Here is a 60,948-nt window from a genome sequence, read left to right as displayed (position 1 = left end):
GTGTGTGTGAGAGTGGAGGTGTGGCATATCCTAGGGCCTTCTGAGAAGCCTCCTTGGTGGGCGAACATCCCCGCCAGCAAGAAGCTGGAGGTACCATGGGAACGTGAGGGTCTGGGGACACAGAGCCTTGTGGAATAGAGATGCCAAAGAACCAGCCTGGAGCACCTACCTGCTCCAGACACCTGCAATGTCTGTTTTTTGGCTGTGGTAACAAATGACCACAAACTGGGTGGCTTACAAGAATAGAAATATGCTCTCAGCACACAGGCTTCCACAACGCTGGAGGACACGAGTCCAAAATCAAGGTGCCAGCAGGGCTGTGCTCCCTCCAGAGCTCAGGGAAGGAGCCTTGCTGCCTCTTCCTGCTCCTAGTGGCTGCAGGGGTTCCACAGATTGAGGCTGCATCCTCCCATCTGTGCCTCTGTCTCCCAGGGCCCCCTGCTCTCCTCCCTGTGTCTCCTCTTCCTCTGTCTCCTGTGGATACCCCTGTCCTTAATTTAGGGCTCTGTTGGGTGAGCCTGGCTGGTTTCATATTGGGATCCTTCATTATATCTGTAAACACCGTTTTCCCCCCAAATAAGATCACACTCATAGATTCTGGGGATTAGAACTGGACATTTCATTTCGGGGGCTGCAATTCAACTCATGACACCAACGTACACGGGAGTCATTGGGAGACTTTCCTGCCACACCTCAGCTTCTCCTTCTCCAACCCAGAGGGCCAGAAACTCAAGGCTGTGCAGCGGGGTGGAGGAGGCAAAGCTGGAGCGAGAAGCTCAGCCCCACAGCCCCACAGCCCTGATGAAGTCACTGGGGACTTGATGAGACCCTTTCGTTTTGAACACCTGGCATATCCATTTCATTTCACTACACTTCTAAACATCCCTCCCACCTGGGATGATTTTCTTGGCTAATCTCACTTGTTTATTTTTTTTTTTTGGACAAAATTCAGAATTATTTTGTTAAGTTTTCTCCAAAATGTGACTGGAATTCGTATTGAAACAGCGTCACACATCTACATTAATTCCGGGGGAATAGATATGTTTTCCACACTGAGGCTTTCTTTGCAGGAACAAAGAATAAATCTCTGTTTATGCGAATGTTCTTTCACGGCCTCAGCAAAGTCAGCAAGTAGTAATAGGCTCTGCGCTCTTCCTGTTAGGCTTGTTCCTAAATGTTTGATACTTCTCATTAATGGAATTTAATTGTTCTAAGTAAGAATTGCTTATATACAGGAACACTCAGGGTTTCTGTTTTTAGCTTTTTAGTATATTAGTCTGTTTGCGTGCTGTTGTAAAGAAATACCTGAGGCTGGGTAATTTACAAAGAAAAGAAGTGTAATGGGCTCACAGTTCTGCAGGCTGTACAGGAAGCACAGTGGCTTCAGCTCAGCCTCTGGGGAGGCCTCAGGAAACCTACAGTTGTGGTGGAAGGTAAACAGGGATCAGGTGTCTCACATGGCCAGGGCAGGAGGAAGAGAGAGAGGGAGGAGCCTCACTCACTTTTAAACAATGAGATCCCAGGATAACTCACCCACTCACTCTCACGAGAACAGCATTGAGGGGATGGTGCAAACCCACTCATGAGAACTCGGTCCCCATCTCCCACCAGGCCCCACCTCTAACACTGGGGATTACAATTCGACATGAGATTTGGTGGGGACACAGATCCAAATCATACCAGTTAGCATGTTTATTGGTTTTGAGAAGTTCTCAATTTACCGTTTGGGTGTTTTAGGCTGACAGCAATATCACCTGATTCTTAAAGATGTGAGCCTGGATCTGTTTCTAGCTGAGCCTGCATTGTAACTGGGAAGTGCAATTCCCCTTAATAAAGAATTATTGTTAGCGTGTGCACGCTGCGTAGCTGTTTATAGCCAGTTTATAGATGGAAATCCACAGGTAGATGGTTTCGGTACTTTCTGTTGGTCCTTTTTTCGAATGACTTCTCTATTCTCAGCTTTTAAATGTTGACTGCCCTTTGGGTAGAATTGCTTATGCTTCTAAAAAGTCTTCCGGGGAACGCTTTCCGGTTTGTATACTTAAAATCGTGCCTGTCTGGGAATGCCCTCCTGTGGCGTGGAACACGGCTGTGGAGAGTGCTTCCACCACAGCCTTTTCCTTTCCGTTCTCAGCAGCGTGGGCACCCTTGGCTCTTGGAGGCTTTATGTTATGGAAATTCAGCAATCCTGTGTTCACCTTCACCTAGTCCTTCTTCACATTTGTTGGTTTCTTTTTGTTGATTATTTCTGCCCTTGTAGCTTCTCTTAAAAAACCCTCCATTCCCCCTTGACTTTCTCATCCTGAGGAAATCTAGACCATTGCAGTGTTTGTCCTGGGGACGCCCTGATGGCTGCCTTTCTGTTCATTGCCTGTCCTCCTGCCTCGCCTGGACCCATTGCAGTGTTTGTCCTGCGGATGCCTGGCCGGCTGCCTTTCTGTTCATTGCCTGTCCTCCTGCCTCTGCAAGCGACACCAGGACTTCTCATCTCTCTCATTTGGAACCAAGTTACTCTTTCCGTGAAGCATTGGTTAACAATTCCACCTCCTTCCTCTCCTTCAGTACAGACATACCTGAACCTTTCTAGCAGACGTTGCATGAATCGAGTGATGTCAGTTTTCCGTGTGGTACAGGCTTTCCCAGCTTAAAAGGTATTTCCTTTGGACTTTGGGAAGGGGAGCTAACCACCTATGCTTACCATGCCATTTACATGATAGCTGCCAAGGGGAAGGTCTTGTTCGGTTTTGCTGTTTTAATAGATGATATTTTAGAACATTTCTCTGTTTATAGAAGCATTGTGCAGGAAGTACAGAGAGTCCTTGTATCAGTCCACCCCCCAACCACTGCCCCTTATACAATTTTCCTTATTATTCTCTTGCATTTGTGGTGTCTTCATTATAGTTGATGAGGCCATGCAGACACCTTCTCATTAACTAAAGTCCATAGCCTACTTTAGGGCTCGTGCTTTATGTGGTACAGATCGATGGCTTTTGGCAAATGTATGCAAATGTACAGTGTCATGTGCCCACCATGATAACATCATATGGAAGTGTTCCTCCACCCTAATGCCCTGGGCTCCATCTACTCATCCTTCCAGTCTTGCCCTGAACCCGTGGCAACTACTGATCTCTTTACTGTTTCTATAGTTGTTTTTAAGATGGGAGAGAATGGGTTGTATATATAGGATGAGGGGAAACAGCCAAAAAAGAAGAGAACCTGGACATTTCAGGAGGGAAAGGGTGCTTGATGGGGTGAGTTTCCTGGGAAGGCAGGAGAAGATGGGCATGAGGAGCGCAGAGGTGGCTTTGTCCTAGAGACGGGCAGGCTCAGGGAAGCACGTTGAGTGGGAAGCGCCCGCTGGTTCTATTATTTCAGTCGAGTTCCAGGGTCAGCTCCAGTCAGTATGGGGGATAGTGAAATTGTCTCAGAGGGGAAGGAGAAGCAGTCAGAAAGGAGCAGAGGGTGAGTATGTAGATTCTTGGCTGGGCAGCAAGGAGCACTGGCTAAGGCTGGAAACTGATTTGTATGCAGTAGCCACTAAAATCCAGGGCTGGGCTGGAGAGGCAGGACAAGGAGCAGAAGTTCACAGAGGCTGGTGGTCAGTGGGAAAAGAGGCCTGTGCAGGGCTGCAGAGAGTGAGAAAGGGTCTGCTTGGGGCACGGCTTCTACTTCCGAGGTGTCCAATGCTAACTCTTGTTTCATGAGTCCTGACCACACCTAGACAGCACACATGAGTCAGGTGGTGCCTCCACTTTGCAGAAAGCAAGACTGGTCTCCATTTCACTCCGCTGGGGGAGCTGGCCTGGAGATCTTAAGGAACCAGAACTAATGTGAGCAACTCCTCTTCAAGCACTTTTGTCCTTGAAATACGTGCCCAGAACAAACATCTCTTTGCAAAACATCTCTTTTCAAACAATTCTTTGAATTCTTTTTTTTCTTGGGGGGTGATTAACATTTTGTGTTTTCGTAGAAGCCATATTCCATCGGAGTTATTCTGCAGCACTCTTTCAGAGCCAGGGCTATTTTTTAAAAAGCATTTGGCACTCTGAAGTGTTACATGTGGCTTAGTGAAAACAGCAATATGCAGAGATTCAAAAGATGTCACTCCGTGTTAGGGACAAAACGTGATCAACTTTAATTATTCTCCAACACAAACACTGACTTCAGCTGTGGGGCTGTGGGAAGCAGGGACCATCTTTGCAGGAGAGTCGTTCTTGTACATAGCCTTCAGGACTTGAACTCTCAGTGACTTCTGAACTGCTCAACAACAGAGAGAGAGAGAGAGAGAGAGAGAGAGAGAGAGAGAGAGAGAGAGAGAGAGAGAGAGAAATAAAATCCTCTCCTGGGCACGTGCTTCAGTAAGAACAGCTGCTCAGAGCAAGCCAATGGACTAGGCAGGACCCCCTAACTGCAGCCTTGTATCTGACAACGGCAGGAACACTTCTGCTTCCTCTGTGCTGGTGTCCACCCACAGACAGGAGCCTTGGTGGCCACAGTGACCCTCCCTCTGGCTTCCTTGAAGAAGCCCTCACACATCCGTGGTCTTATTGAATTGTTGCAACGGTCCTCGCAGAGAGAATTAGTATTACCACTACCCAAAAGATGGTAAACAGAAGTTCCTGTAGATTAAGTGGAGGAGGCAGGAGCTGAACCGAGGTTGTTCTCTCCTCAGAGACTATGTATGTGAGGCACGTTGGACTCCTGTAACAACCATAAAGAAAAAACATGATCATGCTCAGTGCCTGATCCAGGGAGGAGCTAGAACAGTGGAAATCATTACAATTACGGGTTAAGATCGTTCGCAGATGTACCAGTGGGCTAGGCAGCCAGCTCATAATGTTCTTGCTGAAAATCTGTGTGAGGAGTAAGTGCCTGTCCTCCTAAGGTTCATGGTTCTTTGACCACAGTAAAATATTAACCAGAATCATTTAAATCCACTCCAGTTGATTGACAGCTTTCTGCCAATACACAGGCTTTCAAAATCCAGCCAATCAGTGACAGCCCCACTCTCCTGAAAGCCAGCCAATCAAGGACAGCTCCACCCGTCTGAAAGCCAACCAATCAATGACTCCCCACTATTCTGAAAGCCAATCAGTGACAGCCCTGCCCCTCTGAAAGCCAGCCAATCAATGACATCCCTGTCCTTCTAAAGCCAGCCAATCTGTGACAGCCCTGCCCTTCTGAAAGTCAGCCAGTGTCAGCCCTGGCCTTCAAAAAGCCAGCCAGTTACAGTCCCATACTTCTAAAAGCTGCCAATTAGTGACAGCCCTGACCTTCTAAAAGCCAGCCAATCAGTGACAGACCCACCTTTATAAAACCCAGCCAATCAATGACAGCCCTGCCCCTCTGAAAGCCAGCCAATCAGTGACTGCCCTGCTCTTCTGAAAGCCACCTAATCAAAATAGCCTCACTTTGGTACCTGGGATGGCACTACTGAAGGTAGACCAGGTGTACCCTCTCTAAGACTGGCTCTTCCCTGGGGTGGAGGACCCCTGTCTCTCTGGCTTAGCAAACCATCATTAGGGTGTTTGTTTCTGACTCTGAGTAGGGCTTCTGCCTGGGCAGATCTGTTTCATGCTGAGGACTCACTCCAAGAAGCCCCTGCCTGGGGCAGGAAGCAGGGGCTTGGCCGTGGCAGGTGTCCCTGTGTGTGATGGGACCAACCTCAGTGTGGGCCTCTGAGCTGTGGCCAGAAGGAGGAGAGTCCACAGGGCCAGAGTACAGAGAGGTGAACTCCTATCCGTGGGGACGCCTATCGTGGGCTCCCCTTTGTGAATGTCAAAGGAGCACAGTGTGTCTGGCCCTGCCCCTGGGTCCTGATGGCCAAAGTCAGGGCTCTTTCTCCGTCTGCATGGCCTCTCCCAGGCAGTGGTGAAATCACCCAGTGGAGGGTGGCGGGTCTCCCTCTGAACACCCTACTTTGTGAGGACACCCATCAGGTCAGGTCTGCTGACTTCAAGTCTGGGCAAAGGACAAAGCACAGGTGGTCAGGAATACCCCATAAGAGCCAATATCAATCCAAACTGCCCTGAACACACACCTGCTCTGCCTTGACAGTTTGTAGACAGCCTCCCCACATCCTCCGTTTCCACACAATTACTTTCTGCACGTCAGTGCCCCTGAGAGGGTGGTCCAGTGACCGAGCGGGCACAGTGGCTGCGGGGAGAAGTGGCGAGGCCCGAGCCTTCACTGTTGTCGTGTAGCTCCCGTGGGGCGTTTGAGGTGGGAACCGCAGTAAGAGACTCGAGTCTTGCTGGGAGTGAGGTCTTGGAAGCGGCCGACCCCTCCTGTGGCATCCCAGCAGAATTCCTACAGAGGTGCTGTACGCTTAAGGTCTTGAGTGCCCCCTGGACCGGCCTCTACATGAAAGATCTTGACATGGTCTGTCATATTCCCATTGCTCTTTATGACGTGCCCACGGTGTCCATGCCACTAACCTGGAGCCTTCCCCTGTCCTCAGCTGCCTCCTCCCAGCACTGTTTCAGGGGATACCACCACCTGCCCTCCTACATCCCAAATCTGCAGTGAGAGTCCAACCAGGCAGCGAATTCTGAGTCTTCTGCAGCCAGCAGTTGGCTGCACCACCATCCAGTGTTGGGGCTGTGGCACTGGTGCCCTCTGTGAGACCCTGTGAGGGTGGTGAGCACACACCTGTGCTCTGTGACATGGAGGAGGAAAGTGAGGCCCTGGGAGGAGCCAGGAGCTCTGAGCAGGAAGATGCCACAGCCCAGGGGCAGGCCCAGCTCCTCTGACGTGGCCACCTCTAGCTTCCCCAGATCGTAGTTCCACAGGTGACGAAAATGTAAACAATTGGAGGACTTTTGGGAACTGGCTCTGCCTGGGGCTCCCCTGAGCTGTGGTCCACAGAGACAGGGCAGTGGGTCACTTGGCTACTGATGATTGGTCCACACAAATGAAAATCTAAAGGGCAGCCTTCATTATTTCACTAAATGGTAATGATCAATGCATTGATGGTGATGTTCAGTTCCACGTGTGTTTGCCACGCCTGAGGCCCTGCACTGGGTTCCGAGGACAATCTGGGCCAGGCTGCAAAGGGAGGTGGAGCCAGGTTCAAGGAAAACGAACACCAAGTGGGACCCATGTCTTGCTCATGTTCAGGCTGGAAGATGTTTGTGCCTGTCAGGAAGGGAAACCTGAACCACATGGAGGGAGATGTCACGGGGGCTCTGAGGGTTGAACCCCAGTGGCTGGACCACAGGAGAGCTTTAGGGAAAGTCAAGAAAGCAGAGGCAGGCCCTGCTCACTGCACAGCAGTGGTGTGGGTGCAATGGCCCAGGGGCCACCTGCTCTGGCCTGTTTGCATGGGAACGCATGAGGACATAAACAGCCCTGATTCCGTGGGAATGACACAGGTGGAGAAGGCCTACGTGGGGCCGTCTCCTTGTCCCCTTACATCTCCAGCTGGGTGAGCTGCTGAGCTGGCCTGCAGGGCAGTGGCTCCAGACCTCTGACTTCCCCCGGCCATGGCTAAGGCTTCCCAGTTCTTGGGTTTAGGTGGAGGGATCTTGAGTCTCTAGTTGCGTAGAGGACTTGGAGCTTAGAAGAATGGCGACTGGTGTGGTGCTCCGTTGGTCTTGGTTTCCACAGCTCTGATGTAATTCTTTGGAATTGGGAGGGAGTCAGCAAAAATCCAATGGGGACAAGTGGTGGTTTGGCCCAGAGCCACCTGGCCCCACCTGCACTGCTCTCAGGGCAGATTCAACTGCAAAGCGTCTGGGAGAAAGCCTGGCTTTTCATTATTCTGGTGACCCTGACTGAGTTTCCTTCCTTGGGCGAAGGTGAGGGGGTCTCAGCTTTCCCATCGGTGGCCCAAGGATGCTGGGGTTGGGAGCATGTGAGTTTTGCTCCAGCTGCGAAATGCTCCTTCTCTGCATCTGTGGCCAAAAAAGACTCTGGGATAGCAGGAGCCAGCTTGGTGTGTGCTGCAGGTTTAGAGCCAAGATCCGGATGAAGAAGAGTGGCTTGGACCCTCATTTCACGCAAGGCCTGAGCCTGCCGAGGCCAGCATCTCTCCAGGTGTTTGAGGTGGGGTGTTCCGAGCCTGGAGCCTCTTCCCAGCTTGGGTGGGTGGCAGAGGGTCGGATGAGAGGAAGAACCAGGGTGCTGTGCCGGTTCCTAAGGTCCTGTGGGCTAGTGACCTCCTGCTTCTCTCCTCTCCTTCCAGGGTTTCAGTCTTCGATTGGCCCACAGTGGGTTTCAGACTGTGGGCTGCCTGTGATGAGTTGCTGGCTACAGCCACGTGGAGCTGCGGGAGAAGGACCAAGGCTGAACAGCAGCCAGCACATTGGCCTTTTCAGCTTGATCTTAATTTGTCAGAAAGTGCTCCCTTCTCACCCTCAGCATTTCATGAGATGCCGAAAACCTGATGCCCTAATGTAGTGGATTGCAATTATTCTAAATTAGGCAGAAAAGCACATTTCAGAGAGTTTCTCCCCATCTGTCTAACTTGAAGGTTCTGCTGTTTGTAATGAGTCATTTCTTCAGCACAGACTCCTGGACCTAGAGGAATTTTCTTACTTCATCTTTGCTTTTCCATTGTGTAGAAGCTTGAAGCCTCCTGCTCCTCTCCCAGGGCCAGAGCTTTGGCTTTGAGGACCGACTGAGCTCATAAACAAGACCCGCCAGGGACCTGCCACGCCTCTGAGGAACTCTGCTGGGGCTCTGGTTCCAGGCGATGCCTGAGGACAGGGGACGTCCTGAGACGGGCAGTCAGGGCAACAGAGGGGAGGAGGAGGTGGCTGACTTTGAGGCAGATGCAGGAGGTGCTGGCATCTCTGCTCCCAGTTCCCACCCTCGTGTCGCATACCAGCTTTTACTAGTGACCACAGTGCCGTGCTTCATGCTCTGCTTACAATTGACAGACCTTTTTGCACCCAAAGGGAAACTTGGCAAGGTCCCTGCTGTCTTCTCTTCATCCTGGGGAGGTGTGGACTGAGTCATCTGCTTCGGTCACTCTGCTGGACGTGGTGGGCATGAGGCCTAGCCTCAGGGACCCCCGGACTCCATTGCCTCCACTGTCGGTGGGAGCTACTTTCAGGCCGTGGCTCAGGAGGTGGTTTAGGGTTCATTCTGCTTATGGACCTGGAATGGGGGAGGCACAGGGGGCCCAGCTCTGTGGGCATTTGCTGATAGTGTCTTGAAATGCTCTGTAAGGTCTGCTAGGATTTGCCTTGAAGCCACGTTAAAGCATTTTTACGGTGGAATTCACATAACACAAAGTGAACCTTTTTGCAGTGCCAATTTCAACAGCATTTGGTACATCCTTGGTGTTGTGCAACCACCATCTCTGTCAAGCTCCAAAACACTTTCATCACCCCCAGAGAAAACCCCATACCCATTAGGCTGACTGGAAGCGCTTTTGACTTCCCTCTTGCACCTTCAGGCATAGAAAATGAAGAAATTCCCCTCAGTGGTGGTCAAGGGTGAGGGTGGGTCAGGGAGGGCTCCCAGGAGGCTTCCAAGCCTGGAGCCTCTTCCCAGCCTGGAGAAGTGCCCTGGGTGGCTCCCAGCACCACTGACCACCTGGTTTGATGCAGAGACTGCACGGGACAGTGCTGCAAGCGTGACTTGGCTTGTTCGTAGGTTCTCCCTTCCTCTATTCTGCTGGTGGCTATGTGACCTTGAGCAAGTTACTCAACTTCGTGAAGAAGGAACTTCTAAGAATACTTCCCTGCAGGCTGAGGTGGGGCGCACATGGGCGCTGAGGGTGAGAAGGACCTGCAGGCTCTCGGGACATAGCCTTCTCCATCCTCCTTGAATGGCGCTGACTCCGGTTTGCAGGTGGGCAAGGAAGGCAGATAAAAAGGGAGTTCTGGGTTGGATTCTCTTTCTGTTTGGTACCCTCCGGTGAGCTAAGGACAAGGAGACAGGGTGGGACCAATGTTCTCCTGGACGTGGGACTGAGGCTGCTCCTTCAGTGTGGGTGGGTGAGAGATTGGTGTTGTAATAGGGGGAGGGGGAAGAGAAGGAGAGGGGTAGGAGGGACAGCTGGAGAGAGAGAGGGGGCCTCAGGTCCTGGTGATGCCAGACCCCACTGGAATGGCTGCTACAGCCTTCTTGGTCCAGGGTGGACTGGCCTGTGTCCCTGTTCATATGTTGTGCAAGCCTAGCCCGGCTCTACGCTCCATGGGGAGGGCCCTTTGAGGTCACCGGGCCAACGGCTGCAGAGCCCCCCAGCTGTAGCCCTGCCCAGCTCCTGCTGCTCCAGTACTTCCATCCACAGTGCGGCCAATGTGGGGTGTGGCCATTGAATGAATGAGTGCGGGCAAATCCTCGTCGACAACTTGCCGATCTGAACTGAAATCTGGGCTACAGGTGAGAGAGGCAAGAATCCAAGGAAAGGATGGAGACCAAGAGGCTTAGTGAGGTGGCTGGCGGGGGCATCTGTGTTAGATGGAAGCCGTGTGCAGGGCATGGCTGGGGAGAAACTGACCCAGTTCCTGAGGCAGACTGGGCTCGTGGGGAAGGATCTCATTGCCCATTCATGCCTTCAGGACCCTTTCCTGTGCCCTGAGCCTACGGCGGATCTGCCATCTGCCAGATGCTGGACCCTCTTGTGCACGTCATCACGTCCTCAGGCCTCCGCGGTGCCCATCTTTCCATCTCATGGCCCAGGCCTCTGCGGTGCCTAGCTCCATCTCGTGGCTCAGGCCTCCATGGCGCCCGTCTCTCCAACTTGTGGCCCTGGATGCTGGTGGTGCCCACCTGGCAGTGTGCCCAGCCCATGGGGAGCTCAGCAAACCCTTGCCGCCATGCAGTGGGTTCCCACTGGGTCCTGTGATCGGATGAGTAAATGAGAGCCTGCAGCAGCCCTGCCACTCTTGCCTTTTCTTTTTGGGTCATTGAGGTGGCAGCCCATGTGTTGATTCTGCAGGTGTAGACACAGCTCTTGAATAATCACATGGAATCGCTTTACCCAGAGAGGCCCAGACACCTGTGGGAGGCCAGCCCAGCTTCCCACCAGAGGCCACTCAGTGTTGTTCATGTGCCCTCAGTTTGGGTGCCCTTCCAGCATCTGGCCCGCAGGAAGGGGAATTCTAAGTGCATGCCAGTCACCCTGGTCTGCACTTACTGGTATCACTCTGATTTGTTGCATGGAGTGGGGAGGAGCCAAAGACAGCATTGGAACGGAGGACGGGCCAAGCCTCCACACTGGTGGCCTTTTTCCTGCATGTGAGGCAGGTTCCCTCTCCGTTTTCCTCTCCCCAGAAGCTCTCAAGGGCAGGACTCCTCTGCTCAGCTCACGGTAGCAGCTCTGATGCTGGAACAGGGCCTGAGTGGATGGATGGATGATTCCCCAATGCGGGTCTCCAAAGCCCACCATGTTCCATTGAGAGCAGGACCAGCCTGGATGGACGATGTTGGCTGTGGGGTGCACGGAGAGCAGAGACCGCCCCAAAGGGAGAGGGAGGGCAGAGCCAGGACCAGCCTAGATGGGCGATGTTGGCCACAGGATGCACGGAGGGCAGAGGCTGCCCCAAAGGGAGAGGGACCAGCCTAGATGAGCTCACCCACAGTGGGAGGGTGGTGTCTGATGGGGGTGGGTGGAAATGGCCTGGCTTGGCATCCATGCAGCAAAACCCACAGCCCAGGAACCACAGAGGGGAAGGGACAGGTGTCCAGTGTCCACTGGGATGGCAGGAGTGGGGCTGGGGTACCGGGCAGGGAGGTCCACAGAACTCCATGTGGGGCTTCATTCTCAGTCCCTAGGCCCCTTTGGTGCCCACCCCTGCTGGCCCCCTGACTGCATGCAGCTCAGTGAGGAAGGCAGGGTGTGTGGTGCTAGAACAGGCCCCAGGTACCCACAGAACACGCCTCAGAGAGGCTGCAGGCCTGCCCACAGCCACACCGCCAGACAGCTGGCCCTCCACTCTAACTTCTGACCCCACTATGCCCTCCTCCCCACACGGGCCTATGTCTTGGATTTCTTTAATGGAGAAGAAAATTCCCCTCGGATACAAGAGCCTCAACATTTTAAGGATTTTCTGCATCTCAGAATCGTAGGCTCCTTGCTGGGCAAGGTGAGCCTCTGCAAGTCCTCACAGGACCAAGCAAATCTGATTCACCCCAGAAAATCCAATATCCAAGCTGAGCTTTGGCCTGGGTGGGTTCCATTTCTTCCCTAGATCCTATTTAGGATGTGTATCCTAGGTGCTAACATGCAACGTTCTGAGGGGTTATTGCTCAAAAACAAGATTTTCCATGTGGTCAAGACTCTGCGAGCCTCGAACACAATGAATCCACTCGAGTGGGCTTGGGCTTTGCCTGGGTGCCGCACGCTCACACGTTGGAAGCCCAGCTTTGATGATATCCACACACGCACAGGCACACACGCCACAGGTGATGCCGGCTCATTCTCAGGAGGTGTTTGTCTAAGCTCTGCTTTAAATATTTACCCCCTAATTGTACAAATGATAGGGGCCTGAACCTGGTACTAGATAAATGGGGACTTCCTTAAAAGGACACCTGCTATCTTTGACATTTTCCGACAAAGCTTCTACTGTTGAAGAGCGATTGCACCTAGAAAAGCCTCTTCCTGGCGGTCACAGCAAGGTGAACTTTCAGGACACAGCCACAGACAGGGAGAAGGCCTCTGAGAAGTCCAGCCGCCAGCCCCAGAACACGAGCATGCAGCCAGCAGAACGGTCCCTCAGGGCAGTGCTGACCTGTGCTGCAAGGAAAAGGGAATTTTCCACCTTCACAGATCTGTTTTCCTGTCTTTGTTCTTTCTTCCCTGGGAACCTCCAACTCTGTTCTTGTTTCTCAAGATGGCCTTAGGGGAAGCAGCACGAGGGCATGGCCTCTGTGTTAACAGAGGCCACCTGCACAGAAGACACCATTGTCCCTAGAGCCCTAGAGACCGGGCCAGAGCCTTCCGGGGGCCCCAGGCCAGTGGTTGTGCCACTGAGTGTTTAGCAACCAGCTCTCCAGAGGAAAAAGGGCCTGGTTTTTACCTTGTGCCAATTTCTGTAGTGTAAACAGTCCCACCACGACAGGTTTCAAGCCACCCACGTGAACTCACTTAGCGTGGAGTTGGAAAGAGACACCCGTGATCCATTCCTGCAGGCGGGGGGAGCTGGCACCAGCACACCACGGCAGGCTGTGGGTTTGGAAACTCGAGGACTGCGTGCCGCTTTTGAAAAGAAATCCTTACTTCTCCCAGGTGAGGCCTGCCACCCCAGTTATCAGTGATCTGAGAGGACTCGAGAGCATGTGTGTGTGTGTGTGTGTGAGTGTGCGTGTGTGTGAGAGAGAGACAGAGAGCGCCAGAGTCTGACACTGAGGTGTGAGGTGGTGGGGGCCTGCAGTGCTGGGAGCTAAGGTGGAGAGATCACCTGCCCTGCGGGCGTCCTGTTCTCTAGGGCCCTGGGCAGACCTGTTGGACAGGGCTTAGCAACCTCATTTTGTCCGTCATTTCCCGTGGGGATACTGCCCTGACTTCAGAGCCCTGTGGTCGGGGTGGGAGGAGACAGCTGAGCTTTGTTCCTCCATCCATGAGAAGGATCCTACCCTGTCCATCTCCCATGCCACTCCCCGTACTCTGTTCATCCATCCATGAGAAGGACCCTGCCCTGTCCATCTCCGGCACTGCCCCTCTGGCCCTCCACCCCTTGGGTCTGCTGGCAGGCAGGGTTTCCAGCCCTGATGTTTTTAGAGTCAGGATTAGCTCACTCTGCCGTCCCTACCAGAGACCCCCAGCTTTTGGAAATCACTTTGGGCTGGAGAGATGAGGTCATGCTACGTGTCTTCAGTTGTAGGAGGATGGATGACAAGGGGCCCCACAGCGAGAGCCCCATCAGGGTCGCTGCCTCCTCCCCATGACTGTGGTGACCACGGGTCACCCACCCGAGATCCAAGGCTGGCGCTGGCTTCCTGGCACGGGCGGGGGTGTTGCCTGTGCTGCCAGGTGCTTGGTGGGTGACGGGTCTGCTTGAGAGTTCATTTCTCTTTTCCTTTCCTCTCCCATTTCTCGAGGAGGGGTGTGTGCTTGGGGGTGCTTAGGACTTGATCTGGGTGGTGGACTCCATCCCTCTGTCCGGTAGGCAGTGGGGGGCGGGGTGCCTCCCGGTGAGGCTGCTGCCATCTGGCCCAGAGCAGCGGTAATGTGGGGACACACAGCTGCCCCTCCTGCTCATGAAGGTTTTTGGGTTTGTTCCCCAAGCCGCCAAGCAGAGGAGGAGAAAGATGCAAGGAAGGCAGACATTGGTTCAATATGGCTCATGGCGAGAGCCCTTCATTGCAAAGGGGCCATGGGAAAAGGTGGCGAGTTTCTGCCATTGAGGGGTGAGCAGGAGAGGGGCAGAGCTTGCGGGGCCCATGACTGTGGAAGGAAGGGCGGTCAGGTAAGGCGGTTCCTAACTCACCACAGGGCGGATGCTGTGAGGACCCAGCTCAGGGTGTTCCATAGCCACAGCTGCCCCCTGGTTTCTGGGGTCCCTGCCTCGTGGCCCCCGCAGCCCCAGACCTAGAGTGGCCTGCACTTAGTTTTCCCTTGGATTTGGCTTGGTGTTCTGTCCTGCAACCCAAGACGCGCTGCAGCACGTGTCTGGAAAATCTTGAAAGGAAAGGTTTGAAAATCTTTCAGGAAATGTCACGCGGACGAGGTGGACACAGCGCTCGTTCTCCCTCCTGCGCATGCACTGAGCCGCAGGGACCGGCAACACGCCGTGGCGGGTCCTCAGACAGTCCCCGCCTCGGGCTCTGCCTCCATAATTTCCACTTGCCAGAGTGACATAATGACACTGGGGAATCCGGTCATTTTCTCCAAACTTCAAATGAGGCATCTTTATTAGCAGGTGCTAAATTGCCTCTCCAGATGCTGAATAGTAACAATTAGCTCCATTAACATCGCAACAGCTGTAATTTTTGAGGAAATGAAAAACATTAATAACTACTACCAAAAGCTAAGAAACAAAGCCAAACAGAAAACACAGCAGCCCCCAAAGGCTTGAAATTACCAATATGGGAGAAGAGGCTGCTAGGCCCAGACAACCCAGGGGCCTCCTCCTGGAGGGCAGCACCTCCTCCCTGGGGAGAACCACGGTCAGAGCTGCCTCCTCCCAGGACGACTGTGCTGGGCTTTGGGGCTCGGTGATAGGGATGTGCTCAAGGGAGGGAATCGGATAGGGTGCCAGGAAACTCTTCAGAGCGCATGTCCTTACAAGCTGGAGATGAAGCTGAGCAAGTGTCCACACACATGTGCACCCTCGCACACGCACACACCTATGGGCAGCCCCACGCGGTGGCTAACCCCCGCAGTGCACGCTCACACTCAGTGTGTGAATGCATACCTGGGGTCTAGGCCACAGAGGGCTGCCTGGTGCCGTGCAGACAAAAGGTGACCGTGTTCGGCTGTCTGGGACATTGGCTGCTGACTTGGATGGAAACATTTCAGAGAGCTGGGAGGATCTGGTGGCCCAAGTGCTTGGGTGAAAAAACAGGTGTATTAACCAGGCCAACCTCCCTCTCAGAGACCATGAGTGGAAGTGATTCTTGCCAAACAAGATGTCGTTTCCAAGTAGTGATTTAATTTTCAAAAATTTAAATTAAAGTCAGCTTTACTGAAATAATTTCGATTAAAAATGACAACATTATAGGTTGTATTTTGCCACAAATTTTAGTAAATCATTAAAATTTTTAGAGTAAAAAGTTTGAAAAATAAAAGTATATATGGTTTGGCGTTTATGTACTTGATTAAAATATTTGAAAACACATGCAGGTGTGCACCTGTTTGCATGTATGTGTGAGAACATGCACACAGGTGAAGCGGTGACCACACAAACACGTGCACACACATGCAACCACCGACTTCCAAACACCCACGGGGACACATGGGCCACGTATGCACATACCAGCCTTCGGGCTGGAGGACGGCGGGATCGGGAGTGGGAGACAGCGAGGAATCAGAGAGGCTGGGAGGAGGGGAGGTGTGGGAAGGCCAGGGCCTGTGCAGGTCTGTGCGGGGCTTCTGCTGCAGGGCTGGGGTCAGGGCTGGAGCAGGGAGGGTTCGGGCTGTGCAGCTACAGGCAGCTGTAGGGTACAGGATGGTGGGGAAGCTGCTGGGGAGTGAGCACGCCCCCTCTTGCTGAGTCCTTTCAGAGGAGAGGTGTGGGTAGGGGAAGGCCCGCTCTTTCTGCTTCCTCTTCTGCCCCTCCTTTGGCTGCTGCAGTGCCCTGGGGCGGGGATGCCCTGGGACCCGGCCTTCCTTCTCTCTGCGCGTCTCTGTGGCTGACCACCTGCCCCTCGTGTGGAACCAGAACCCACCAGGCCATCTGTATTCTCTTGAACTCATTCTGGACATGGCTCTGGGTGCAGGCTTTGTGCAGTGAACCAACTTCGTTGTGGTGGCCTTCCTTGCATCCTTCCTTTGGGAGAGGCAGACATCCTCCAGAAATAAAGCTCACACCCCGGGCTCCATGTGGAATCTCCCGAGAGCATGCTATTCAGAATAGCAGTATCAAGTCGGGGCTAAATGAGTCCACCACTTCCAAATTAGCATTTTTAGGAAAAAGTGTGCCTCATGCCAACTTGCAGATTCCATAAGTTTCCGTTTAATCTTTATACTAAATTTAAAGAGGATTTAATTAGCAATTCATTTCTTTCTCTTTATTTTTGTGTTTCTCTTGAAATGAGATTTGAAATGAATTCTTTTTTCTGTCCCAGGACACGGTGTTAAGTCTGATTTCCAGTGGTGATAATGGAGGAAGCCTCCCTGATGCACCTCTCTGTATGGACGTGTGTGGGGGTAAAACTGTGGCTTTCTTTCCTTAGTGAACCAGCAGAGCCCCCTCCACTCCCTACCTTGGCCAACGCCCTGCACCCTTCTCAGGCTCCAGCCTGGGGCAGCTGGTCCCTGCCCATCTTCCCATTCAGGGTGTTTCCTGATTCACCGAGGGAAAGGAACGCCTGCTGCCAGCTTGCTCTGTGGTCTTCCTGACCCTCCCTGGCCTCTCCTGGGCTGAAGTGGGCAGGGGCCTTTCTCTGGTATCCTCGGCTTCTCCCGACTGCACCAGGTGCAGACACCCTAACCCAGTCTGTGCTTGTTGACTTGGCCAACCAAAGCCACCCTGGATTTCATCTCATGCTCAGGCTGTGTGAGCTCACCAGCTGTGAGGGGTGGAGCCTTCACTTCGAGGATTCCCTGCAGGGTCAGTGTGACCCTTCACACAGGCGGGTCTCTGGAGGCAGCTACTCAGGAGCAGTCTCCCAATCTGACCTGCGGGTCTTTCACACCCCATGCAGGTGTGTATGCGTGCACCAGTGTGTGCACACGTCAGTGCGTGGGTGCCCTCATGTATTAGTCCACTGCCACACCGCTATAAAGAACTAACTGAGACTGAGTAATTTATGAAGAAAAGAGGTTAAATTGACTCACAGTTTTGCAGGCTTAACAGGAAGCATGGCTAGAAGGCCTCAGGAAACTTACGACCATGGCGGAAGGTAATGGAAAGCAGGCGCTTCTTACATGGCAGAGCCGGAGACAGAAAGAGAGAAGAGCCAAGGGAAAGCGCCACACATGTTCACACAACCAGATCCACAGAGAACTCACTCACCAGCACAAAAACAGCAAGGGGAACTTCGCTGCCATGATCCAATCACCTCCCACCAGCCCCTTTCCCGACACGTGGTGATTACAATTTGAGATGAGATTTGGGTGGGGACACAGAGCCAAACCATATCACCTCAAATATGCGTGCTCTGCGTGCATGTGTGAGGTGATATGGTGTGGCTCTGTGTACTCGTGCATGTGTGTGCATGTGATGTGTGCATATGTATGTGTGCGTGCACAAGAGTACCTATGTAAATGCACTTGTACATGTGCATGCACAATGTGCGCATATGTGTGTGGGTGTGTGCACATGTGTATGTGTATGCTTACATATGTGTGCATATATATATGGGTGTGTGTCCGTGTGTGCACTGGGACTCTGTTCTGAGGGCAGCTGGTGGTGAGGCAGGCCTACAGCAGCAGGTCAGACCTACACTGAGGTCTCCAAACAGCGCTTTCCTCTTCTTCACATGGCCCCTGGCTGGGCCCACCTTCTGCTCCAGGCAGGTGCCGGGGTGGCTGGTGCAGAGGGTGGAACTTGGTCTGCAGCTCACTGACGTTCTGTGATTTTCCTCCAGTTTTTCCCTCTGTGTTTCACGGGCGCAAGTTCCCTTTGCTCTGTTTTCAGTTCGCCCGTCTTTCCCTTTGCGTCTCATCTGCTGCTAATCCCTCCAGGGTGGTTTTCACCTCAGAGTTAGGGTTGACATCGTTGTTTCCTCTAGAAGTTTCCTGGTTGTTTATTTACTTTTTTTGGTATCTTCCATGCCTTCCCATGATCAATGTTTCCTCTAGCTTCTTGAACAAACAGATACGGTAATCCTTTTATTATCTCTATCTAATTATGTGTTATTTCTGAATTGATTTCAAACAGTTTCTCTCCTCGCTGTGGGTCAGATTTTCCTGCTTCTTTGTATGCTTGGTAATGTTTCACTGGATGCCCGACATGGTACATTTTGCCTTACTGGGTGCTGGATATTTCTGTAGTCCTGTGAATGTTCTTGGGTTTTGTTCTGGGAGACAGTGAAAGTATTGGAAATGGCTTAACGCTTTTAGGTCTTGCTCTGTTAGGTGAGACCAGGGAAACATTTACTCTAGGGTGAATTTTGCCCCACTCCTGAGGCAAAGCCCTCTGTGTCCTCAACCCAGTGGCCTGCGAATGACAAGGTCTTCCACCCTGGCCGCCGCTGACTCTGCGTGAGTTTCAGGCATGCTTCCCTCTAATCCTTTCGGGTGGCTCTTTCCCCAGGGTTGGGCAGTTTCCTCACATGCATTTATGGGAACTCAGCGGAGGCCTGCGGGTCCTTCTGCAGCTCTCTGGAGTTCTGTCTCTGCAGCTCCTTCTCCCCAGGACTCTGGCATGAGAACGCCAGCCTTTTCTGTCTGGACATCAGCCCCCAACTTTGAGGGGGTCTTCAGGCTCTGCTTAAGCCCCTTCCCTGTCCTGTCCAGGCTGGAGGATTCTCTTCTTTTGATTCTTATCTCAAGGACCGCTGTCCTTTGTTGCCTGATGTCCAATATCTTGAAAACTATTGTTTCTTTAGTTTTTTTTTTTTCTTTTTTTTTTTTTTTCTGCTTTTTAGTTACTTAAGGAAGGAGGGTAAACCTGCTGCAGCTCCTCATTGAAATCTTGCGTCAGAAGCAGAATCCAATCTGCAAGTTTAGGCAGTTCAGATTTATCCTGAAGGTCATGGAAACACTGAAGCAAGCATCTCAGTCCCTCAGCTCAAGGCTGTGCGGCTGGGTCCTAATAGAACAAATCTTTCTCCCTAGTGCACACCTGTGGTTTACTGGACATTCCGCCCATGTGGGCAACTGCACAGCTGCGATTCTAAGGGCAGTCTTTTATTTGTAGATTGCAGAAGTGGCCAATCAACCATAAACCATGCGATGGAGAGACTGATTAGGAATATTCCTGAGGTCTCCCTTGCTATGCTTTCTGTACAGCCTGCAAAGCTGTGAGCCAATTAAACCCTGAGCTCCTGCCATGGGGCACTGTCCAGAAGTTTGATGAAGGACTTCAAATGAGAAGTGGGCAGCTCCTCCAGGTGGGGCCTGGACTGTCTGGACCTCGCTCGCTACTGGGCAGCTTCTCTTCCCCGCAGGAGAGGCAGAAACAGAGGGAGATACTTCTCTGAGCTCGGGGCCAGAGCCTACCAAAAAGGGGTTGGGGGATGTCCCCCTACCTCCACAAAACTGAGGGGCTGATCCTTTTTAGTAACTGTTCCTGAGCGACCACTGGGAGAGCCAGTGCAGGCACCCCCAGCAGGCGCCCTGAGCTGGAAGGGTGCCCAGAGTACTGAGCTGTGTCACGCTGGGCCACGGATACACCCAGCGCATACGCCCTAGGACCCCGCTTCGAAGGCCTGTGGCTGTGTGCGTTTGTGTGTGCTCAGGGGATCTGATAGACTCTCAATTCGTTCTCAGTTCTCCCTTTTGCTAAAGTCCAGACTTCAGCCATGTCCTGTGCTTCCCCAGCCCGGGACAGGGACAGGCAGGTTCTGGGGAGCAGTGCGGGCCGCTGGCAGCTAGGCCTAATGTGCACCGGCTGAGCCAGTGTGCTCCCCTCTCCTGGGGTGGCTGCCGGGCTCAAACACAGAAGGCGAAAGTCAGGCAGGCTGGCCCGCCGCCAGCTCTGATGTTCTTTCCATGCGTTGCCTCTGAAGCCCTGACCACTGTAGGCTCTATTTGTTTTCTCCTGCCTTCCATTTGCAGCGATCTTGAAAAAGCGTCTCAAGACAGTGTCAGGAGTTTATGTCTTGTTGTTCAGCATCTGACATCTTTTAAGGGAATAATCAGGACCCATGTACGCGGGAGGAGGGATCGATCCTGCTCTGCCCCGTGCCGCCTGTCTTGCTGTCAGAGGGAAGATGTACGATGGTTTGATTTAAGATGCTGCTTCCTCAAGGGTCCCTGGAGATAGGCATCTCATCTGTGTTATGCTAAATCTTTAAGAGCTTCTGACTCTAATCTATGCTGTGAGGATTCTCATCAGCCAGGCTCAGGCACTTCATCCCCTTTTAGAAGGGAAGGCGAGAGGCGGGCGGCGGCCCCTTGAATGATCCGGCTTGCATTTACCATGTTGGTCTTGGGGGGTGGCAGAGATGGAAAGGGGGACCACAGTGAAAACACAGCTGGGCTCGGGGAGGGGCCCTTCCTTCATTACAGAGGCTCCTGACCCCTCTGGCAGCGCCCGGCAGCCTCGGGTGCTTGGACATGAACCAAGGTCTGGACTCTGTACCCCAGGCCCATTGCGGTGAGGAGGACCAGCCACCTGGAAGGGCCCATGAAGGTGCTTGGGCTTCACGGAGGTTCTGGGCCCCTCTGAGATGATCCGGAAAGAACCGGGGCCTCCTCCGAAGGTGGGAGGGGTTAGGACAGGGTCGGGGGCATGTGTCTGGGGGGCTGGACATCGCATCTGGACATTGCAAATCCCCCTCCTCCCAGCTCCTGATTGTGCCTTGATCCCCAGCAGTTTCTGAAAATGGTGGTGGGCATGTGGGACAGCCAGCCTGGGTCAGCCGTGGAGGCATTCACGTCCGCTGGGCGGGCCTTCCTGCTTCAAGGCCCAAAGCTTTGGTCACCTGGTCCCATACCTTGGACTTCTGGCAGAGAAGGGAGGCATGGAGGGGCCAGGAGACCACAGACTCCACCTGGGCTGCTGAAAGGAGTTGCCCCTGGCCCCACTTGACATACTCAGAAGCCCTAACTGTGCTCGAATCCCTGCTCACTGCACTTCCGGGTCCCTGCTCCCCACGCCCCACCTGGACCTCTGCCTGCCCTTGTCTCCTGAAGGCTCCCTCACCTTCCATCTGATGGGCGTCTGCACCCCGAGGGCACCATCTAGCCATGCTCTTGTAGGCTCCTCCCACAGCAGCCATGCCTCCTTCCCCTTCCTGCAGATTTGATCGGTGTTTTAATCCCAATCTTTAAGCTACTTCAAATAGTTTTGGGAATAAAGCAGTCGAATTGGCCTCCATTCCAGGGATAGCCTGATGTCGCACTCATTAAACACACTTCACCCCCCACTGGATGGGAGGGATTGGTTTGCGGAGTTGGGTGTGAGGCCCTTTGTGCCTGATCTCCTCTGGCTGGGCAGCTGGGAAGGGGTGGTCTAGAGCTGCTCTCTCCTGCGACAGCCACCGGGAACCAGTTGTTTGTGTCTCTCTCCGCTCAGGGCAACTTTACGGGGCATGGGATTGCCACTGAGGAGCAGTGACACAGTCCCTCGTGAGCTGTGGACCGTGGAGGGTGGGAGGACCAGCCCAGTGCTCTCCTGACAGTGAAAAGGGCACACGGATGGAGTTGTCCCGGGAGAACCAGCAGCAAGACCAGCCTGTGGGGCCCCAAGAACAGCCCATGGGTCCAGGCCTGGGGAGGGTCTTTAGAGAGTGGGGCAGCCCTGAGAAGTACACATGTGTTTGCTTCAAACGGCCAAAGTGGCCGCCCACCCACCTGCCCACCCGCCCGCCCTCTTTTCTTTTCTCAGAGCATGCAGATTTAACGTTGAGTCCTTTCTTCCCCACCCAGCCCTCAGCAGGGACGTCCTTCCACAGGGACCCTGCAGGGTGTGTTGCGTTGTCCTGGGAGCCAAGGGCCAGGTGCCGCGCTGTGGCTTGAGTGCAGGGAGGGAACAGTTGCCTGTCCAGTGCAGAGCTGGCGCGAGGTGTGCAAGGCCTGCTGTGTTTGGGCAGCAGCAGTTACAGAATGAGGCTGGGCCCAGTGCACTCAGGCCTGGTGCCCCAGACGTGGCTGTCCCTGCATCTTGGGACCCATTCCCTCTCTTCCTGTGACAGGCCCCTGTGGTTCCAGAATCTGCCACCTCCCTGTAGCATTTCCCCTCCCCACCTGTCTCTTGGCTCCTGGTCACTGCTGCCTCCAGCCCCGTGAAGTTGCCGCGTTCCCGGGACCGTGTTGATGTCGCCTTCCTTCCTAAGTCAGACGCAAATCCCATGCCTGGCACGTGGGGCAGATGAAGAGGCTGTTTGGGCCAAGAGGGTCTGGGTCTGAGAGGTGGGGGTGCATGCCTGCCGCACAAATGAGCAGTAAGGAGTGACTCCCATGCCCTCTGGCTCAGGGTCCCCAGTGATTAGAAGACATGGGGGCAAGAATGGGTGACCCCAGAACATTTCTGAGTTGACCAAAGTGTGCTGTCTTGGGGGTTCTCCCGTAACATTTTTCTGTCCACTGAAGTTTTCAGAGGGACACGCTGGCTCACACTCCTGCTTAGGGAGTTGAAATTCTCGTCTGCCCACGAGAGCCGCCTCAAAGTAAAGCCAGTGGGTTGATCGCTCTCAAAAGTCACAACTGGGATGGGTAGGAATAAATACTGGGCCCCGGGCCTCATACCAGGATACACCATGGTTAGATAATCTTTGCTCCTTTCTGTGGCTGTGTAGAGAGTATGTGTCCCTGGACAGCTGAGGAACGGGGCTGGGGCCAGCGAGGGCTCCTAGGAGCATGTGGTCATGGGAGGGGCTGTTCACAAAGGGCTGTGTGCGATTTCCCCACTGCAGGACTTCTCAGTGCCTCTGAGGGGCTAACGTACACGGCTACTCTTGCAGAAGAGCTGGAGCTTGCAGATTTCATGTAGCAGTTTTGCTGTGAAAACCTTTGTTAAGAGGCAATTTGTGGGCTAGTGCTCCGTGGAACCCAGTTTGGCAAAGGCTTCCCTACAGCCCAGTCAGCACACAGCTGCTGCAGACAGAGCTGAAGTTCCAACTAGGACAAAGGGCGTGATAAGGAGCACGGTATCCAGTTGCCTTGGGCTATCTTGCTTGTCTCGGGGGCCTGTGAGGTCTACCCCTTCTCCAGCCTGTGCCTCACTTGCTGCAGTGGCCTTACTGGCTGGTCTTCCAGCTCCTCGAGGCCCCTCCCAGCCATGAGCTGATGTACAGCAGCTTCCTGCCTTCCCCAGCCGAGCCCAGTCACCCTAATGTCCTCCGTTACACCTCCTTCCCTGATGCACGCTCATGAAGGCCAGGCCCCAGTGCAGCCCCCATCATGGCCCACACGGGCTCACTGATGGCTGTGTGATGCACTGTTTGCTCCATGTCTGTCTGCTGCACCAACCTGTCAGCTCCTGGAGGGCAGGAACCACATCCCTTGACTCCCTGGCACTGCCTGGGATCTGGGAGAAACCCACAAACATTTGTGAGACACGTGAATGAGTGCCACTGCCTTTGGATGGTGACGTGTGACACGTGACTTGTCACCATTGGCCACATGTCAGCGTGGGGGCCCACGAGGGGGTGCATCGCATGGCCCACAGCATTGCTGACCACTGACCCAGCCAGCTGGAACCTGCCAGGGCCACGAGGGTGTGGTGGGGAGGGGTAGGACTAGCCAGTCTGGGGGCCACCTTCTCGAATTCGTCTGCTGCTATGGGCAATTGACTTCAGTGGATCGCTGTGGAATGACCCAGACAACACATCATTCTGTTGTGCTGATTTAAACTGTGCAGGGGCGGGAATGGAAAATCCAGGTGTGATGGGGTCAGCTGACAGGGGCTCTTGAGGGCTGACCCTCCATCTCACCACCGCCCCAACTGGTAGGTGCAGACACTGAGTCCCGGGGTGCAGGAATCAAAGGAGCTGCCCAAGGTCACAGAGCAGGCAGCAGGGATGCCATGGACGTGGTGGTGGTGGGGGCAGGTGTTTCAGCCCTGTCTGCCTGACCCCAAACCATTCTTTTCCTTTTCCAGAAGCAGAATGAGGTTGGACCTGTGTTAGGGGCATGGAGGCCCGCCTGGAATAAGGCGGCACTGCAAATAACCCCCTGCCCACTCCTAGCCCTGATTGCGTCATTCCTCTGACTCAGTCCAGGGTTTACAGCCCAGAGAGAATTAGCTGGTGTCTCCTCCAGCCACGTGCAATTAATTTATGCTTAAATTAGCAAGGCTGTTTACTGAGACCTGTAGAATGTCCAAAAATCTTTTTATAGCTGAGAAGGTTTAATATTTTGTAAAATCATGTGATCACAGGGTTTCAAAGTTATTTCATGAAAAGTATGAGTCACAAACTCCAAGCTTGTTAAATTGGAAAATTCTAAACCTGGTAAAAGACACTTTCTGTATCTTTTAAGTATGAGAAACCAGCAACCTACCCCCCACCTCACCCCCCTAATTACTTGGTTTCATTGAAACTGAAGTGGTTCAAATGGAAATTCAGACGTTCAAATTCTGCCCAGATCTAGGTATAATTTTTCTTTCTTTTTTTTTAAATTTATTTATTTTTGAGACAGGATCTCACTCTGTTGCCCGGGCTTGAGTGCAGCGGCATGAACATGGCTCACTGTAGCCTCAACCTCCTGGGCTCAAGCGATCCTCCTACCTCAGCCTCCCATGTAGCTGGGACCACAGGTGCATGTCACCACACCTGTCTAATTTTTTAATTTTGTAGAGACAGGGGCTTGTCATGTTGCCCAGGCTGGTCTCGAATTCCTGGGATCAAGCAGTCCTCCTGTCCCAGCTTCCCAAAATCTAGAGTTACAGGCATGAGCCACAGTGCCCAGCATTAATTTTTAGTGGTATGTAACATATGTAGAGTGACGTGCACAAATCACCTTTTCTAAAAACTACAAGCACCACCGAGATCAACATACAGAACATTTTCCGTATCACCTGAGGTTTCTTGTGTCCCTTCCAAGACAATGTCTCTCCCGTCAACTTTCACTCGTAGTGTATGAGCTTTGCTTCTTCTGGGACTTCATATAAATGGAATCATATGCCATGCAGTCTTTTAGGTCTGGCTTTTTAAATTTATTTATTTTTTTGTCTCGCTCTGTCGCCCAGGCTGGAGTGCAGTGGTGTGATCTCAGCTCACTGAGACCTCTGCCTCCCGGGTTCAAGTGATTCTCCTGCCTCAGTCTGCCAAGTAGCTGGGATTATAGGTGCCTGCCATCAAGCCTGGCTAATTTTTGTATTTTTAGTAGAGATGGGGTTTCACCATATTGGCCAGGATGGTCTCAATTTCCTGACTTCAGGTGATCCACCCACCTCGGCCTCCCGACCTCAGGTGATCCACCTGCCTCAGCCTCCCAAAGTGCTGGGATTCCAGGTGTGAGCCACCGTGTCCAGCTGGTCTGGCATCTTTTGTTAGACTTCGTGTCTATGGGATTTGTCCCTGTTGTTACCTGTGGCAGTGATTTTTTTCTCTTTCATCTTTTTGCCTGACACTGTATAAAGATATTACAGTTATTTTATACATTTTCTTGTCGATGGCCCTCTGAATTATTCCTGATTTGAGGCTGTGATGTATAACTCTGCTATGGACGTGCTGGTCCACGTCATGGGTATGCTATGTTTACCCATGTTTATTACACAAAGTCTTCCAGAGCGATCTTACCAGGTGCTGTTCCCACCAGCAATGCATGAATGCTGCCATTCCTGCCTGTCCTCACCAACACTGTGCATTCAGTGATTTTAAAACTTTAGCCAGATTGACGGATGTGTGAGGAAGAGGTGGCAGTTTGAATTTACCTCTAAGTAATGATGCTGAGCGTCTTTTTGCATGCTTTTTTTCACTTTAATTTTAGGTTTGGGGGTACATGTGAAGGTTTGCTGTGTAGGTAAACTAGTGTCATGGGGGTTTAATTGTCCAGATTACTTCATCAGCCAGTGTGCATTCTAGTGCCCAATGCTTCTATTTTGTGCGCCTCTCCCTCCTCTCAGGTGTAACTTTTCTATCCTTGTGGGGATGAGAAGGGCAGTTCAAACACTGTTGGTTACCACAATGCTGGATCCAGAAAGAAGGAGAAAGACCTCTCCTCTTGGGCCCTGGGAGCAAATACAGAAGGGACCCTTCAAACTGCCCGTGACTGGTGGGAAGAGCCCTGGACTAGGGGTCAGAAGGCTCCAGTAGCCCTGGGGGCCCCACGGCAACTTTCTGAGCTGTAGTTTCTTTCTGGGTAGGAGGAGAAGAGGCGTGCCCATCTGCCCGAGAGCTGCTGAGATCCAGGTGCACGTGGACCTTTCCCGGAAGGATGGTTCTGGATGACGATAGCTGTGGGTGCCCCCACTCATGAGCCGAGGGACACTGGACACTCTGCTCAGCCTCTAGCCTCAGCCTGCTCATCTGTCAGAGGGGATAAGATGACCCATTTCAGGGTGCCTGGAAGATTCACTGAAATAACCCGCCAGAAGTGGTCAGAGGAGAGAGGGATCAGGCGCTTGCACAGGGGCGTCGTGTCTGCACTGTGCGGCTGTAAGCTCTCTCCGCACACCGCGTCTTTCTCCTTTTCTCCCGCATGTGCATGTGGATGTGAATTCGTGAGAGTCCCAGTCTGAGTGGGAGAGGCCGGGGATGAGATCAGGTGGTACAAGGGGCTTGTCCTTGAGGCAGGAGGAGAAGCAGCTGGGGCTCAGTCAAGGCATCGGTGCCAGAAAGGGCTCCAGGTGTGACCGTTCACCCTCAGCCTCTCCAGTGCCGGAAAGGGCTCCAGGTGTGACGGTTCACCCTCAGCCTCTTCAGTGCCGGAAAGGGCTCCAGGTGTGACGGTTCACCCTCAGCCTCTTCAGTGCCGGAAAGGGCTCCAGGTGTGATGGTTCACCCTCAGCCTCTCCAGTGCCGGAAAGGGCTCCAGGTGTGACGGTTCACCCTCAGCCTCTTCAGTGCCGGAAAGGGCTCCAGGTGTGACGGTTCACCCTCAGCCTCTCCAGTGCCGGAAAGGGCTCCAGGTGTGACCGTTCACCCTCAGCCTCTTCAGTGCCGGAAAGGGCTCCAGGTGTGATGGTTCACCCTCAGCCTCTTCAGTGCGGGAAAGGGCTCCATGTGTGATGGTTCACCCTCAGCCTCTCCAGTGCCGGAAAGGGCTCCAGGTATGACTGTTCACTCCCAGCCTCTCCAGTGCCGGAAAGGGCTCCAGGTATGACTGTTCACTCTCAGCCTCTCCAGGACAGGGTCTGTGGGAGGATTGCACAAGGAAATGGGCCGGGTCAGTAACACCCACCATGAGGCACTCAGCCTCCTGGAATCGGGGGGCCGGAGACACAAAAAGCAGCATTTGGGTGGCACCTGCTCCCCACTCCCTGGTGCCCGTGGGTGCTTCCATAAAATGAGCCTGCCGTGGAGCACAGGGTCTGGCATCCACCCATCCCTCAGGCCCAGGTTCCTCCTCTTTGGGTTCAAGCCAGAGGCACAGGCTGGTGCCCACAGGACTGGGTCAGGATTGGGCTTGACCAGCTCTGGCAGCCCTGCCTCAGTGGCCACCAGCCAAGGTGACCTCCCTCCTTCCTTGTGGTGACCCTATCCATCCGAGGGGCCTCGTCCCTCCCTGACACCAACTTGGACCAGGGCCCCCAAGCTCTTCGGAGTTCATCCCCCAACTCCAAAAGTCGGAAGGCAAACTGCGTCACTGTTTTCCGTCCTGCCCCTCCCTGTACTCACATCCTGTGCTGCGTGGGCCACTCAGGGACCCCAGGAGGCAGACACCAAGACAGGAGGATGTGGGGTGGGGTCATGAAGGTGCCGTGTGTCCTGGGGCTGCTGGAAGGAACCTGCACACTGGGCAGCTTCAGGCCACTGAGATTCGCTCTCTCCCACGCTCATTCGGTTTCCCTGCTGGTGGAGGCAATGTGGGAAGAGACAGTTTCCTCCCAGGGTCCTGGCCTCTGCTTCCAGCCCCATGAGGGGCAATGCTGGGCAATGCTGTAGACGTGGCCTCACTTAGCGGGGTGCATCGCATCTGGTAACTGCCGCCATCATGCACAGGGCTTGTGACTGCCAGGTCTTGGATGCATCACCCCATGAAGGGCTGAGCTCATGGGATGCTTGCTCAGGGAACCCCCCAAAGACGTCTGAGGAATGGGATGTGGGTCTGAGGGGGCCAGCCTGGACTGTGCAGGTCTGTGCGGGTGGGACCAGACTTCACATCCAACGTGAATGCTTTGGGGTGTGCAGGCAGCTAAGAGCCTTCCTGAAGCTCCCGGGGAGTTAAGAGAGATTGCCGTGGGAACTGGAGCCCTTGGCCCAGTTGTCTCCCTTTAGCTGGAAAACAGCGTGGTCCCCATTAAAATGGAGATGGTGCATTTCACAGCCAGGGCCTTTGGGAGGCCACAGTCATAGAAAGTAGGCCTGTGGGTCTCATTCCAAATCCTTTCTTGTGGCATCTTTCTGTGAAGTAAAAAGAAGTCACTGGGGAGTGTTTTCCCTCCTTCTCACCATTTTCAATTCCGACTTGATTCTAAGGGACACAGATGGGTGGGCCAGAAGAGCCAGGTGGCTTCCTGGTGGCCCGGCCAGGTCTGTGCTACCTGCCTCTCCTGCCTTCTTATGGAGGTCATTGTATTCCTGAGGAGGGAGGTGGCACCTGTCACCTGCAGAGATGCCCCCTCCTCCCACCCACACCCTCACTTCCTCCCATCTTCCCAAATCCAGCCCGAGTCAGCATCTCCCAGAAACTGCTCAGAAGAATTAGAGATGGGTGCTGTTGGGAATTAGATAGTGACCGCAATGTATATCTGCACCCAAAACCTCGTAACGACCTTAGACCCCAAGGTCTTTCTTGGAAATAGGTTCTTTACAGATATAATTAGTTAAGGATCTTGAGAGGAGATCATCTTCTGGTTAGGTGGGTCCTAAATTCAATGCCTGCTACCCTCATAAGAAGAGGAGAGCACGCAGAGACACAGGGGAAGAGCACCCTGTGTAGAGGCGGAGATGGACCTGATGCAGCCACACGCCAAGGAACGCCTGGAGCTGCCAGAAGCTGGAAGAGGCAGAAGAACCCTCCGCAGAGCCTGAGGAAGGAGCCTGAAGTTTGCACGTCACCTTCAGAATTGTGAGAGAAGAAATGTCTGTGTTTTAAGCCCCCGCCCTCTGTTAGTGATCATTGCTATGGCAGCCAGGACCCTTATGCAATTGGGGTCCAGGAGTGAGGCAGCCGGGCATTGCTGCTTAAATGTGGGTGCACCCAGCAGAGTGCTCACGGCCGTGGGGTGAAGAGGCTGGCATTGCAGAGCAGAAAGGCTCACAAGGGAGCCCTGACTGGGACACCAACTGGACTTGGAAATAAACACGAAAGAGAGGAGTGAAAGGCAACATTGAGGCTAACAAGGAGGATCAAGGATGTGGAAAATCCACGGTGGAGGCACTCCACAAGTGTAATCCGAGGAGAAAGTGGAGGAGGAGGAGGTGTCAGCTGGGGGCAGAGAATGAGGGCAGTGTGGAGCTCAGCCATGCTCTTCAGCACACAGCAGTGTAGCATCCTGCCTGAGGGTCGGATTGGTGGATTCCTGCCTGGGTTCCGTTGCTCGATGCTGTGTGACTTCAAACAAATCACCCAACCTCTCTGTGCCGCATGTGTATCATCTGTGAATAGGAACAATAGCTGTTTTTTATGCTGCTTGTGAGGAGTAAATAAAAGGACAGCTGGTAAGGAGCTTAGAACACTTCCTGGCAGATGGAAAGTATCCAAAGATTTCATCTGTTAATGTTAAGAGAACAGAAACAAAAGTCAAAGACATAATCAAAGAAAATTCCCCAGGCTGCAGAAAGGCAGTGCAGGCAGCGTTGGTCAGTGCACCACTGTGGGGGAAGAAAACCCCGGCATGTGTGGAATGACAAAGCGTAAAAACAAATGTGTGTGTGTGTGCACTGCACAACACCACAGAGCTACTGTAAGCCAAGTTCTATGCATTACTGACTTGGAGTGACCACGTAATGTGCTGTTAATGGAATGCAACAAGTTGTGGGAGAAACAGCACAATCCTGTTCATAAACATCTTGGTGGTGCTCATGGCTCCTGCTGGACAGGTGTCGGGAGGCTCCCTGCAGGTGTTCCCTGTGAAGGGGTGAGTAAGGCATGGAGCCACTGTGAACAGCACCTTATGGCTCAGAATCGCCTCATTTGATGCATAGAAGGTGGCAGGTCAGGTGCTTGTCCCTCTACTCACCTGCAGGGGAGACTGAGTCCCTTCAACTCAGTGCTGGCTGGGAGGTGGGCAGGGGCCCCAGGTCCCTTCTCTGCCTCCTGCACACTGTGCCTTGTGCCTGATTCTTTCCTTAGGCTCCTGAGGAGACTCAGCATTCCTGGGTGCAGCTTTGGGGCATCTGGGGCTCAGAGCTGTCCTTGTAACCAGGCAACACTGACAACTTTTAAACTGGTTTGATTACCCAGAAAAAAACCAAATGCCCCATCTGATTCCATCTCTCCTATCTTTGGCAGGAAGCATCTGCCGTTGCCAGGCAAAGGCCAGAGACAGCCTGGCTTTTCACGCCCTGTACGCAAGCCCGAGCCGCTAGCTTGTGTGACTGCGTGTGGCCGAGGCCCTGGCCCTGTGCCCCTGGGTGAGGCTGCGGTCGGGATAACATCTCTCTCCCCAGGCTGTGAAATCCCAACTCCCGGCCTCACTGCAGCTCTTCCATCAGAGGTCCCTAGAGGAAGTGTGTTCCCTGAAGTATGCGTTTCCTACCGACCTTTCCAACCCGCTGTGGCCTCTCCTTGCGTTTTAGGCAGGGCTGTGACTTGCTGGTTGGAGGAAGCGTGAGTCAGGGCCCAGAGGGACCTCTGGGGATTATCCTGTCCAAAGCCTCTCACCAAAGCCTTTCACAGCATCTTCTTTTTACTTAGCACCAGAACCTCGTGTGTGTGTGCATGTGTGTGTGTTCACCTGCATATGTGTGTGTGTGTGTGCACATGCATGCCTCTTCCCCAGATGAGACCCTGTGCAGAAGAACCCTGGCATATAAAGCAGATCAAAGAGGGGTTGGGCTGGCAACTCAGGGAGGGGCTCCCAGGACTTCACCCACCTAGGCCCGCAGCTCCCTCCTCTGTCCCTGCCCTGGAGACACTTCTGGGAGGCTACTTGGGAATCCCTTGTCTAGTTCCATTGTCTGGTTTCACAGATGGGGAAACTGGCCCCAGACAGGAAAGTGCAATGCACTCAAGCTTGAGGTGAAGCTGGGTGGCCCAGGTGTCCAGGTGTGTCCTGGTGGGTGGGGTGGCATGGGGTTCTTTCTGTGGAACAAGAGCTGGCCCTGCCAGGAAGAACTCTTCCCCAGGACAGGCCTCCTTCCAGGAGGGAGTCATGGCATGACTGTGTGTGGAGAGCAGTGCTCCTTTTTCTCTTTGGTCTCGAGCACAGGGGAGACCCCCGGAAAAGTGGTCTGGCATGAATCCAGGGATCAGGAGCAGAGAGTGCATGCTGGCTGAGCAGCCTTCCATCTATGGAGGAGTGACACATTTCCCTCACTCTGCTTCTTCATCTCAGGGTCAGGCCCGGGTGCCTCGGGATCTGGAAGCTGGCACTGTGTTCTGGCCCCAGTGCCTTAGCACATGCTGTGCTCAGCCTGGAGCATTCTTCCCCTGTCTCACCTGGGACGCTCACCTGTGTCTTTCCCGCCCTGGCTCAATTCTCCCTGCTCTGCAAAATGTTGGCCAGGTCTCCCCACACCTTCCCAGGCTTCCCCAGGCAGCACCAGGTCACATCATGTGCTGCAATATGATCTCATCTCCCCAGCACTTCTTGAACCATCTACTGCCTTACGTTAAGTCTTTGTGTACCTAGGAGTTACTCGAAGTATCTGGGGTGCAGAAGAATTGATTGTTGCTTCTACATACTATAGATCATTTTTAAACACTGAAAATGGTTTTGTGGGAGACCTGGGTGGGGCCGGGCAAGGCATGTGAGGTGGTCCACATCCTCAGCAGCTTCAGGACCCAGGCAAGTCCCTGCCTCTTGCCCAGATACCGAACGATCATGAATGTGGGATTGCAGGAACCCTGGGTGTGAGCTTTAAGGAGCCTGGCAAAGAGGAGGACGGTAGAACAGTCTTTGCTCTGGTCCTGCTTGCTCCTGCTCTCTCTGCCCTCAGGGAGTTGCTGTCAGCTTCTTGAATTAGCCATGAGTTCTCTCCTCCCAGACTCTGCACACAGCTTCTCTCTCTCTAAAACATATCCTTTTCTTCCCCCACAATCCAGCCCGATCCCACTCATCTTTCAGTGTCTGACTGAGTCATTCCTTCTTCCAGGAAGCTGTCCCTGAGCCCCTCTGGGTGCACCCTACCCCTTCCCTGTGTGTGGTGCCACAAACCTGGTGTACTGTGGGTGCTGCGGGGCTGTCTCTGCTGCCCTCTGTGTGCAGAGTCCGCTGGGTGAAGCTCTTCGTGGTTTCTAGCTCACCTTTGGGGAGGTTCACAGTCATGATGGAAGGAATTAGTCAATTGGTTCACTGCCTCATTCTTCCATTTAGCCGTGTGGCCAGTCAGTGACCTGGGCAGCAGTCCCTGAGTTGCTCAGCTCAGGGTGGAGAAGCAGCCTGGGGAGCAGAGACGGGCTTGATTCTGTAGTCAGCTGCCTGGGCTCCAATCCCACACCTGCTCCTGTTAGCCAGGTGATCCCAGGGAAGTCACTTCACACCTCTGACCTCAGTTTCCCCAAATATGAAATGTAGTTGCTTCATAGAATTGCTATGGGCATGACAAGTGTTAATCAAAAGTGTAATTTTAGAACTGAACCAAGCTCAGTAATATGGAAGTATTAGCTATGATTAATTCGATTGTTTTCTAAAATGAGTACAAAGTGTGGTACAGAAAGGTCAACTGATTTTCCCAGAGTCACAATCAAAAGATGTGTTTTTATTCATGTGATGGTTTTAAAACAGTCTCAAACTTCTTTGAAACTTCTACTATGGAGAAGTGGGTCCAAATTTCCTCCTATTGAGTGTGGGCCCTGTGACTGCTTGATCAATAAAACATGGTGGGTGCTGTGGCAGCTTGGCCCAGATTGTGGAAACAGCAGCTTCCGTTTCCTGTCTCTGGGGGCACTTGCTCTGGAACCCAGCTGCCATGTTGGAAGGGAGCCCAAGCAGCCCATGCAGAGCTTCCGAGTGGAGCGGAAATGAGGCCCCAGCCCTCAGCCCTGGCTGGTGCCGCTGCACCCGCTGGCCTGCCCCGTGCCTGGGCTCCTTTGGAAGGGGTCCTGCAGTCTCCAGTCAAGCCACTCATCTGATGCTGTGTGGAACAGGAGTGTCTGCACCTGCCAAGCTCTACCTACATGATAAACAAAAGAGATGCTGTGACTGTCAAGCCTTTGGCTTCCAGGCTGGCTGTTATGTGGCAGTAGTCACTGGAGCACAGCTGCCTTACACATCATGTGAGAATCATTATGAATCCCAAATAGACAAATTGAGTCTCACAGCCTCTCCCCCTTCCTCTTATTTACCAGCCGTGCTCACCCCTAAACCATCCTTCCTCTGTGGACCCATGCTGTGGTGCCCGATGACAGCCCTTCGCCCACCTCTGGTCTCGCCTGGAGCCGTGTGCAGGCTTGTGCACCATGAGGCCCCTTTTCTGTCCCGTGTTAGGATCCACCCTGGGCTGCATCAGCACAGTGGGTCAGAAAGGAGCCCCGGGGTGGGGGCTGACATCAGGCCTGCCCTCCACCAAGGGCAGCAAGCAGGCGGGCTTCTCTTCCTGACCCCACAGGCCAGCATGAGACCCCGGAAATAGCAGGTGCTCTATAAATATGTGGCCAGATGGACTGAATGAGTGACTGAATGGAAACCTCCAGATTGGCGAGACCGCTCACCTGGGTCTTACTCCACCAAAAGCCCTGGCTCTGCCTGAAGTGACCACACAGCTCCTGACCCGGAGCTGAGGCCCGAGGCCAACAGGTCAGAGGAAGGGGAAGTGGGGATCCTCAGGCAGGGAGGAGGGTGGCTTCTCCCCTAGCTTGCCCGGAGTGACCCTCTCACGCTGCCCCTACCCTGACTGGCCACCAGGCCGCAGCTCCCCTTCCTGCCTCCCCTCCCAACAAGCCCTTCCCCTGCATCCCTAGGTCAGAACTTCTTGGCCTCATATGGAATCTTGTCCCTGAGGGTCTCCTAAATGGCCCTGGTGGCCTGGGGAAGCCCCTCCTGTCCACTCCCCACTCTGCTGAGACCTACCTTCTGTCCACAACTCTGAGCCTCCCATACTTGCCTCTTTACCTCCTCACCCGCTCTGCCTCCCTCCCCAGGGGCTCCACACCCCCATCCTTCCACACTCTGTACTCTCTCACCCCGGCGGTTTGCATATGCTGTCCTTCTGCCTGTAACACTTTTCCCTGCCCAACCTGGAAAATGCCTATTTATCCAGCAAGAGCGACTCAGGCATCCCCTTCAGAACTCTCTAAACAGGTGAGGCTCTGCAGGAACACCCATAGCCCCTCGTGCAGTCATTCATTCATTCAACAAATACCTACCAAGAACTACTGAGTGCCAAGTTGTTTCTTAGGCCCTGGAGAGTTGGGGGCTGTACAAAGCCTGCCCTCTTGTAGCTATTAACAGCGAACCACCCTGCCCAGCTGTGTCAGGCGCCTTTCCACACACTGCTTTTCCTGGATCGCCGGCCCCTTCCATCTCCAGGATCTTTCCTCCTCAGACTGAGAGGCACTTGGGCAAGGCCCTTCCTGATCCCCTCACCAAGGCCACACCTTGGGGCTGCCTTTTGAAAGGCAGATGTTCAGATTCTGCCTGGGGAGCCTGTGGTCTGGGCTGAGCCCACGGGACTCTGGTGCAGGTGGTGGGAGAGGGAGAGGGGGTGGGCATCTGGAGAAGCCCCTCCTGGGCACAGTGGTTCCTGCCCTGCCCCAGCAAGCTGGGCACTCCAGGATCCTGCATGGGATCCTGGTTCCCCTGTCCACCCTCCGCCCACCTCAACAGACTCTGCCTCCAAGTGTGCGGGACCCCACCTCGTGCGTTCTCCTTAGACCTGGGCCCCTGTCCCTCCCGGCCCACGTTGTGTGTTCTCCTTAGACCGGAGCCCCTGTCCCTCCCAGCAGGTGCCCCTGTGTGTTGGTTGCAGGAATGGAGGATGCATGAGGTTAGAGAGGTTTTCAGAACATGTAGCCTTCTGTGATGACACTAACTTGATTTCTGTCTTTCACTACGAGGTTGCCCCAGGATTTTCCTGCCTCTAGTCTTCCCCTTTTGAAAGAATCCTCAAAAGTACATGTGTTAAAGCCTTCTCGAAGCTCCCACATGATCTTGAGCATCAGATGAACATGAATGGTGGTCAGATCCACAATGGAACTGGCCTACCTCCTCCATGGAACCCTTGCCTCTGCAAAGAAGCCAGAGCCCACCTGCCTGCACAATGGAGCCTGCCTGCCTGCACCATGGACCCCACCTGCAAGACTCGGCTTCTGGCCTCTCTCCTCTTGACTCTAGGCTCTGGACTTGGGGGACACCCTGAGCCTACTAACATCAGGGTACAGGGACAAATCTCAGTGGACCTGACCAGGTTTCTACTGAGAAAGAAATGTGGAGATGGACGAGGTCAGCTTATCTTTGCAGAAGGCTGTATGGGGCCACCAAACCCTCCTCGAAGGTCTCAAATTCCAGCTGTTAGTTGTGGCGCCCTGCAGCTGAGCTGGGATGGCATTGATGTCCCACCAGGCTGCAGCAGCAAAGGAAGGGGCATTGCCACTACTTCATGCTCGGCTGACCTGGCTCTGCTTACCTGGCCTCTTGCTTGTGTTTTTATTTTTCCTTTTTGTTTTAATTTTAATTTTAATTTTTTTTTTTTTTTTTTTTTTGAGATGGAGTCTTGCTCTGTGGCCCAGGCTGGAGTGAGGTGGCACGATCTCGGCTCACTGCAACCTCTGCCTTCCAGGTTCAAGCAATTCTCCTTCCTCACCCTCCCAAATACAAACGTGAGCCATCACACTCAGCTAACTTTTGTATTTTTAGTAGAGATGAGGTTTCACTATGTTGGCCAGGCTGGTCTCAAACTCCTGAACTCGGGTGATCTGCCTGCCTCAGCCTCCCAAAGTGCTGGGATCACAGGTGTGTGAGCCAGTGTGCCTGGCCCCCTTGCTTGTTTTGAATGGTGTAGTCTTGTGTGTTCTCTTGTTCAGAGTGGGAAAACAGACAATGGGTCAGAGATGAACAAGGAGTAGGCACTGGAAGGACCAAAAGAGAAGTATTTGAGTCAAAGCCCCAAGTGATGACATCATCATCATCACCACCGTTATTATCACTATATACCTACCGAGGGTGTTCTGCGTGCCAGATGTTATTTTAACGGCATAAGGCACCATCTCCTCTAATCTAACAGCACCTAAGGTGGTGAGTTTTGTAATCATGCCCATTCTGCAGATGTGGGAACCAACACTCAGACAGTCGGGTGACTTGTCCAGGATTGTACAGATGATGGGGGTGGAGTCAGAATTTGAAACTAGGCAGGATGATTCTGGAGCCTGTTGTCTGCCATGCTAGGGCAGATGAGTGGCATTTTCCAGAGCAATCAGGAATCCGTGGCACAGGTGCAGAGCAGGGTGGCACGGCAGAGGCATATTGCAGGCCTGGCCGCTGGCTCAGAGCAGGAGGAGCTCACAGAGCAGCCCTCACTGCCCGTGGTAAGCAACTGGTGCCAGGTGACCCAACGGCAGTGGCAGTGCCTGGCTAGTGTCTGGGCCTCCTGAGCTCCACGGAAGCCTGATGCAGAGAGACTGCCTGTCCCCAGTCAACTCCCACTGCCCAGTCTCTGATTTGCTCAGAAACTTGCAGAGTCAGCAGCCATCAGCCACCAAGTTGTAATTAACTCTTCCTGGAGACATGAAAAACTCAAACTCTTCCAAATGGTTACCGTTTCCTCGTTGGCTTTTAATTCCAGTGTGAACAGCCCTTCCAGAGCCTTCCAAGTCTTGGAAACCCTGGAGAGAAGCTACGGGGATCTTTGGGGAGCAGCGGGTTCCTTCGTGATGATCCTCCACTGCCTCAGGTTATCAAACAAATCCCCATCCTGAGACCAGGTTATTTTCACGTGCTGGCTCCTGTAGCCTGGGTAGGGAGACCCCCAGGCACACTTTGGGGGGTCTACCTGAAGGGTCTAGAGGGAAGACCTCTCATTCAGCAGAAGTGAGCCCAGGCCCCTCAGCAGAAGTGAGCCCAGGCCCTGCAGCCTCTCCCGGAGAACTTGGCAAGGTCCACGCGGGCTGGGTGGTGGGGAGGCTGGAATTCTCTCCCAGGTCACCCAGATTTCTTTGCATAATGTTAGCTGGTGATGGAGTGGGGTCCTGAAATCCGGGGGTGCTGGTGGCTTCATCCATACAATGGATCAAATGGTCCCCCTGCACCCCCATTTCTGTCTACGTCCTCATCTTTAGAACCTGTGAATGTGGTTTTCTTCGGAGAAGGATCTTTGCAGATGTAATTACATTAAGGGTGTTGAGACACGGAGATCATCCTGGATTAGCCAGGGGAGCCCCAAATCCAATGAAAAGTGTCCTTGCAGAAAAGCAGAGGGAGATTTGAGAATGCAGAGAAGAGAAGACACAGAAGAGGGGCCATGTGACCAGGGAGGCAGAGATCGGAGTGATGTGGGCTCAGATTCTCCCCTAGAGACCTGGAGGGATCATGGCCTTGTCTGCAGCTTCCAGCCTGTGGGATGGTGAGGTAGTACGTCCTCACTGCTTTCAGCCACCAAGTTTGTGGTGATCTGTTACAGCAGCTTCAGTAAACACGTACAGCCTGCACAACTCGGTGCCTGGTAAGTAGGACTCTATGTAAATCTGTCAATGAATTCGCATTATCCTTAATTTTGGTTTTTAAATTGGAGATAACTGTGGATTCACATGCAGCTGAAGAAATGCTACAGAGTGAATAGGGTGCCTTTCACTTTGTTTCCGCAGAGGTACTGTTTTAGGTAACCACAGGACAAAATCATAGCCACAAACTTGACCTCAGTACCATCCACACACAGTTCGGATGACACCAGTGTCACACGCACTCACCTGTGTGTGTGTGTTTAGTTCTGTGGCACTTCCCCCCCATGTAGGTTTGGGTGTCCAGCACCACGGCAAAGGCACAGAACTGTCCATCCATCTGCAGGTCGCTGGTGCCATAGTGAAGGCACAGAAGTGTCCGTCCATCTGCGGGTCGCTGATGCCATAGTGAAGGCACAGAACTGTCCGTCCATCTGCGGGTCGCTGATGCCATAGTGAAGGCACAGAACTGTCCATCCATCTGTGGATCGCTGGCCCCACGGTGAAGGCACAGAACTGTCCATCCATCTGTGGGTCACTGGCACCACGGTGAAGGCACAGAACTGTCCATCCATCTGTGGGTTGTTGACCCCATGGTGAAGGCACAGAACTGTCCATCCATCTGTGGGTCGCTGGCACCACGGTGAAGGCACAGAACTGTCCGTCCATCTGTGGGTTGTTGACCCCATGGTGAAGGCACAGAACTGTCCATCCATCTGTGGGTCGCTGGCACCACGGTGAAGGCACAGAACTGTCCATCCATCTGTGGGTTGTTGACCCCATGGTGAAGGCACAGAACTGTCCATTCATCTGCGGGTCGCTGGCACCACGGTGAAGGCACAGAACTGTCCATCCATCTGCGGATCGCTGGCCCCACGGTGAAGGCACAGAAGTGTCCATCCATCTGTGGGTCGCTGGTGCCATAGTGAAGGCACAGAAGTGTCCGTCCATCTGCGGGTCGCTGGTGCCATAGTGAAGGCACAGAACTGTCCATCCATCTGCGGATCACTGGCCCCACGGTGAAGGCACAGAAGTGTCCATCCATCTGTGGGTCGCTGGTGCCATAGTGAAGGCACAGAACTGTCCATCCATCTGTGGGTTGTTGACCCCATGGTGAAGGCACAGAACTGTCCATCCATCTGTGGGTCTCTGGCACCACGGTGAAGGCACAGAACTGTCCATCCATCTGTGGGTTGTTGACCCCATGGTGAAGGCACAGAACTGTCCATCCATCTGTGGGTCGCTGGCACCACGGTGAAGGCACAGAACTGTCCGTCCATTGCGGATGCTGGTGCTGCCCTTTATAGCCACGACCACCTCCTTGTTTCCCTCACGCCCCGTGACTGCTAACCCCTTCTCCAGTGCCATCACTTTGTCATTTCAAGAACGTGATGTCAAGGGACTCATGCCAGGTGTCCCTTTTGAACTTGGCTCTTCTCATTCAGCACAATTCTCAGGAGATCCATTCAACTTGTGGAGTGGAATCCCATGGTATGGATATACCACCATTTAACCACTGACCTGTTGGAGGACATTAGGTGGTTTCCGGTTTTTGGCTATTGCAGATAAAGATGCTGTGAACGCTGGCGTGCCGGATTCGGTGTGAATGTGAGTCTCCGTTTATCTGGGGTAAATGCCTGGGAGTACCACTGCTGGGTCATTGGTAAGGGCGTGCTTAGTTTGGTGAGAAACTGACGCACTCTGTTTCAGAGTGGCCACACCTCTTAATATTCCCACCAGCCCTGTCTGAGTGGGTGCCCCTGTCTCTGAGGCCTCACCAGCATTTCCTGTTGTCACTCATTTTTCTTTTCTTTCCTTTTTTTTTTTTTTTCTGTTGAGACAGAGTCTCACTCTGTCCCCCAGGCTGGAATGCAATGGCATAATCTCTGCTCACTGTAACCTCTGCCTCCCAGGTTCAAGCGATTCTCCTGCCTCAGCGTCCTTAGTAGCTGGGACTACAGGCATGTGCCACCATGCCCGACAAATTTTTGTTTTTTTAGTAGAGACAGGGTTTCACCAAGTCAGCTAGCTGGTCTTGAACTCCTGACCTCAAGTGATCCACCTGCCTCGGCCTCCCAAAGTGCTGGGATTACAGATGTGAAACATTGTGCCTGGCCCACTAATTTTTGTTTAAGCCATTCTGATAGGTGTATAGCTATATCTCACTACAGTTTCAATATAATGAATTTTTTTTTTTTTTTAAATTTCTTATTTATTCAACTGTTAGTCTTCCTGGGGAGGAACCTTGGCTTATTCTTTTCTGACCATACTCCCCAGTTTAGTGGCAGTTTACTTCATGTTTATGTTTAATGTCAATGTTTAAAGGTAAACAGGGCCAGACTGGATGAGCCACCCAGACCCTCGGAGTCTCTTTGTAAGAGCTCTGATTCTGAGAAGTGCGCACTGATCCCTGTGACGGGCAGCAGGAAAGGAGAATAACAGGTGAGGCTCAGTGACTTGGCTGGTGCCAGGTGAGGTGTCAGTGAGCGGGTTATGTGGGTGCCTGCCTTCCATCCTCTCACTGGGTAGATAGTATTTTACCCCAGTTTTATAGATGAGGAAAGGGAGGCAAAAAGAGGTGAAGAACAATAAGCTATGGTTTATAACATTGAGTTGCTTTCACTTTAGTTAAGGAGATGACCACATTAAGTGTTGGAACACGCAAGAGATTGTGGCACAGGGTTTGAGAACATCACTGGCGTGGTACGAGGGCCTCTGGAACAGGGTTGCATGGAGGTGGGGGCCGTGTGCCTGTCCTGTTCTTGACCTTGGGAAGGAAGGCTCCTGCTTTTTCGCCTGTAGTATGGAGATGTAGCCCTCCAATGTCAGCCCTTCTTGCACTTGAAAGCTATACATTTTCCTAAAGTCTCAGCTTGACCTGCATCTATAAGTTTTGAGATACCTTTCATCAAATTTTTGATATGCTATAGCGTTTTCATCCTTTTTCAGTTCTGATAATTTAAAAATTCTAAAAATGTCATTAAAGTCGAATTCATGACACCTGGGGTATTTATTTAGAAATGTGGTTTTAAATTTCCAAATTAAATTCACTATAAATTTCTAACATTATTGGATTTATGGTAAGAAAAAGTAGTCTACTTTAAACTGGTTTTTAAAAATTTGTGAAAATTTGATCTTGTCCTTGGTAAACATTCTTATACATGTTGCATATGTCCTCAGGGAGAATGTATATTTTCTAACTGTTGAGTGTAGGATTCTATACATTTTCATTAAATCTAGCTTGCATTATTTAGATTTTTACACTGTTATTAATTCTGTGTTTACCTTTTCAATTACTGAGAGAGATATATGAAAATTTACTATGATGGTGGATTTATCATGTATTTTCTTTGAATTCTACCGGTCCCAGTCTTACAGATCTTAAAGTCATGTTATTAGGTTTATTTTGTTTAGAATTTTTATGTCTTCCTGGTGAACTAAGCTTTTGCTATTCTTTGGTAGTGACTTTATTTCTCATAATATTTTACCCTTCAAATATATGGAAAAATAAATTTGAAGGCTAAAATACTAATATATATGTTTTTATATACATATATCATATATACATATAATATTTGTCTGACACATGTTTTACAACTTTTTATTCACATAAGTTTTAAACATCTCTAAACAGCACAAAGCTGGATTAAAATTAAAACATTGAATCTGACAGTTTGGGTATCTGTTAAATTTTGCCCATTTATATGTTTTGTGATTGCTGATACATTTAAAATTATTTTTTCCCTCTTATTTTGTGATTTCTTTTTGTTCTAAAAATTCCATCTTTTTCTGCCTTATTTTGAATTGATTACATATTTAAAATCCATATTCTGTCCTCTGTGTTTCAGAATTAGACAAAACCACAGTCTATGTTTATTCCTCTGATGGTGACCCTTAGAATTTTAGCATACAAACTTAACTCAGGATCTAGACTTAATTGAAAGACCTACAGCCCTCCTGAACAATTTAAGGAGCTGAAAATATTTTTTACTTAATCATATTGCCAATAATCTTATTGATGTTCTATGTTTTATTTCTGTCTTTTACCCAATTCGGTTCTATTGTAATGTAATTTTCATGTCAATGTTTAGATTTCTTTATATTTTTATTCTTTTTGCATCACTTTTTCTTGCTACTAAGAATCTTTCTTCTAGAATTATTTTCCTTTTCCTAAACAGCTTCCTTTACTGTTTCTCTAGTGATGGGACTTCTGGTGGCAAAATCTTGCAGTTTCTATTAAAGAGTCTAGAACTCAGAACATGTGACTTGGTATAAGGAGCCATGGGACTGGTTGAGTAGATGAGAGAAGTAACTCTCCAATGACTGTCACCCTGAGGATTATCTAAGGGCACCATAAGAACTTGAAAGAAGGGATGGATTCCTTTCTCCCTGGAATTCCCTGTCTGTGCTTGACAGGCCAGTGGAGAGACCGTTGGGTACTGGTCTCTGCCACCCTTGCAAACATGTTCAGGGTGAGGATTATCTAAAGAAAAGATTGTAATCTGGCTCTTCCACACAGCGGGGACCCCTCTCCACTCCCCAGGGTGCTGGGCTGAATTTCTCACTTCTTAGTAAGTTCATCTGTTCTCTTGCAGGCCCCGCCCTGATTTTGGCTTCTGGTGCCTAGTCTCTTGCAGACCAGCTCAGGCACTGACCATATGAGAATTCTTGAGGCCCAGGTACAAGTCCTGGCCCTGCCTTTAATACCATCACTGACCAGGAACAATTCTCGGAGACTTTCAGAGCTCTTGTTCCTAACCCACTAGAAGGAGGTCGTCTCCTGGGTGGTTTCTGGGCCCCCTTTGATTTTGACTCCCCATGTGTCCACTTTCTGGGTTTTTCAGTCTCTTCAGCATGAAGAAGCAGACTGGTCCAGACCCGTATCTTGAATGTGGTTTTAGGTAAGAGCATTAGATTGAAAGGAAATTGGTGAAATCCTGTAAGCTAAACCCAGAGTGTTCAACATTTTTGTCCTTCTTAAAGACTTCCATGAATACAATGGAGATAGAAAAGGAAAAGCTTGAGTTGTTTGAAATCATGTAAAGTAATTTTCTTTCCCAGCAACTGACTGCCATTTTCTCTTACGCACAGCGGATTGGGGTATGGAACATGAATCGGATGAGATGTTTATCTCTGGTGAATGCGTGTTGACTGGTGTGAATCACTGCTGCCTAGGAAAAGGACTTTAATCTCCTTCATACCTCCTGGTAAATTCTGCTGATTTAGGAGGAGGAAGGAAAATTTAGAGACAATTGGAAATCAACTCGGTCAGCACAACAGTGAGAAGTCAAGATTTGAGGAGTATTTCCAGCCTTACCATTGACTCTCTCGGGTCACATCAGTTAATAATTTCTATTACTACTCCAAGGCCCTCATGAGCAGCAGGAAATGCCTCTGTCAAAATAGCTCTGTGAATGAGGATCCAACCTTTGCCACCTGTACCTTTGGTCCAATTTTAGGAAAGAAAGGCTTCGCTCTTGCGTGAAGGGATAAAAAAGGCCCTGCTATGCCATTAGAGACCTGGGTTTGAGACCCACTTTAGCCCTAGCTCCAGGACCGAGGAAAACTGCTTATTCTCAATCTGAATACGTTTTTAAAACACTTTTACCCATTTTTAGTAGAAATACATTTATTTTATGATACTTTAAAGCTTTTTGTTTTGGATAAATTGAGAAGGATGAATAGTGAAATGGATATGCCACTTGCAGGACAACTTTGTGAACACAATACTTAGTCATTTTTAGAACAGATGCTTCTCATTGAAGTATGAGAAAGTGCTCATATGGCAAGGGAAATCTCTGAAATGATGAAACCTCTGTGTAGCCACCACCTACATCAAGAACCAGATCATTGCTAGGAGCCCAGAAGACTCTTTCGTGCCCTTTTCAGTTCCCACCTCCCCCCACGCCCTCAAAAATAACCATGGTTTTGCCTTTGAACAGCTGACCCAACTTTGGGTGAATGGCATCACACATTGCATATTCTCTTAACTCCAGTGGTTTTCACTTAGTGTTTTGTTTATGAGATTTATCTGTGGTGGGTGTAGCAGCTGCTTGCTATGTGTTTCCATGAAACGGGCACAATAGTCCTTACAGATAGGGTTCTGCTGGGGATTGGGTTGGGGAAGGCACAGAAGGCAGGGAGAGGTGGGCTTGCAGACATGCGGGACGAGCATGACTGTTCTTCATTCGAGGGTGCTCAGGAACCCACAATCCTAACTCAAGCAGACACTGGAATTTAAGTCTCAGTATTAAGACTTTTAAGACTCAACCAGATCCTTCATGCTCCAACTGGCTCATCAGGAGGTTTGAAGCAGATTTTGCCAGCATGCCCAGAGGACTCTGGGAAGACTTCCAGGATTCCTGGACCAGGCGAAACCTTCAGAGCCGTCAGGCACCGCTGTGCCTCCTCCTGCTGCTGCCTGGCTGCTGAGATTGGTGCATCTGGATGAATCTGATGTGTATGTTTTCATTACTTTCCTTCCAGAACCCTTGGTAAAGAAAGTACACAGAGGGATTCACGAGCACCTGGCCAACTCCAAGGTCCTGGGAGGACATGAACCAGTGACTTTGAATGTGATGCTGAGCCCAGCAGGGAGCCAGTATGACTCTTTCCAAATCACAAGTGAGACTCAGAGGCCCCACTGGGCTCCCATGTGGACTCAAGCCACCGTCTTTGCTTAGAGGACACAGCAGAAAGACTTGGCTCATTTTCCAGGGGGCAGACTTGGAGAGTTCTGGCAGGTCCATACATTTCAACCCCCTCCTCCCAGCACAGCAGGCCTGCTCTTTTATGTATCCAATGGGAATATTTTTCATTATCTTCCCTCTCAATTTAATTAATCCACATTCCATAATGAACCTTGAAATTTCATTAAACACATCATTACTAATCAGCACAGAGCTAGTGGTAGTTGGTGGCTTCTTGCCGCCATGCAGGATGTTTGACTGTGCCAGGTGCTGTCATCCGACTCTGGGCCTGTGGACCCCCTCCTCCTCCTGCAGAGCTAGGGCTCAGGACCATTCCTAAGTGGCCAGGGTAGCTCTGGCCAGGATGCTACACTGGCCCCTCCCACAAGGCTGGGGAGGTTGGTCTTGCAATGGGTGGCTGTACAGCCTTTGTGGAATCGTGGTGGCTCAGCAGAGGCTGTGAGGATGACGGTGGATGGTGTCTCGTGAAAGCAGGTGTGGGTGACATCACAGCAGTGAGGGCGGATTCCCACGATGCCCTTCTCTGAGACTCAGTTTCTGGGGGTGTCAACTTCCTCAGCTCTCCCCTACTCCCTCCTATAAGAGCACCCATTGGCCATGATGCCACCGGGTCTGGTGTCGTGTGGGCACAGGGGAGGTGCTGGCACCAAGTGAGAGCGCCTGTGCATGGTTGGGGCTGTTCCTGGCGGGCCCACAGCTGCTTCCATTCTTCTGCACCCCTTCCTGCCTCCACTTCCTGCCTCCACTTCCTGCCTCCACTTCCTGCCTCCACTTCCTGCCTTGGCCACCATCTTTCTCCAGTTGTGACCATGTGGCCCAGAGACAGCCACCTCCTGGCAAGCTCTTCCACTTCTTGGCCCATTTCTTCCTCCCATTTTCAACTCCCGATGAAACCCCAGCCCCAGGAGAAGCCACCTCTTCCCCTTCCCTGGAGTCGTTTAGACTCCTGGCCGTAAGCCTCAATGGGCTGCCTGCCCTAGGCTCATAGCTCCCTGTGGGGTGTCTCCTGTACCCTCCTCCTCCTCTCACACTTTCCCCTCCCTCAGGTTCAGAGGTCTCCCCTCCTCTTTCTCTGAGGAAATGGAAGCTTCCAGAAGCCCCTCCATTTGTCCTCTCCCCGATCTGCAGGCCTGCCCGCTGCCTTCCCTCCTGTCACCTGGAAGGAGTGTGGCAGTCACCGAGGCCACCATCTGCCCTCTGGAGCCCAGGCCCCTCTTTCCCTTTCCTGAGAGCATGGTGCTGGCAATCATCTCCAGTCTCTTGTTTACGGTGTTACCCCCACCCTCAGACAGAGACAGCAATGCCTACCTCCCAGGGGAAAATGCCTGCTGCATGTCACCCTCCAGCTAGGACTCCTCCCCAGCTCCATGCCCCCACCCTGAATTCTTCGTCCAGCACCTGCTCCCTGTGGCTTCTGTCCCACCCCCAGCCTTCCACGGAAACTTCTCTGCACGGGGACTTCAAAGAGCCACACGTGACAAAAGCCGGCAGCTTTCCCACCCATGACCCAGCCTCTCAGAAGCACCCTCCAGAACCAGCCCTGCCTCCTTGGCTCCCCTGGCTCCATGCCCTTGGTAGTCCTGCACACTTCAGCCTTCTGAGTTGGATCTAAGGTTTGGGCAGAGCCCATCTCCCTCTCTCCAAGGATTGATCCCCGTCCAGTCTCCACCTCTGCCTGGACATGTCCAGGTGCCGCCCTCCCTGCCCCGTGGGGGCCACTAGCTGCGCTCACAGTCCTGATACATTGAACAATTCCTTCCTCAAAGTGTGGCCCTACTGGGGAGGATGGTGGGCGGGAGCAACCTGTGAGACCCCCACTAGGATTGGGGTTCTAAGCCTGATTTTAAGGCTCTGACAAAAATGGTAAAAGAAAATCCATCTGCCAACAATTTCAGGGCCTTCCCGATCGCCACCCAAGGAGCCCTTGGGCCACAGGCGTGGCAGATGCTGCCTATTGTGTTCAGACCCACTTCGTGGCCGGTGTGCCCACCTGCCCTCTGTTGCGAGTGTCGTCTGCCCTTGGCCACAGCCATGAGGGGCTGTGGGGGGTGCTGAGCAGTTACACTCTCCACCTCCCACGCTGATGGTGCCCGTAGCCAGCCGCTGACCCTCTGACCAACGTGGGGTTTAACTACCCAGCCTCCTTGCCCCTGAGCAGGACAAACTGTGGTGAAATTCACATTGTGGAGATCCCATGGGTTCCGGCTGGGTTGGGTGTACCCTGGACCTGAGTCTTTGCCCAACCTCTTCCCATTCCCACCTGTCTGAGTTTCTCCCGGGAGTCCTCCCTCCATGAATCTCCTGCTCAAGGACCCTGATTCAGGCTCAACTGATGGGGACCCTCCCCTAAAGCAGCAGGCGAAGACCCTTCACTGAGATACCCTTTGTGACTGCACTGAAGCTAAAGGCACAGGGGCTGTGCACCTGCACCAGAGAAGCTGACACCCCCTGGGAATTCAATGGCATCTGCACGAGGCTTTTCCGTTGCAGGACAAAAGCAGCCTCAGACCACAGCTGAACGGATGGTGTGGCTGTGTGCCAATAAAACTTTATTTACAATAACAGGCACCTGGCCACAGTTTTCTAAGCCCCATTCCAAGTAATATGTCCCTGGAGAAGTGGGATTGTGCTTTGTTGTTGAAGTATCCCAGATACAGCTGACCTTTCATATCTGTGGGCTCTGCATCTGTGGATTCAACCATGGATCAAAAATACTGGGGAAAAAACAATAAAAAACAACAACAATAAAAACAATATATATAAGAAAGCCAATACAATATAAGAACTGTTTACATAGTATTTCCATTGTGTAAGGTGTTGTAAGTAATCTAGAGAATCTTAAGATGGTTTAGAGTACATGGGAGTATCTGAGTAGGTTCCCTGCAAATCCTATGCCATTTTCTATCAGGGACTTGAGCATCCCAGGATTTTGGTATCTGCGGGGGGTTGGAGGTGTCTTAGAACCAACCCCCTATTGGTACCAAGGGAAGATTGTACTCTTATCATGAAATCAAACGCGTATTACATGTCAGAGTCACCACTGTCACCTGCTCAGCTACCTCAAGCTACTTCCCCAGAAGGCTCATTCAAACCCATGCCATTTAGCGGCTCACTGCTTTGACAGGGTAAACGGCATAGCACACGGGACCTGAGAGGTGAGAAGTGTACCTGCTAATATACTAGAGAAAGATTTCAGGGCAGGGCATGACCACAGAACCCTATATCTGAGGACCATCTGGTCTGGGGTTTGCCTTCAAGCATATGTCTGTCCCATGTAACATATTAATCCCATGTAAAATGCCTGGCCCGTTGTACGTCAGTCCCATCTGAGGTGTCATTCCCCTGTGAGACATCAGTCCCATATAGGTGTCAGGGGGTGGGGCACATGATTCCACATCTCAATGTTGTGCCGTTCCTGTCATGGTAGGCATGTGACATTCAAACTTGTAAGAATTGAATCCTAAAGTTGAAGATTGTTTTGAGACCGAGAGCTTTTAGCAAGAAAGTCCACCTGGTTTCTGAATATTTTTCCCTGGAGGAAAAAGGGAGGGAAGTGAGGCAGATCCCAGCTTTCCTGCTTCAATCCCTTCCTGTGGTCAGAGGGTCCAGGTCACGTATGGCTTCCACGGGCTCTCAGGCCGTCTCCTGGCCACGGGCTGCACTCTGGGTTATGTTTCAGGCTTCCTGAACATACTGAGACACACTGCCGTTGTTTTCTTTGAAAGTCACTTTACCCAACGACAAGCCGTCAAGGGCGACAGCACGGCTCTACCTCCCCACTACTCCTGCACCTGCTAACCTCACTGGGCACTTTCAGTCTGAGCGTGGAGAGGCAAGAAGGAATGTGCTTTCTGTGGCTTGTCTGATGATTCAGACCTCACAGGAAGATGAGGTGAAGGTGGGTCTGAGTCAGGTCTGAGAGGTGGGCAGAACCTGCCTCGGAGGAAGAGCACTCCGTGCAGGGCAGCTGGGCCCAGCTGGTTGTGGTTGCAAGCAAGGTGTGTCTTCCTTCTGTCACAAGCTGAGCACCCCTGAGAGAAATGGGCCCTGCTGAGCTAACATCAAGTCATCAGCAGGGCTGGTTCCTCAGGAGGCTCTAGGGGAAAGTTGGTTTTCCAGCTTTTCCAGCTTCCAGAGGTGCCCACGTTCCTTGGCTGGTGGCTCCCTCCCCCGTCTTCAAAGACAACAGAGCAGCACCTTCACATCTCTCTCACCTCTGCCTCTATGGTCACACCTCTTTTTACTGCTGTGACCCTCCTGCCTCTCCCTCTCCTTTATAAGAGCCCTTTGATGGCATTGAGCCCACCTGGCTAGTCCAGGATAACCCCCCACCTCAGAATCGCTAACTCAATCACGTCTGCACAGTCCCTCTGCATTGCGAGGTCACATATTCGCAGGCTGCGGGGAAGAGGACGTGCACATCTTTCCAAGACCATCACCCTACCCACAAGAAGGTGTGGCAGGATAGAAAGCCTTGCGTGAGGATTGGTGGCAGGAGGCGAATGTGAGGCTCTTGTCGGGTGTGGAGTGGGGACAAGCCCAATGGGTTCAGATGGGGCGACAGCATTTGCTGCAGCCGTGCAGATCTGAAACTAGAGCCCTCCCTCTCTCCCGTGTCTTGTGTCTCTGCTTTCCTTCCCCTGCTGACTGTGGACGCATGCTGGGTGGGGGAGAGGCAGCTAAGGACCCAAAACCCTCTTTCCCAAGCTTCACAGGAGCCCTCTAGCCTTCCAGACCTCCCTCCCAGCTGTGGTAATCCCTAATAACCACAAGTTCACCTCCCTGGAAACTGGAGCATTTGCTGATTTCCTTCTGTGTGTCTTCCCACAGTGGTGGAACCAAGTGTGCCTCCGAGTGGTCACCGTATTGTCTCTCTGATTGCCTCAGACCCCTGCGTTTACTCCTCTTTTTCTACCTGTGGGTCTTGGGTGAAAGTCACATCTGTGTGACTCTCAAGTCTCAGGAGCATTTTACCCCAGGCATTCATGCCATCCTGTAGAACGTGTGCAACTGCACAGAGCTGGACAGAATGTGACCACCCCTCCTGAACTGAGCCATGGGAAGACTAGCGGTGTGAGGTAGGACCGCACTTCCCACCTAGGCCAATTGGGAGTGACTCTTTCTATCCAGAGAGCTTAAACGTTCCTTCCATGGCCATAGAAAGCAGAAGATTGAGAGCACCAGAGAGAGTGCAGCTGCCAAAACAAAGTCCTGGTGGGCTCAGCTTGGAGGATGAAGACCTGCCGGGCTGCTGGATCAGGCAACCAACATTTTGCAAGATGACATTGAAAATAAACAGTGATTTCATGAAAACCACTGAAGGAAGACTCTGAGTGGGTGTGTAGGGAAAGCATTAAGAACAAACGCTCCACCAAAAGCTGAAAATGTATTTATTGCACCAAAGCCCTTTCAAAACCCTTCCAGATGAGCTAGCCTTCGTGCTTTCTTTGAAAAGATGGAAGAGAAGACCCTGCCTCTGCCCCTGTGAGGAGAACAGGACCCTACCACCATCCTGCACAAAACGTGGCTGGTTTAATTTAGTAAATACTATAACTTGTATCTGCCTCAATGAATCACACACACACACACACACACACACACAGACACACACACACACACTCTGGAGATGTTTGCTGTATACAGAAAAAACCTCTGGTAGGTGATGAGACTGAAAAAGCCTTGTCTTCATCCATTCAGGCTGCTATAACAAAATAACATGGCCTGGGCAGCTTAGAAACCATAGACATTTGTCTCTCCTCACAGTTCTGGAGGCTGGGAAGTCCAAGATCGAGGTGCCGGCCGATTTGGGGTCTGGTGAGGACCTGCTTCCTGGTTCATAGATGGTGTCTTCTCCCTGTGTCCTCATATAGTGGAAGGGACGAGGGAGCTCTCTGGGCCATCTTTTAGAAAAGTACTAAAGCCATTCATGAGGGTTCTGCCCCCATGACCTCATCAACTCCCAATGGCCCACCTCCTAACACCATCAACTTGGAGGTTAGGATCTCAACAGATGAATTTTAGGGGGACACATTCAGACTATAGAAAGCCTCAGTTGAACTTCCTGAATCAAATTTGGTTGAAGAGTGTCTGTGGGGCTTCTTTGGGAGAAGAAGCAAAGGGAGCTTCCCCCTTCTTTTGGGAGGTCCCCCTGCATGTCCCCGTGGGGCCATTCCTGTCCACCCGGGGAGGCTGCGTCATCTTCATGGTATTTTGGGGAGTCATTACAGGTTCAAAGGGCAAAGCAAAGTATCCAGGCTTATTCACTGACTGATGTATAGACAGCCAAGGATGGCCTGTTCATCTGATGGCTCATCTCTATGGTTCTGTGTCAGAGAAGGACTTTCCCAAGCACCCTGGCTGGGCTCTGCTATGGAGCCTACCCTGCCACCATTCCTTCTAGTTACGGACTGAATGTTTGTGTTGCCTCAAAATTCATATATCCAACCTAACCACCAAGGTGATGGTGTAGGAGGTGGGGCCTTTGGGAGGCGATTAGGTCCTGAGGGTGTAGCCTCATGAATGGGATCAGTGCTCTTACAAAGGGACCTCAGGGGGCTCCCTCCCCTTCCGAGGGTACAGCAAAAAGCCACTGTCTGTGAACCAGGATGCGGGCCCTCCTCAGACACGAAATATGCCAGCACCTTGATTTTGGACTTGCAAGCTTCAGACCTATGAGAAATGAGCGTCTGCTGTCTCAGCTGCCCAGTCTGCAGTAATTTATTAGAGCAGCCCAAACCGATGGGGACACTCCACCTTTAGAAGCAGAGGCTGAAGAGGCAGTGGTTTTAGCAGATGCAGGTCCCTGAGGGTCACAAGGACCCTCAGTGGATTGCTGGTTCCTAACCTTATCCCCTAGCACCTGTTGAGCCTCATCCCTGGAAATCAGCCTGAGACCACGTTTCTGGGCTACTCCCTCAGTGAGGTACAGTCCCAGGGCAATGACAGGGAGGAGTGAGGGCTGGAGGAGGAGAGGCAGCAGAGTAGGTGCCAGGGTTCCATGATCCAGCAGCTCTAGTCTTGGGAAGTGACTCTTCATGAGGCCTGATGAATGACTACCTCTCAGGGCAGCCCAGCCTGGGGGTGGAGAGAGAAGGATTTATCAGCTGCTGGGCTCACGCTGGTCCAGGGTTTACCCCATGGAGCATCCTCTGCATGACTTGGTGCCTCTGTGTTGCAGGCACACAGTGGTGACCTTGCTGGGAGGTGAGGGATGAGTGGCGTGGGTGAGGCCTGCCGGTGCTGCCTGGGTAAGCCTATGGAGCTTGGCCCCCTGAGAATTGGCCATGGGTGCTGGGGACCAATGTGGCTAAGGACCCAGGGGGCACACAAGGGGGTCTGTGCTGGCCTCTGCATAGGACAGGTGGCTGGTTCACTCTCACCTGTACGCCTCTGCAAATGAGAAAACAGAAGGTCAACTCCTTGGGCCACACAAGGAATGAGCAGTGGATGTGGGAGCCGACGCTGCCAGAGTGGCCTCAGGGTACATGAAGAGAGCGTCGGCTGGTAGGGTCTGAGGGCCTCTGATACGGTTTGGATCTTTGTCCCCACCAACTCTCATGCTGAATTGCAGTCCCCAGTGTTGCAGGTGGGGCCTGGTGGGAGGTGATTGGATCACAGGGCTGGATCCTTCATGAGCGGTTTAGTCACATGCCCTCGGTGCTGTTCTCACGATTGTGAGAGACTTCTCACAAGATCCAGTTGTTGAAAAGTATATGACGCCTTCCCCGGGCCCCTCTTGTTGCTGCTCGTGCCATGAGGTGTGCCTGCTCCCCTTTGCCTTCCGCCGTGAGTACAAGCTCCTGGAAGCCTCTTCAGATGCCATCATGCTTCCTGTACAGCCTGCAGAACACGGAGCCAATGAAACCTCGTTTCTTTTTCTTTTCTTTTCTTTTTTCTTTTTGGAGATAGGGTCTCAATCTAGTCGGGTTGCCCAGGCGGGACTGCAGTGGTGCGACCTCAGCTCACTGCAGCCTTGACCTCCCGGCCTCAGGTGATTCTTGCACCTCAGCCGCCAGAGTTGCTGGGAATTCAGGTGTGCGCCACCATGCCCAGCTAATTTTTTTGTATTTTTAGCAGAGATGGGGTTTCGCCATGTTGCCCAGGCTGGTCTCAAACTCCTGACCTCAAGCAATCTGTCGCCTTGGCCTCCCAAAGTGCTGGGATTACAAGCGTGAGCCACTGTGCCTAGCCAAACCTCTTTTCTTTATGACATACCCAGTCTCAGGGATTTCTTTATAGCAATGCGAGAATGGACTAATACAGGATCTTCCTGGCTGAGCATGACTTTTCCAGCCGTGCATGTCAGATAGAGGCCTGGGCCACTCTGACTCCAGAGTTTCATACACACTTAATAAGTTCCAAATCCCGGTAACCCACATCCGCTCTCTTTGTTTTCACCTCCTGCCCCACCCCCGTGGCAAGTGGGAAGGCCTTTGACTTTCCATCTCTTCCTGGGTCCTCTCCTGCCTCTGGGCACATTTACCACTGGGTTAGCAGCTGAGGGTGAGTGACGGTCTGAGAAACAGGCCTAACTTGGTTGAACAGAGGGAGGGCTTCATGTGGCCAGTGTCCCTGGAACAGGGAGCAAGGCTTGAAGTCACCCGTCTCCTGGGGCGACCGCTTCCATTTATTCACGTTCGGGTGCTGTGCAATTGGGACGGCGCACCCAGGGCCCCTCTGCACCTCCAGGGTATAAATCTCCCAGTCTTTCTTTTTCCTGTCCTCACCTTCCTTCCTGAGGTTTAGGCGCACACATGACGGGCTCTTAATAAGCAGAGGACGACAATAGCGAGAAAACAGCAGCAACAGAGGCAGGGCAGGCTCTTCAGCAACGGCAAAATAAAGCAAACCGACCCCCAAAAACGTGATGAGTCTGTCCCAGCTCTGTGGATTTTGAGCAGCTATGGAGAGAGAGAGATGGGTCAGTCTCTGCAATTCGTCCTGATGCAAGGTCTGCCTGCTGGGGAGACAGATCTTGGAAGAACCTAGGAGGGAAAGTCGTAACCACCCGCCTGCTGAGAAACGCATTGAGCATTTGCCTGCCCCGCGCTGGGCTGAAGTCCTCAACAAACGGACCCCATGAGTCCGTAGAAGCCATCCACGGATCCTTTCACCACGGATCCTTTCACACCAGTGCACTGGGCTGAGATGAAAGTGGGGATTGATGAGCTCAGGCAGGATTATAAAAATATTACAAACAAAATAGCAGGGGCAACATACCCTTCAGTGGTTGCACTTAGCAGAATAAAGATTCTTATTAAAAAGGAAGAGTAAATAAAATAAAATAAAATAAAAAGGAAGAGTAATGAGTGTTGCTCTGTCAGAGGTTGAAGCCCACAGCTACAAAATTTCAGTAGCGTGGACTGGCCCAGGACTACATGGACAGCTCTGATTAATAGATTAGGAAGCCCAGAAACAAATCCAAGTATTCTTAATAAGTTACTGGATTATTAAGGTGATATTTCAAATCAGTGGCAAGAGGATTGATTATTCAATAAGTTGTACTGCGAGATCTACCTAAACCTCTTAGGGGGGAAAATGAAGTCAGAGACTCTATTTTACATCTTATACTTCATATATTCCAGGTGGGTCAGTGCTCGAAGTCTGAATATTTAATATTCACATAATCTTGGCAGTGCAGAAAAACTTCCTAAGGGTTCAACAGATGCAGAACCCATGAAACAGAAAATTAACAGATCTGACCACATAAAGGTCTTCTTTACATCCAAAATACCATAGCAGGTGGGCTCTCAGGAAGCAGCCTCTGAGAGGGAGATGAACAGGCAGAGCGTGTGCTTTCGAGAGTAGTTAGGATCCACATCCGACAGAGAGGAGACAGGAGGAGCAGGGATGGGCAGAGGAACAAGGAGGACCCCCGTGGGGTCTCAACCCCAGCCCCAGCCGAGCCCACAGAGCCATCTGGAGCAGGTGGCCTTTCAGAGCAGCCGTGGATTGGGGCAGGCAGGGAGTGCTTTTTTTTTTTTTTGACAGGGTCTTACGCTGTCCCCTGGGCTGGAGAGCACGACCGTGACTCACTGCAGCCTCAACTTCCTGGGCTCAGGCCAACCTCCTGCCTCAGCCTTCCAAGTAGTTGGAAGTACAGATGGGTGCCACCATGCTGGGCTATTTTTAAATTTTTGTTTGTGTAGAGGTGGAGCCTCGCTGTTTACCCAGGCAAGAGAGCAGGTTTTATATCCCACCATCCACTAGTGATGGGATAAGCCAGGCAGGGTGCAGTACTTTGTAGAAGTGAAACTCCTCTTTCCAGCTAGCCAAGACCTTCTGGCCCAGGAGCGTCGGCCGAGGACTCTGTCCAGCGGCCCTTCAGCCAGGAGGGGTCTGAGCTGTCACTGAGTACGTGCTGCCAACACGGTAATCCACACTAGAAGACAGTGGGAAAGTCGGGACAACTTTTTCGAAAAGCATCAGATTGACAAATAAACCTTTAATACAGGAAGCTATTACAACATCTAACAAATGGCTAAGAGAAACTATGAACATTCCAGTAGTAAGATGGGCAACAGATGTGAACAGGTGATTCATTTGAGAAACCACACAAACGTACACTAAAGACATGGGGGCAACGCTCGGTCCCACACCCTGGGAGAGGAGGTGGCTGTTTGTCGTTTGTCAAGTTAGCAAAGATTGCTTCCAATGGCAGATGGTGATGATGAGGAATTCAAAAGGTTTTCATGCTCTACTCGTGGGTTGTAGGATTGCACAGCTTTTCCAGAAGACGGTTTGCTCAAATGCACAGAATGCCTTTAAGTATCTGTATAGATGTGGACTCAGCTCATTGATGGAGAAACATCTTGCCCCCACAGCATTGATGGCATATGTGTGTGTCTGTTACTGGACCCGGCTCCACACTATAGGTCAGTTTGTCTACCTTGTGCCAATATCACACTCATCTAATTATTATAACTTTGTAATAAGTCTTGATATTTTACATCATTGTTCTTATTTTTCAAGACTGACTTACGGAACCTGAGTTTTTGAATCAGCCTGTCAATTTCTGCAAAAATAATCTGCTGGGATTTTGACTGGGGCTGCCCTGAATTTAAAGATTAATTTCGAGAGAACTATCCTCTGCAAAGCAAAACTTTCGATTTATTGAGACTTTAACAACTATCCCTCAATAATATTTTGTAGATTTCTGGGAGCAAGTTCTGTACATCTTTTGTTAAATCTATCTCTATTTATAACTTCTTTCATTTCTCTCAATGAGGCTTTGTAGATTTTTGTGTAGAGGTTTTTGTACATACTTTGTTAGATTTATTCTCAGACATCTGATTTTTTTTTCTTCAACTTTTATTTTAAGTTCCAGGGTACATGTGCAGGATGTGTAGGTTTATTACACAGGTAAATGTGTGCCATGGCGGTTTGCCACACAGATCAACCCATCACCTAGGTATTAAGCCAGCATGCATTAGCTATTTATTCTGATGCTCCCCCTTCCCCACCTCCCCAACAGGCCCCAGTGTGTGTTGCTCCCCTGATGTGTCTGTGTTCTCATCGTTCAGCTCCCACTTATAAGTGAGAACATTTGGTATTTGGTTTTCTGTTCCCACATTAGTTTGCTGTGGATAATAGCTTCCAGCTCCATCCATGTCCCTGCAAAGAACATGATGTCATTCCTTTTTATGGCTGCATAGTATTCCATGGTGTATATGTACCACATTTTCTTTATCCAGTCTATCATTGATAAGCATTTGGGTTGGGTCCAAAGATCGTGACTAGTGCTACAATGAACATACACGTGCAGGTATCTTTATAATAGAATGATCTTATATTCCTTCGGGTATACACCCAGTAATGGGATCATGGGGTCAAATGGTATTTCTGCTTCTAGATCCTTGAGAGATCACCATACTGCCTTCCACAATGATTGAACTAATTTACACTTCCACCAACAGTGTAAAAGTGTTTCTTTTCCCCTGCAACCTCGCCAGCATCTGTTGTGAAATTTGATGTTTTCAATGCTATCATACTGTTGTGTGTAAATTTCTTTTTCTGTTTGTGTGTAACTCACATAGAAATACAATTAATTTTTGCGTACTGACTTTATATCTAGCAAATTTACCAAATTCACTAATTAATTGTAATAGTCTTTACATTATTTTAGATTTATAATTATGCTTTTCATTTTCATGAGCCCAAATTGTGAGATATTTTTCTTTATGATTTTTGGCTTTGATATTAGACTGAGAAAACTCTTTCCTACTCCAAGGTTATAAAAAATGTTTCTCTTATTTCTAATGATGCTTTTTAATGGCTTTGTGGTTTAATATATAAAACCTGCTGTCTTTCTCATTTTTGTTTGCACTGTTAATGTGTTTTACTTTTTCTGCCTAAATTCTAGAATTATTTTGACAAAGTGAAAAAAAAATTCCCCTTGGAATTTTTATTAGTGTTTCAGCAGATCTTATTTAAGAATTATTGTCAATTTTATAACATTCACTTTTACCATTCATGTATGTTTGCATAAGATGTTTGCATTTATTCAGGCCTTCAGTTCACTTATCTTAACATATTGTGGTTTTAAGATAAGTGGAATGGTTAGATAAAGCAAGAATAGCAAAATGTTGATACGTATTGATGCTGGGCGATGGGCTCAAGGGAGCCACTTTCCATCTTCTTTACTCGTGTATACATTTGAAAATCTCCAATACAAAAATGGGGGAAAAAATCTATCTACCTACTGACCTAGTCATTTGCTTCATACAGATTCTCAATCTTTCTTATAAAGGCCATTCTTTTAATTTATTCCAACCGTGAATAAGCTTGTTCTCAGTATACACTTGAAATTGTTGCCCTGTTTTTATAAACCATAAAGCAGTGAAGCAAAGGTTGACTCCAAACCTCTGTTCATTGATTCGTGTAAATGGAACACAAAAATTCCGGAGTGCTTTTCAATAATTCATCGTTTGATGAACATGGAAATTCATTTCAACATGTCTTGGGGAGATGGCTGCACTCAAATGGACCACCCTCTCCTGGGAACTTAGAGGTGCAGCTCTGTTGTCCCAGGACTGAGGCAGGAGGCGGGAAGACACAACGGCCTTCCCTGGTCATCATCTCCCCTTCTCCCAGATGTCATGTGATTTAGCATTTTAGAAACACCATTTGCCAGGGGAGCATCTAGAGAACGACATACAGGTAACACCGATGATCTGCCTGCCCTGAAAATAGAGAGAGGTACTTCAGACTTTAGGCCAATCCCAGGTTCTCTGCTCCCTGGTCAATTAAGCATGAGGTAGTAAAAATACCACTGAATGAAAACCATACTAGGTGCTCTGAGGTTGGGAGAATTTCCAGAATTGGAGTTTGTTTGGCTCACGGGGCCCTGACCCTGCTCTCTCAGGGTGGACCTTCTCCTCGGGGCCCATGGCAAGGATCCCTTTCCCCATCACGGTGGCTCCTGGGGACATGCTGACTTTCCCGAATTCCAGTCTGTGGGACAACTCACAGCTGTCTCTTGACTCTCCCACAGCCCCTGGCTTTGGCGGGGGTGGGACAGGGCTGACAGGATGATTTGCACGAGGTTAGGGGACACACACACTAATCCGTGTGTGTGCGCGCCCAGGGATCCCCCTCCATGCCGACTCTTTCCAGTCCTGGCCTCCTAGATCCCACCCACGCCAGCTGACTCACGGTGCCTGGTAGACTCTCCCGGTGCCACGACCCTGCAGCCCTGGCCAGCCAGCCTGTGGTTCTCCTCCTGATTCTGTTTATGATCACACCCCAGGACCATGAAGGGGGAGCCCCCGGATATGCCCAACTCCATACCTGTGCACAAGGGGCTTGCCTTCCAATCTCCTGCAACTGCAGGTTTGTAACACAAACTCATGCCATGTTCGCGAACTCCTGGAGTCAGCCCCTTTCAATTACCTTGGCAAGGCCCCTGTGCTGGCCATCTATCTGTTTCTTGCTTCTGTCCTTTTTCTTCATCTGATACCCTTAGGAGCAATGAAAATCAAGTCAGTTCCTTTGTTTCACAGATGAGAAAGTCCAGGGTGCTGCTCCTTTCCCCAAACCACACAGAGGAAACTTCAGAACAAATGAAAATGAGCTCGGAGATATGATTATCACCTAACATCCCCGCTACATTCTGGGCAACCTGAATGCGTGCCCTAGTTTCTGAAGGTGCTCACGTTGGTCATCTCCGGTGACTCCCACTGCCCTCCTAGGCAGGGAGGTGGCGCAAGGAGTGCTGGCGATGAGGCAGGGGAGCTGCTGGGGCGTGGAGGACTCCGGCGGAGAGCTGCACCCCTCTTCACTTCATCCGGGGCTGTGTTCCCACCCCGCTGCCCCTCCGGCCTCCTGAAGCTGCTGGTCCTCACTCGGTGGCACAGTGGGAGGCCGGCTCCGCCTCAGCTGACTGATCTCTGGCCCAAGGAGCTGGCCTGGCTCCTGTGGCCACTGCCCACCTTCTTGCATTAGGGCTAGAACACTGCTACTTGAAGAGGGAAACCCCAGCAATGCATGTTAGGGAAGGGACAGCCTCTGACTGGAACTGCCCACACTTCTGGCCATGAGTAGTTCTGAGGAAGTGGCCACAGAGGTGCTTGGGCCAGAGAAAGGGAGAAGTGGCCCTGCACGGCAGATGGGCAGGAGGGCGAGTGGGAGGTGGCACGGAGCGAGCCTTAAGAAAGCGGGGGGAAGGGCCACAGCAGGGGGCTGGGGTCACAGCAGGAAAGTGGCCTGGTCAGCCAGGGAGAGGCCTCCAGTGACAAGGCCGGCCAAGGACATGTTTAAAAGCAGGATCTCTAATAGCCATGTGGAAGGGCCGGGCCACCAAGCGTGCGGGACCGGGACATTCCCCCAGCATGGGAAGACGGCAGGACATGTGGCTGCTGTACCTTCTTGGCAGGTGATGTTTTAGAGAAGTCAGGGAAGATAAGGATGGGGCTGAGAGGGGAGAGCCTCCCTGGGGGTGAGGTGCACGGCCTAGCGTGTTAGAGGATTTGGGCCCCGGAGTGGAGCCAATGGTGTGGATGTGTTCACTGGTGATTCCATCCTCTTCTCTGTGGAACTGTGGATGTTTGCTCCATGCTTCTAAACCGCTTATTAAGGTGTAAAAGAATATTGGGAGAGTAAAGTACATTTGCCCTGTGTGTATAGCTTGACAAAGGTTGACGTGTTTTTACATTTTACAAATTTATACGTTTTTACCCTGGGGTAACAAGATTTAGAACATTTACCATGCCTTCACGGTTCTCTTCTTTTGCATTTTTTTTTTCTAACAGACATCTAAAGTTTTCTTACTGAAGTACAACATTTTTGTGTGTTATATTTTTATGTGGCAACTTTTATGTATTTATGCTTCTAGTAGAAACTTAGACTCAGAATTTTAAGTTATAAACCTTTCTCTGGATGTTAATTGTGTGTTAGTGATAGTGACTCCTTGCCTGTTATAATTATACAAATGTTTCCTCCTAGTCTGGCATTTTATTTTAACTGTGTTAATTCTTCACAAATTTAAAAGCTCTAAGAGATCAACTGTGTCAATATTTTCTTTTATACATTTTGTATTTCATATCTTGATTATGAAGCCCTTTCCCACCCAAGTATTAAAGAAACTGATTTTCCCGTATTTTCTTCTGCTGTTCCTATAACTGAAAATATTTTGACATTTTATTCATCAGGAATTTGTTTTTGAGTATGATATGAACAGGAATTTAGCAGTCATTAATACTGTTGATTTTCCCAATGCTATTTATTTGTGAGTTTCCACACCGATTGGAAGGTACGTCTGTCATCTATTCAGTGGTCATTCTGGGGTACCCTTTCAATTGCCTCCCTGTCCCATCTGTCCACTTGTGGTATCTAGCTGCAGTATCTCATTATTTTGATTAATACTGCTCTATAGTTTGATTTATTACTCATAGAACATCTCCCATGATATTTTTAAATTTTCTTGGCATTTTTATATATTAATGCTTTCACTAGAATATTTATTCATTTAATTTTATTTCAGTAGCTTTTGGGGTACAAGTGGTTTCTGGTGACATGGATGAATTCCACAGTGGGGAATTCTGAGATTTTAGCGGCCCTGTCACCTGAGTGGTGTACGTTGTACCTAATGTGCACTTTTTATTCCCAGCCCCCTTCCCACACACCTCCTTTCTGAGTCTCTGGAGTCCGTTCCATCCCTCTCTATGCCTTTGTGTACTCACAGCTTAGCTCCCACTTATAAGTGAGGAC

General features: G+C 51.3%; 2 long non-coding RNA genes across 7 annotated transcripts; both read left to right on the top strand.

Annotated features, from left to right (window-relative positions):
- Positions 1-9,408: 9,408 nt before the first annotated feature.
- Positions 9,409-36,120, top strand: LOC115893269. Of its 4 annotated transcripts, none has more exons than XR_004053255.1 (4): positions 9,409-9,801; positions 10,515-13,183; positions 26,478-34,178; positions 35,448-36,119. It is a non-coding gene; the product is annotated as an uncharacterized LOC115893269 (long non-coding RNA). The 4 variants fall into 4 exon arrangements; XR_004053254.1 differs by having other exon boundaries at positions 35,438-36,119; XR_004053252.1 differs by having other exon boundaries at positions 9,423-9,801; positions 26,478-36,120.
- Positions 36,121-36,270: 150 nt separating this feature from the next.
- LOC115893301 lies at positions 36,271-44,948 on the top strand. 3 transcript variants are annotated; one of them, XR_004053306.1, is made up of 5 exons: positions 36,271-36,332; positions 37,162-38,037; positions 38,379-39,640; positions 40,358-40,474; positions 44,519-44,948. It is a non-coding gene; the product is annotated as an uncharacterized LOC115893301 (long non-coding RNA). The 3 variants fall into 3 exon arrangements; XR_004053305.1 differs by having other exon boundaries at positions 43,124-44,930; XR_004053307.1 differs by lacking the exon at positions 44,519-44,948 and adding an exon at positions 42,628-43,111.
- Positions 44,949-60,948: the final 16,000 nt, after the last annotated feature.

This window comes from Rhinopithecus roxellana, chromosome 14 (assembly GCF_007565055.1).
Source record: "Rhinopithecus roxellana isolate Shanxi Qingling chromosome 14, ASM756505v1, whole genome shotgun sequence".
Lineage (NCBI taxonomy): Eukaryota > Metazoa > Chordata > Mammalia > Primates > Cercopithecidae > Rhinopithecus > Rhinopithecus roxellana.
Note: the sequence above shows the minus strand (reverse complement) of the source record. Positions and strands in the feature narration are given on the sequence as shown.